A 58,436-nucleotide genomic window follows, 5' to 3' on the forward strand; every position below is an offset into this window, starting at 1 on the left:
GTTTAAATTGCTTATAAATAGTATAAAATAATTAAGCTGGAAATGTAATTGTGTATAGAAAAGGATAATACAACTATACAAGTATAATATTGGAATATTTGGAATGTTTCAAGTTTCTAAGGAGTAAGGATAATATTTTTTTATGAATATTAAAATAACTAAAACCGTTATTTATTTTACAGTTATGTGTGTGTTTTTATTGTGTCTGGGACTTGGGAGACAGCTCTTCTAGTAGAAAAAATGCTCTGATCATCAACTTCGTTGGAGGTTTGTTATCGGAAATTGGATCTAGTTGGTATTTAGAATTGACGTAAATGCGTAATTCCATTAGATTTCAGCAGGTGCAAAACTTTCATAAGTTCAATAATGTTTTATACAAATTAAGTCGTATTTGAAGCCAATCGCTTTGCTCAGGTACTTTGATTATACCTATGAATGTCAAAATCTGTATATTTAAACACTATATTATGTCTGTATGACTGTATAGTGTATATTATACATATAAAAATAAGGTGTGTCTAGAGACACGGACATTATTTTATTATCTATACAGTTGTGTCATATTTTATTATAAAATTCAGTGTTCGGAACGTTCACTAAAAAAATGAATTTGTTCACGTTCACGTTCAGTGCTTAAAAAAGGAACTCGTTCACGTTCAAATTCATATTTTCTTCATAATATTATGAACACGTTCACGTTCTTTGAAAATATAAATGCGTTAATTTCGTTGTTCATTTAATTTATTTTATTTTTCTGTATCGTTTAAATACGAATACAAAATCGTGGAAATCATAATATTATTAATGTTGTTTTATGTCCAGGTGTGCCCACGGGAATTTCATGTATTTTATTTTTATGCCTAATTCATAATATATTATATATTATAATAGTATTATTAATCAATATTAATAAATTATAAATAATAAATACATTTGAACGTCTTAAAAATCGTCCAAATTCATTATATATATAAACGTCGTTCACGTTCACGTTCTATTTGAAAAAATTGAGTAACGGTCACTCATCGTTGACTAAATATTATGAACGTGAACGCGTGAACGAGCGTTCATGAACGACGTTCTTTCCAAATCACTGAAAAAATTCAACAAGTTAATTAAATAGTAATATAGTACTGTATGTATTTTAATAGCATTACATTTTAATTTCAGTAGGTGCAAACGCATATTTTTGCACATACAACATAATACTAGAGGGTGCAACTGTACTTAATACTTTTGAGGGGTCAAAATTGAAATTTTCAGAACACTTTAAAATATTTGAGAAAAACTGAAAAAAAAAATACGAATATTCGTTAAAATGTATTAAATAATTGTATGGTAGGTATTACCTATATTTTTATAATATTTGATTTAATAATTTTTAGTTATTTTTATCAGTATTAAATGTCAATCGTTATAATTATATTATATGAAAGCTATAACATCTTTTCTACATTCAATGATTAACGTATGTGATTGTCACACCTTACTTTACAGAAATTTAAAAATAAAGCAACTAATGGGGTTGCATACATCGTATTTATTTGCTGACTTCCAGTATAGGTACTTTTTATTTATTGTGAGTGCCTAAATTGAGTATTTTTTTTTTGTATCATTGTTAGTTTAGAAATGGTTATATTAAAAATGCCGAAAGTTAAAAGAACCGGTTAAAAGGGAAACGTTCTAACGGTTGTGTAATTGCGTGCCTATAAAAAAACTGTTTGTGTCAGTTTTTGATCGTCTTTAGGCAGTAGTGGCTCTCGTGAGATTCACATATATGGTGGTGTACAATATTGTACACATAGTTAAATACGATTCCCATGTAGACTGGAAAAAAAAGACACGTGTGTGTCGTCGTGTGTGCACGCATGACAGAAACTTCAAAACACCATATTTTACCAACCGAAATGTAGATAGTCGACGCACTTAGCTTATATTATTTGTACATCCGCCCTGCAGAGCACAACGAATATGTGGTTCGTGAATAACACGCTTGTTAATACGAAAATCTGTAAAAACCTTTTTTAATAAACAATTTTTATGTTACAAACTAAGCGCTAATTAATAACTAACTATAGTTGACTATAGATATATAATAATTTTTTTATCCAATTTTATTTTGGGTAGTTTACGTGCTCTGTGCAACCACTGTTTTTAGGGAATTTAAATTCGAGATCAATATTAGTGGATGTCAGATTGTCAGCGCACTGTTAAGTTTTCTGTGTCTTGCCCACGGGTAACATGGACAAAACGAATAAAAAAAGTAATTGTTTTTGTTTTTGATTACTCTTAAAGTAAAATTATCCATTACAACAATTATAGTTAATAATATTTTTGCGGGTATGAAGCCTACAGTAATTTTATAGTTTATACTGTAAGGCCCAAATAGGTCATAGTCCATAGATAAAAATGATATAAAAATAAGTATCTAATCGAAGTCGTTTCGCTGCCACTGCATCAACTACTGTGGTCGACAGTTTTATATTATAAAAAAATAATGTTCTCATTATTGTTACTAATAAATAACGCAGTGTTTTACTAAATTTATAGTGTTGTCATTTTACTCAAAAATTATTGGGGTTCTCCTATAAGAATTTACAGATGTCCCGTTTTGAGTAAAAAAAAATATGGTCACGTTAGGTGTGACTGTCTAAATATTGTCTAAAAACATTTTAAAAATCATTTATGTTGGCAAACATTTTTATATTTTCAAAGTCGATTACAAAGTCAAATTATTATGAAATGTAAAAACGATACGCGAAACCCTCAAAACATAATAATTTTACTATACTCTATAATTTTTGTAATCGGTGACTTTACCCTGGGATTACCCAAAAATCATACAAAAAACGATTTTACGCGAAGGAGTTTTAGTCGTGTTGCGCGCGAGATGGAATAAACATAAACATAATATTATTATTAGCTGCGTTCGTCGTCGTCGTCGCCTCCGTCGACTACGTGTCCGCTGCGCGCGCCGAGCGCCGCGTTCGCTCATCGAACCCTCCCGTCTCCGCGACCCATAGTTGACCAACAGACCACTCCACCCTGCACCGTCATAATATTATTATCCTCACGGTGTATCTGGTTCTGGCTCTGCGTCGCGCCGCCGCACTCGTCAGTCGTTTTTGTGTCGCACTTCCCGACACTCCACGTCCGTGTTCGTTCCAGCTCCTGACCCGTCTCCACCGGCCAAGGTACGTTTGTTGGTTTTATATTTTCTTTGTCTTAACGACGATTGCTGCGGAAAACGAAACGTGGTTTGGCATTTCTCTACTTTCGTGTCGGCGGCGACGCTTTTTCTTCTTTTGCTTTTCCCTCTACTGCGTGTCGCAAGGATAATATTGCCAGGGGGTCCGTAAAATAATTCCGAATTATTATATTAATTGTTTCATTCTAATAATACTTTCCTAGTCGACGAAAATATCAATGGCTATTCCCGCCGTTTTTTTCGAATTTTTTTTTTTTAATTACGACTAAATTTATGAGTTATTACGGGACATCAGTTGAGACTATTATAGTAGATAATATAATTTTTTTTTTTAGTTTATCGAAGTAAATTATTCAGTTATTTGTTTTTTAATAATGAGTTCTGTTGAGACTTACTATTTTTTTTTAAGTGTCAACTGTATAATTTTTTAAATTATAAGAAAATGGCTTTACCAGTAATTAATTTAAATTATATTCAACTAGTTACATGTTCTCGTGTACTCGTGGGCATGGACAGTATTTGTTATTTTAATTTTACACTTGGAGTTTTTAAATTTCCCAGCGCCGCATGGCTGTTCGAAATTAATTTAATTTTTTTTTACACTACGTTTTAAATTCACATCGTTCTTTATGCCGAAAATATCTTCAAAACTAAATGGATATCTGTATTTTTACACTTAAATTAATGGTTATTTGTAATCTTAATTGTTACTTTTTGAATGGATATATTATCAAGCGTTAAGCCAGAGCCCGCCAAAAATTAATTTAATTGAATAATAAAATATTTTTTGTTTTCATCCGACCCACGTGCATCATTTAATTCAACATTGGTTTTTTTAAACGAACGTTGCATTAATTACCATATGTTGCGCGTGGGTCGGAAATCCTGGTCAATAATAAGCGCATTTTATATAATCATCTCATATTTTTAAGCCAAACTTAAAAATAAATTGCCCCATAGATGCAGAACTTATTTATTTATTTCACTAGGTAGGGAACATTATATTATTTCAAAACCATCGTTGAATATACTCTTCACCAATGAGCGGCTTTTTCCATTTTTTTTCATATTTACTTATTGCTGAAGAATAAACTTATTGTAAATATTGAACATTATAATATATAAAAAAGGTGGATAAGTGGATGTTGCTCTGTTGTACAGTAGGCTACAAGTGGGTCACTGTAATGGATGGTGTTAAATTTGAATTCAATGATATAATATCATTGTATAAGAAAAAAACGATTCTGAGCGAAAACGGTCAGTCAGCCTATGATATTACCAAGTATATTATTGTGAATAAAGTAATTTATATATAACCTATTTACGTGGAACCTTGTTTTAAATTTTCAATCCTTAGCCATAAAAGTTAAAAATTTATAAATTTTTAAATTTTTAACCACAAAATAATTAATAAATTATAATTAATATATAATTGATAAATGTTGTCAAAATTTGAACTTTAAATGCTTATAAAAAAAAATTGTGCAAATGTATTTTTAATATTTTTCAACTGCTATTAAAACGATATATCGGGAGTCTAATATTAAATTTTCACGCTTTTTTACCCAACAAATAAAAATTTATTGATATTTATAGAAAAAAAAACTAAAAAAATTGAAAACTGACAATGTCCGTAAACAGCTCAAATAGAGTCAAAATATTTTCAAAATTGTATGGTGTATAGAAAATGCTAATATAAACATTCAGTGAAATTTTCAAGTATCTACAGTCATTCGTTTTTTAATTACAATAAAATAAAAAAATCGTTACATGAGAAATCGAGTAAATATCAAATGTTGTAAAAATATAAATTTCAGACGCTCATAAAAATTTAATTTAAGTTTCTTCTAGACATTTTTTTTTTGATAAAGGTAGACAAACTTATGAGTAATCTTATATTACATTTTCAAATCTTAGATTTAAAAAGAAAAATTTTTATGAATTCTCAACTCAAAATAATTTGCTATTTTTCGTGATTTTTCCGTATTTTGTCAAAATTTGAACTTTAAATGTTTATTAATAAAAACTGTGACTAAGGATTTTTAATTTTTGCATCTGCCTTTGAAACAATAACCTAGGAGCCTTCTATTAAATTTTCAAGCTTTTTTACTCAACAGATAAAATTTTATTGATATTTATAGAAAAAAAAACTAAAAAAATTGAAAATTGACAATGGCCGTAAACAGCTCAAAAAGAGTCAAAATATTTTGTAAATTTTATGGTGTATAGAAAATGCTAATATAAACATTCAGTCAAAATTTCATGTCCCTACGGTAATTTGTTTTAGAGTTACACCAAAAACCAAAATCGATTTTGCGTAAAAATTCCCGTTTTTCCTTAATTTTTCTTTTGTTTTTCACGTCTTTTGTGAAAACAACTGGGAAATTTTTACTTTTGACCCCCCAAAGTACTAACTAGATTCACTTTCCTATCAGAAAAGTTACTATTGAAGAAAATCCAAGCACTTTTACTGTCCTAAAAGATGATGACAGACACAAAAATAAAAAAAAAACACACATCTTTGTAAAATCAATACATTCATCGCTTCGCTCAGAATCTAAAAAATAATCTGAGTAGTCTTATTAATCTGAAATAATTGTTTGAACCACCATTTGTTAACAAAAATATAAACATTTTAATTAAATATATTGGCTTAGGTGTATAGACGGTTTCCCATTATTATAAATTAAAGAGCGGATATACCGGATATATACTCTGTTCAGATTAAGATTGAACCGCTCGCTCCACCAACACACGTTTTTTTCGCGCATTCCGGACACCGGTTGGAGCGTATGCATGGCGGCCAGAACCGGCAAAGACGATCGACGACGGCCAGCACCGACGAAGATGATCGAAGACGGCCAGTGATGACTGTCGGTCAATCACAGAACGCATAGCCATCGCATGGGGGATTTAGGCACTGTTCGGCGGCCCAGTCTGTATGCGCGAAGCCGGTTCAATCTTAACCTGAACTGAGTATAGATCTTCATATACTTGGTAGTTACATTTTTTTCACTAGTCATTCCATTTTAAATCATTATGAGTACGGTATTCACTCATCATTTGGCTTATAATTATTTTTATTGTGCTTATAATTGTTTTTATTGGGCTTTTGGGAATTAAAACAACTATTATAGTGGAATAATTTTAAATGGATCCCTTAGACCTTCAAGGGAAAAAGCTTGTGGACGTCCTGGCTTATCAAGAAACCAACCCAGTTTATCAGGTCCATCTCAGTTGTCACAAATACCATCAGGTCTATCTGGACTTTCCCAAGGAAGAGGACCGAGATCAATACATTCTACCCAACCACAGCAAACGCCAGTTACCATGCAACGTCCACCTCGTCAGATATCACCACGAGCCTCTGGTGTCCCACAGCAAAGTGCCCCTAGGCCACATGGGCCAAGACCGGTGGTTTCTATTGAAAAACCTATAGTTACCAAACAAGACCCGAAGGCAGGAGTAAGATTACTTTTGAAATTTCATACATGTATTAATTATTAATATACTGTTTTTTTCAAGGTGAAACAAGTTGAAGAAGGAATGAGACATTTGACTACAGGTAATATAATACATATAATTTATCACAATTCTATATTAGGCATATTAATATATTCTAAATGATAATATCAACTTATCTCGTCTTAATAATTTCAAATAAATTCAAGTTCATGTTAAATTTGATAGAACTACTTAACACTATCTAAGTTGCTCTTATTATATTATTTTTTTAAATATTTATTTTATTTTATATTTATTAAAACTTCACACTAGGAGGAGATGTACCACAAGTACCGATTGGCAGAGGAGCTGTAAGAGGTCGAAGGCAAATCGATGTTGAACATTATAGGACACCAAGACCACAATCTTCTTTGGGAACAATTGGAAAACAGGGTAAGGTATAATTTAAATGCTAAACATTTTTTTTAACTATTCAGATTATCTGTGATCAGATGTACTAAAAACATTAATGATATTTAATGAGATTTAATGTGATAAATTGATAAATTGACTATCATTATTATATAAATATTATAATATTGGAAAAATTGATTAAGGTGTCTACATTTAATTTAACACTTTAGTAAAATGTTAAACTATATTATGTAAGTATTATATTAGTACCATTTGTTGTTATTATGTGTTACTGTATGTTAAAATTGTCCTTAGGAAATTCTGGACAGCCAGTAAAATTGTTGGCAAATTATTTTCCAATAACCTCATATACAAATTGGTGTTTGTACCAATATAGAGTTGACTTCAATCCTGAAGAGGATAGAATTAGTACTAAAAGAGGGTTATTAGGTCAGCACCGAGAACGTTTAGGAGGATATTTATTTGATGGAACAATGTTGTTTTCTGGAAGCCGATTTGATCCACCTGTTAGTATTGTTGAAATTATTGATATTTTATATATATATTTTTATATTTTTGATATTATATATAATTTATTATAATGCTATTTCATTATAAAAAAGAATTATTTTGGTGGAGTTGTTAGGTTACTATTTGTAAGCTAAATGTTTAGAGTGATTGTCTATGCAACTATGTATTGAAATATTATAAATTAATTTTAATATTTTGGTTTAGGTTTTTGAACTTACATCAACACGTCGATCTGATGATCAAATTGTAGTAATTACTGTAAAATTCACAAATGTAATAGAGACCGGTGATTATGCTAACATTCAAGTTTTTAACTTACTCTTGCGTAATTGTCTTCGTCATCTCAACCTAACAATGATTGGAAGGAACTTTTATGATCCAGTAGCCAAAGTAAATTTGTAATTCCATAAGTATTATATTTGTTATTTTTCTGACCACTTTTAATTGATTTTAGATTGATATGGCTCAATATAAGCTTCAACTTTGGCCAGGTTATGAAACCACAATTGGCAGGTATGAAGATAACATTTTGTTATGCGCTGAAATTTCAACAAAAGTCATGCGTCAAGAGACAGTATTGGACTTTTTAAATCAATGTGCTGCTGATAGAAATAGAAATAATGATTGGATGGTGAGTTTATTACTTAATTATGATTTTATAGGATTTCGGTAAAATTAACCTTAAATAAATAATTAAAGAACTAATGTATTCTATTTTTTAGATAAACTTTAAAAGTGGTGTTGTTGGTACAACGGTGATGACAAAATACAACAACGAAACATACAGAATTGATGACATAGATGAAAATTCTGACCCTACATCTGAATTCAATAAAAAAGATGGATCTAAAATGACATACATTCAATATTACAAAGAAGTATATATATCTTATAATGAATTTAATCATTTTAGACCTAAATTAACATAATTATTACTGTTTTAGAAATGGAATTTGACCATTCGTACTGCCAGGCAACCAATGTTGATTTCAAAAAAAAAGAGATCCATACGACAATTTGGGGAAGAAGATACATTGGTATATCTTGTTCCAGAATTATGTGTTATGACTGGTATAACTGATGCCATGAGGTAATCGAACTAAAATTTACTTTATTTGCATTAGTTAATATACAAACTATCTTGTTTTAAATTATAGAAATAATTTCACACTTATGAAAGATATGGCCGTACATACCCGTGTAAATCCTAAAGAACGCATGGAACGACTAACAAATTTTGCAAATCGCCTTCTTAAAACACCAGACGTAATTTATTTTCATTACTAAATTAAATTACGTAGTTTATAACGATTCTTTGAATTTAATACTATTGTACTATTATTTAGTCTGTAACTGAATTGAAAAGATGGAATCTGACTTTAAGTAATAAGCTTGTTGAACTAACTGGTCGTACATTACAACCGGAACCAATTCAAAGTCGCTCTAAAGGGTATAATGGTGGTGAAGAAGCAGATTGGACAAAACATTTACGCTCTTTACCAATGTTCACTTCCGCGATTGTGAAGCATTGGGTCATTTTAGCTCCTAAAGACTGTTGTCGAGAAGTTGATTTATTTGCTCAGACTCTAGCAAAGGCTGCTCAAGGGATGACTTTTACACTACCTAAGCCTACTATGTAAGTTTCCTATGTAAGTTTTCTACTGTATATTCATAACATAAGTATAATTTTAGAGTCCCAATGAATGATGGAAGATCAAATACATTTTTAATCCATTTGGAACAAGTGATAAATGAATCTAATCCGGCATTGATATTATGTGTTATTCCATCGGCACGTGGTGATATTTATAGTTTGATCAAGCGGAAGTTATGTATTGATAGAGCAGGTAATTTCTGAATTTTTTATTTCATTTTTTATTTATTTAATCATTTATTTAACATTGATTTTTAGTACCATCTCAAGTAGTACTGTTGAAAAATGTGCAAAAAAACAATTTGTCTGTATGTACAAAAATTGCTATTCAAATAAACTGTAAACTTGGTGGTGCTCCTTGGCTAGTTACCATTCCTAAAAAGGTAATTATATCATGTATTCAATTCAACTTTATTTGCTTACCTAAATCATTTTTCAGGGGATGATGATAGTTGGTTTTGATGTTTGTCATGATAGCCAACGGAAAAATATATCATTCGGAGCTTTAGTATCAACCATGAATGACTCTCATACAAGTTACTTCAGTTGTGTTGAACCTCATGAAAGTGGAGAAGAACTTTCAGTTCATTTTGCTACTGGCATAACTAGTAAGTACTTACAAATAAGATAATATCAACAACCTAATTTTTTGTAAACTTTTCCAACTTCTGTTACAATTAACCAATTACTGACTAATAATTGAAGTTCTTAGAAAATTTGCCTTTGAAAGTTATAAGTTAATTAATGATACAATACAAATGATATACATATATGATTAAAATATGAGTATATAGATAAACTACAACTTGAAATCCTAATGTAATAAATGTCAATTAATCTCTTTCAAACACCCTAAAATGTTATTTAATAGTGTTAGCCAACCTTTTTACTAGAGATGTTCTGGGTAGTAAATCTGGCATTAAACCGGGTATCGAGTATAGGCCAAGTAGAAATGTAAATACAAAATGGGTATTATACTACTATCAAAATATCAACTATCAACTAATATGTTTATATAGTTAATATATTTGTAATTCGTAGAAGAAAAACATGATTTGTTTATAATCAATGGCTATTGTAAATCGATTCTGTTATTCCCATGTATATTCCTAGTTATGTACCACAATAAATTATAGTTTATTACCCTAGAATTTTAGATTTTTCCCATTATATTAATTATAGGTATGCAAATATTTATAAATTTATTATCAGCGTTTGCTATTGGATATAAGTCAAATAAAAATGTAGGTGTTACGCCAGGTAATGAGTAAGACCCGAGTCTTTAATATGATATCGAGTACCCGGAACATCTCTACTTTTTACCTCTAGAGTATTTAGAAACCTTTAATAGATGGTTTTCAACTACTGTAATCTTAGAAAAAAGTACATTTTTCCCAAAACAAGGATAACAACTACATTCAGCCCTTTTATTTGAAACAATTAGGGATACATGTTGAATAATCACATAATTATGTTTATTTAACCACAATTTACTATGTAATGAATGTTGAATTGTGAAAATAATATTATAAACTGTGTAGATATAAAAACTAAATACTTATAAAAATTGATTTTTCAGAGGCTTTAGCCAAGTATAGAGCTAAAAATGGATCATTACCTACTTCCATTATTGTATACAGGGATGGTGTTGGGGAAGGCCAAATATCGCATGTGCATAAGACTGAAGTTAAACTCTTACAGGTATATTATATAAGTAAGGCATAAATATTTTAGATTTCATATTGTAATACATTTTTTTTTTTTAGACTGCTTGTGAACAAGCTTATGGACCCAAATCTGTTCCATTTGCATTTGTTATAGTTACCAAACGTATTAGTGCAAGATTTTTTTCTCCTACCAATAGAGGCCCTGAAAATCCTCGACCCGGTACAATTATTGATACTGTGGTTACAGACCCAACCAAGTAAGCTAGCTCATCGATTATTTTACTTGAACGTACATTTTACAATAGAATAAAAACAACTTATTAATGTTGTATTAGTATTTCATATAATATTACTTGTATTTAATGCGTCATTATGAATTTCAGGTACGATTTCTTTTTAGTTTCACAACATGTAAGGCAGGGTACTGTCACTCCTACACATTATCAAGTGATAGAAGATACCCTTAGACTTCCTCCAGATATAATGCAAAGACTTACATTCAAGTTGACTCACATGTACTATAATTGGTCGGTTAGTATCCTTTGCAAACTTATTTATTTTACCCATCTAATGATTTTAACCTCACTTGTAGGGTACTGTGCGGGTTCCTGCTCCATGTCAGTTGGCACATAAATTGGCTTTCCTTACCGGACAGACCCTCAGACGTTCTCCTCACACTGGATTGGACGAGCTGTTATACTTTTTATAATCATGTATTCATTTGATCATAGTTCTTAGTTACAACTCTTATTACCTACTTCTTAATGAAATAATATTTAAATATTATTATTCTATTGATCTTTTAATAATGTTTACGATAGAATACAGTTTTGATTTAAGTTTTAATAACTTATGTAACTCCAACAATTAACAATTACATTTTAATTTCTTGAAAAAAATTCAAATGTTCACTATTGTTATTTTTTTACATTATTGAATAAAGTTATCTTTATTTAAAATTTCATTAATTAAGTATTAATAACTTACCCTCAATTTATGTAGTGAAAACGTTTGATTTCTGTTTCACACTTTGTGTCTAGTTTCAAATAGAGTAGATGCTTAGTAAAATACAGAGAACCATTTATTACAGGACATCTGTATAAAGCATAGATATGCTTGGCAATACTGAACATTTAAAACGCTGCATAAGTATTAAGACAGTTGAACAACAATGTAGTTCTGGCGTTTGCGCCTCCTTGAACAGTATATGTTTTTAATTCTGGTAAACAAGTGTATAACCGCTGGTTGGTTCTATGTTTCTTGGGCTTAATTAAGACTTTTGAGCATGTGTGAATATTATATAGATAAGCCGAGTGTCATTCCTATGTTGTTTTATGACACCTATACTCTGGTATACTCAGGTTCTGTAAATCCTTTATTTGGGACTGAACAAATCGTGTGAGACGGTTCTCTTGATAAATAATAGTGGGTGTAATATTATTTTATGTGTGCATTTATAGCGTCAATTGTTACATGATATGTGAAAATATATTAAATTATTATTAAAATGTAGAGAATGCTGATTTTTGTTTTGTCCGTCCTACAAGTGCGTAACATACTAAATTTACACTGCAGATCATGATTAGCACCATTGTCTTAAAAATTACCGTACCTATTATGGAACTTGATGGTAGGAACAATGTGTGTATGAGGTCTTTTTTTAAGATATTTCAGTTATAAGTGAATTTAGATGTTTTATTAATTTAGTCTATATTGTACACGCAAAACTTGGTAAAAAATAGAAGTATCTTAATTAAAAACCCACATCCATACACAGATAATGTTACCATCAAGTTTCATAATAATTGGTTCCATTCAATTTTTAAACTAACGGAGCTAAATGTGGTCCGCTGAGCTTAATTTTGCTATGCTACACACTTGTAAGACAGAGACAACAAATAGCCGTGTAGCGTCCTCCTGAATGAAAATAAGATTGAAATAGTTAAGACAGCATGATGTTTTATAAAAAAATTATGAAATCAAATTTTCATAGTAATTATAGGTGGTCAATATTTCTTAACATATTGAATTGTATGCATATTAGAAAATTCATTGGAAATTGTCCCATCGATTTTTTAATAAATTTAAAAAAAGATTTGGATATCTTTGTTGATTAAACTTAACTCAATAGAGGGGATTATTAACAACTGACTGTTCCTGAACCTAAAGTAAGGTTACTACCACAAATTAAGATACGGAACGAAACCTTATCAGTTTATGAAAAAAGTTTCTCTTTCAAATTTGACACAGCTATTTTAATTGACGGTGGATGGATTTTGTACTATCAATGGTACTTATTTTAGGATTTTATTAAGGAATATATTATCATTATTATTTCGTATAGGAATTACGAGTTACACCACAGCATAAATGAAATCATTAACTATTACTTATTTGTTAATTAGTGTTTTATATTTTTTAAAACTCTTGTTTTCAAACTGTCAGAACATCTTAATTCCTGGAAATAAACTTATTAAGTTATCATTATGAGCAATAATTACGTGGAAAAATGTTGTGTGCCATATTGTTAATCAACTTCTCGAACTCTATTTGGTGTTCCACCTCTTTTCAAAGTTTTTTAGGAAAGAGCTATAGGTGTCTAATTAAAAAATAGTTAAAAAGTTTGTCCTATTCATTTTCATAACGAATATATGGTGGATATCTGACACTGGTGAAAATAAATATTCGGTAAGAATTTGTATTCGTAGTATTTTATGCTATTATAAACGTTAATTTTTTAAAAAAGTATTTTAATTGTTTTGATTATTGCATGGTTGAATTAGATATGTTTAAAAAAACCAAGGTTGGTACCTGGGAGCAATACCAAAATTAAATACTTCAAAATCTTTTGAAAATGTTGGCATATTGGATTCAAAAGAATCTGAGATCTTGACCAATGCATTGTCAGTTATTGAAGACATATTTAGAGTTGAAGCATATTTTATTGTTAATAATGTGCATTGTGTATACGGGTACACCTATCTATTTATTTAGTAACATAATTGTCAACCTTATTATACATGTATTAATGTATAATGTATATTATATTATTTAGGTAAATTCTGTGCAAAATATAAACCAAGAGTTACTTATGCGTGATATTCTATCAAAAATAACTTTACCTACTAATTGGTTATCTGATATTACCTAAAATAATTTAATGAATCAATATACTCTAACATTTTATAAAATGGGCCGTCATGATGAATGTTATTCTCGTATGGTTGAAAAACAATTGGTTATTACTGCTGATTTTTGTCATATATTAATTATTATTTATTATTAGGGTTAGAACTTATTATGCATGTGCTACATAAAAAACTGAGTGCTGACGAACAAGACAAATTTTATCAATTAATATCACTCCCTAAAATTAATATTGAAATCGTTACAAAAATACTTGAAAAATTTGATTCTATAAATGTATGTTATGGTGCTGCCCCTGTTACAAAGTATCCAGACATAAAAACATCATTTGGAAGCCAGTATGAAACTCATCATGGCTACTGGAAACATGCAAATTGTCTTAAAATAATCAGTTCTCAAAGGTATTATAAAGAATGTGTATTTGTATAAAAATATTAGTTCTTCAGGATTAATAATAATTATAATCATAATTTTTTTTTCAGCACTACATCTTGTTTATTATGCCAAAGACTCTTATATTCTATCAAGAAAAAAAACTGAGATTATCTGTTGGAAAACCTGTAGGATTGTTCTTTTCGTCAGCCAAAAGAGTTTGTTTAAGAAATTTAAAACAACAGAAACAGAAATGTTTGCAACAAGCTAGGGCAAGAGTGAAAATTCAAAAGTTACAATCTCATTTGTTTGAAATTAAACAAAAAATGAATATAATTTCAAATACTTCACATACAACTTTAATGGAAAATTCAGTAATGTCCCAAATACAATCTGAATTAATAGAACAAATATTTGAAGCAGCTAAAGTAAGAAATCTAAAAAATCGTCGGTATACAGAAAATTGGATGTTATTATGCCTTTTGTTTCAAATTCGGTAATGTACTTAAATACTTTTCAAATACGTTTTCTTAATTAATATTTGAAACTAATATTTGTTTTCGGTTCACCTGCTGGTTATAATCAATTGAATATTAAAATATCATAAAAACCAAAATTCAAAATCCAAAATTAAATTTATTTTAAACCTGTGGCTTAGGAAAAAAATTTACTGAACGTGGCAATAAAATTAATTAACTCGTAAGTTACTGAATTGGTAACATAAGAAAAAAAGTAACTCGTTAATTAAGTTAGTTAAAAGTAACTTAACTTCAACTTATTAACTTGTTAAAAGCCTTGCTTTTAAGATTACAAATACAATTTTATAGAAAAAAAATTTAAAAATTAAAAATTTGAAATTGTCCGTAAACAGCTCAAAACAAGTCAAAATATTTTGAAAATTTTATCAAATATAGCCATATGCCCAAATAGGAATTGATAAAATAAACATGATAAATATTGTGCCTATGGATTTTTAATATTTTTCAAATGTCATTGTAACAATATATTAAGAGCCTTGAATTAAATTTTCAAGCTTTTTTACAGAATAAATAAAATTTTATTGACATTCATATAGACAAAAAAAAAACAAAATTGGAAACCGAAAATGTCCGTAAATAGTTCAAAATAAATCCAAATAACATTATAAATACATTTTATCGTGTATACAAAATGCTAATATAAACATTCAGTGAAATTTTCAATTATTTATAGTCATTTGTTTTTTAATTACAACAAAATAAGAAAATAGTTACATATGAGAAATCGAGTGAATATAAAATGTTGTAAAAATATGAATTTCAAACGCTCATAAAAATTTAATTTGACTTTTTTGTATACATTTTTTTTTTTTGATAAAGGTAGATAAACTTATGAGGAATCTTGTATTACATTTTTAAATCTTAGATTTAAAAAGAAAATTTTTTTTGAATTTTTAACTCAAAATAATTTGCAAATTTTCGTCATTTTTTTGTATTTTGTCAATAATTGAACTTTAAATGCTTATAAATAAAAACTGTGACTAGGGATTTTTAATATTTTTCAAATGTCATTGTAACAATATAGTAGGAGCCTTGTATTAAATTTTCAAGCTTTTTTACCCAACAAATAAAATTTTATTGATATTTGTAGAAAAAAGAACTAACAAAAATGGAAACTAAAAATGTCCGTAAACAGCTCAAAATAAGTCAAAATATTTGGAAAATGTTATGGTGTATAGAAAATGCTAATATATTCAGTCAACATTCCATGTATCAATGGTCATTTTTTTTTTAGAGTTGCACCATAATCGATTTCCTCGAAAACAGTATTTGCGTAAAAATTCCCGTTTTTCCTTCATTTTTTTTTTTGTTTTTTTTTTTTGTCACGGCGCTTTTGAAAACTTCTAGAACATTTTTAAAAGATACTGTTGAAGAAAATCTAAGCATTTTTACTGTCCTAAAAGGTGAATGCAGACACAAAAAAAATTTTAAAAGATACTGGTGTATAGAAAATGCTAATATAAACATTCAGTCAAAATTTCATGTACCTACGGTCATTTGTTTTAGAGTTGCACCTAATACATAATCGATTTTCTCGAAAACAGATTTTGCGTAAAAATTCCCGTTTTTCCTTAATTTATCTTTTGTTTTTCATGTCGCTTTTGAAAATTACTGGGTAATTTTTACTTTTGACGCCCCAAAGTACCAACTAGATCCACTTTCCTATCAGAAAAGTTGCTGTTGTTTTTTATGAATTTCTAACTGAAAATAATATGCAAATGTTCGTCATTTTTACGAATTTTGACAATATTTGAACTTTCAATGGTTATAAAAAAAATTGTGACTATACATTTTTAATTTTTTTCATCTGCCTTCGAAAAAATATACCAGGAGTCTTCTATTAAATTTTCAAGATTTTGTAACCAACAAATACAATATTGTATTGATATTTATAGAAAAAAAAACTAAAAAAAATGGAAACTTTAATAAATGTCCGTAAACAGCTCAAAATAAGTCAAAATGTTATTGTGTATAGAAAATGCTAATATATTCAGTCAACATTTCATGTATCTACGGTCATTTTTTTTAGAGTTGCACCAAAAACCAAAATTGATTTCCTCAAAAACAGTATTTGCGTAAAAATTCCCGTTTTTCCTTCATTTTTTTTTTTTTGTTGTTAAAAAACTATTTTTTTGAAAACTACTGGAAATTTTTTCTTTTGACCCCCCAAAGTACCAACTAGATTCACTTTCCTATCAGAAAAGTGACTGTTGAAGAAAATCCAAGCACTTTTACTGCCCTAAAAGGTGATGACAGACACAGAAAAAAAAAAAACACACGTCATTGTAAAATCAATACATTCATCGCTTTGCTAGAATTTAAAATAATACAATTTCGATGGTTAGATGGTAAAAGGGCGCCACTTTTTTCAAAATCGTTGTTTATGCATATTGTTGTAAACGGCATGGCATTATTATACATCGATTAATCCAACCTATAAACATCGATATCATTTGTATATATCCAAGAATCGATGTTTTAATATGTGGTCGTAAACGGCATAGAATTGGAGGGAATGAAAAAACTGGGTGTAAACGTCAATATTAAAAGATGTAAACGGCATTCAAGGAAACTTGATAATACCTAAGCGTCATTGTTGTTGGTTTATCATTTTTGTTACGTGTGTGAAGTTGACCCCCCACCATGACCAATTTATTTGAAAGTTATGCTATTATTTTGCAAATGATTTGAAAACATTTGCAAATCAGTTTTCACAATTTGCAAATAAAATTCCTTTTATTTACTTTATATTTGTAGGAGCATAATAATATGAGTTATGGAACTATAAGCTCATGAATGTTTAGTGTAAATATTTTTTTATTACTAATAGATTTTTTATACAATACGAATTTTCAATAAAAATAGGTAAGATGAATTAAAAAATCTTGATTGAATAAAAAAGTCTGTATGTATAAAAAATGTACCTATATTTGAATTGAAATTACGAATTTCAAAATTTTACCAATTATATACGTCTATAACGTGTGGTTGGATTTTTCAGACTTCATATCATTATTTTCTTATTTACTCTAATACCTACATAATTTTGAATAATATAATATTTATGAATAAATCAATAAATTTAGGAATAGGTAATACACATAAAAAGTATTTTATTTATTATTTGGTATAGTTTGTTTCATTAGGTAAGAATAATAACACAATTCAATGCAAATTTAGGTACTTTGATAAGTTTTTATTTATGTACTTATTCGCGTTGTTAACTAATGAACAAATACAATTTAACTATTCATTATTAGTTATTATGTTTGTAAAGATCCCCGCCCGGTTACTTCAGTATATTATGTAGTTTATGAAAAATAATATGAGTTGTACATATAACATATTTCTATTCATTAGGTTACGGCATCTTCGTCGGTATTATAATTTATATAACGACCATATGGATTAAATAATATAATAATAATTTTTTATTTACGAACCAACTTATGTTAAATACAAAATTAAATTAGCATATTTATTTGCAGAAACAAATTTTGTTTGTAAATATGCAATGAATATTGAACATACTTTCCGGTTACAGCCGCAGCGGTAATTAACCGTCAGGTTCGACCGAAAGTCACAAGACGCTGTTGTTTATGACCGGCGCAGCGGATTTATTAGCATACCCAGACAGCATTTTGAAATGATAATATTATAATAACATTATAATAATATTATAATCACGAATAATATTATTATAATGTTAAAATGATATTTTTACTCAAACATTTGCTGTCTGGGTAGTGTCAGTGTAATATTTAAAACGATGTATTTTGATCGAACTGGACAACCGGATGATTTCTACCACTGCGGTTATAATTCTGTAAGAAACCGGACAGCAGTCGGACAGTGTGTTCCCAGCCTATTCACCATTTAATAATATTGTACCTATTTATTAGATTATAGTCCAACCAGTATGCCCTGACACGGATTTACACAATTTCCTATAGGCAAGACCTTGATGGTTATAACAGGAATTAATATTGTACCAAATAATATAATAATAATTTATATATAACACAATAAACATAATATTACATTATACTTAAATAGAACATTAATCAAAACTAAAAACCATATTATTGTATTTCTGTGGGTTTTCCCAATTTGTACGTCGCGGCATCGTCTATATTATAATAATATGATAACATCGATTGCTGTTGACAACAATAATATTGTTGGCTGCACTCTTAAAATGCTATGCTTAAAAATAATTTATTTACCATTATTAAATTAAAATCAAAGTTATTCTGTGTCTGTCCTCATTTGAAATCCAGTGCAGTCACATGCTCTTGTAGTCCTGTGTTTAATTGAATTGTATTTTTGAGAGTTTGTGTGTAGTTCTTATTTTTTTTTATTTAATTACATCGTGCCATCGACGCCTATCGTAGTTAAAATGGTAAGTTCAGAATTTTTTAAGCTATAATACTTATGTTATTAAAATTAATTAATTTTAAGATTCAAGTGATTTCTTTAATTCAATTTTACATTATTGTGTTTTCATTTTGTATAACCTAAACAAATTATAATACTTTATTTTTACTAATACATTGATCCGTACTAAAAACTACAGACTGTAATTTAAATTAAACTAATATATTAGATAAAAAATGTAACTAAAGAAATTTTAAATGTCTTGGTTAAAATATCTATACTAAAAATGGAGCTAAAAGGATCTCTCTTTCTAACGAATATGTAGGGTTTAAACTTATAAATATTACTAATATCTCACACTGCTATAAATTCATGTATCTTTGTACTAATCACATTTTGTTACATTGGCCAAAGTAAATGACATAATATGGTAATAATTAAAAGTTGAAAATATTGATGTGTTTGCGCATTACCTTTACCTTCGTTATTTTAAATAATAGATTCAGTATAGATTATAATATTGAATTTTGGTGGTTACTGTGGCTAGAGTAAAAAGGTTCAATATCAAAATATCTAATTTTTCAGGAGAGCATATTTTTGAGGGTAATTTTAAAAGTATTTTAATTTAGCTGTACAATTGTAAATGGTGTTTCTACGTAAACTCTTAATAGTACTCTGAATTCTGATGAACCCAAGTGGAGACCAAATTTCTAAATTTTAGATTCTGAGCGAAGCGATGAATGTATTGATTTTACAATGATATGTGTTTTTTTTTTATTTTTTTTTAGATTCTGAGCGAAGCGATGAATGTATTGATTTTACAATGATGTGTTTTTTTTTTATTTTTTTTATTTTTTTTTATTTTTGTGTCTGTCATCACCTTTTAGGACAGTAAAAGTGCTGGGATTTTCTTCAATAGTAACTTTTCTGATAGGAAAGTGAATCTAGTTGGTACTTTAGGGGGTCAAAAGTAAAAATTTCCCAGTAGTTTTCCCAGTAGTTTTCACTGAATGTTTATATTAGCATTTTCTATACACCATAAAATGTTGAAAATATTTTGACTCTTTTTGAGCTGTTTACGGACATTGTCAGTTTTCAATTTTTTTAGTTTTTTTTTCTATAAATATCAATAAATTTTTATTTGTTGGGTAAAAAAGCGTGAAAATTTAATATAAGGCTCCTGATATATCGTTCTAATAGCAGTTGAAAAATATTAAAAATACATAGGCACAATTTTTTTTTATAAGCATTTAAAGTTCAAATTTTGACAACATTTATCAAATTTATAATTTATTAATTATTTTGTGATTAAAAATTTAAAAAATGTTTAACTTTTATGGCTAAGGATTGAAAATTCAAAACAAGGCTCCACGTAAATAGGTTATATATAAATTACTTCATTCACAATAATATCATCAAACATACTTGGTAATATCATAGGCTGACTGACCGTTTTCGCTCAGAATCGTTTTTCTTATACAATGATATTATATCATTGAATTAAAATTTAACACCATCCATTACAGTGACCCACTTGTAACCTACTGTACAGCAGAGCGACATCCACTTATCCACCTTTTTTATATTATTTTTAATCTGTGAGTGCATTATATATACTTCTTGTATAGAAGAAATATATAAAATATAGTATTATCAAAACTTAAAATGTTGGTAAGATGAAAAAACTTTTATGCAAGTATGAATTAATATTGAAATTCAAAAAATAGGTGTCTTATGTAAAATATTTTTTTTGAAAGATTGTTAACATCAAAATCATTTATTTTTTATTTTTTCATACTTTTTTAACAATAAATAATATTAACTGACGCAAAACGTGCTATCACCAGCAATATAACGTTTTGAATAATATAAGTGCTTGTCGTAGGTCGTATGGTGGCGATCGGCAAGAGTTTGCACCATGATAAATTATATATATAATTATATAATAATAAGAAAAATATATAATATATACAATTTATCATAGTTTGCACAGTGTCGTTGTTATGATCGGTCGAGGAACAGTACTAGAGACGAGGTAGCGAGAACGGTGGTCAAAGCGTTGGCGTGTAGCGTCGCCAGAAGTATGCTCCGGCCTGGCATGGCAAGACGTTGCATGGCCAGCTTGGACGCCGCGGCGTGCCCGGCCCTAATGCCAACTGATGACTGGTGGAGGGGGGGGGGGACGACGACGAGAGCACAGAACAATGAGAGGGCATATGAACTTTTTTTTTTTTTTTTTTATTTAATCAGAAAACATATTAAATAAAACATTAAATTGATTTATCTTTCTCCTGTAAGCTTACGCTTGTGTTGGAGAAAGAGAGTTATAAAGTGGTAGACTTAATTACATAATATCATATAAAAATCATCTTTATCACTTAGAAACGATAAATTAATTTTTCTTGTTAATCTACAACCGTGGTCTCAATTGATATCAAAATATAAACATCTGTAATATACTAGGTAACCAATGAGTTTAAAATAATAAAGTAGCATGATGGTCCTGTAAAAATTATAAAATGGCATTACGGGAATAGCACGTTTTGCATAAAATTAATATTTTTGTAACATGGACATAATAGAACGTTTTTAAGTAGGTACATTATGTCAATAGCAAACTTCGGATTGTGAGAATAAGAGGCAATAGTACATTATGACTTGAGTTCAATTTTAGCCATACAATTTTGAATTAGAGTTACAATATGTAAGACATTAAAATCTTCCAGGATATTCCAAAATATCTACATGTATAACTCGATTTCTAAGAAAATGGGCAAGAGCACTTTTGGAATGTCCCCCTTCAGTTATTGTTTTTGTTTTTTGATTATTTATTAAAAAATCTATCCTCTCGGCTTGCAGTAAATATAATTTAATTTCAATTTTGTGGTATTCAACTGTCAGACCAGGTTATGCCTTGTTCTACACTATAATATACTTTAAGATAAAAATGACAGCCCTGGTCATGTGGGACAGTGATATCATCAATCTCGTTATTCAGGTATTTGAAGATAGGTGTTGTGAGATATATTTCTACGTAATTCTAAAGTTTTTAAGTTTAATAACTTGAAAACGTTTTTGTCACCAGAGTGAAGAGCTCTTAGAATATTACATTTAACATAAATATTTAATAACTAACAATAAACAAAAAATCTAATGTAAATTAAAAATAAAATATTGTATAAAAATCTAAAATGAATAAAAAAAAAATCCAAATAGAAATAAAAAAGCTAGTTAAATATGTAATAAATATAGATTTTTTTGAATCACAAGATTTTTATTCTAATTTTATTTTGTTTATTGAATATAGATGTACATTTTTATTTTTTTGTCTAAGAATTTTTTTTATTCAAATAAGATTTTTGAATGAAATTTTGATTTTAGGTTTTTTTTATATATTTTATATTCAGATGGCTTATCCAAATTAGATTTTGTACAAAAAAAAGATTTTAGTTTATTTTAATTGTATTTAGATTTTTTAAACAAGTTACATTTTTTATTTTTTTATTTATGGAGTTATCAATTAGATTTTTTCTTCAAATTATATTGTTTATTTTAGTCTATAAGAATTATTTAAAAATATTTTACTAAAAAAACTATATTTGATAAAAATTCTATATTAAATAAAAAAATTATATTTAATTGTAATCTGTATTCAATAAAAAAATCTTGATTGAATAAAACAAAACTCTATAAAAATAAAAACATCTACATAGAAATAAAAATTTATTTGATAAATAATCTGTATTCGATAAAAAAATATTAATTGAATGAAACAAAACCAGATAATTGTTTTTTTATTTAATTTTTTTTTAAATATAAAATAAAAATTTCTTCTTAAAAAATAAATAACAAAAAATATATACTTGATAAAACAGTTTATATACAAAAAAAATCTGTATTTAATAAAAATCTATTTATTGTATAATACAATTATATTTGTTAAAAAATAGACATTTAATAAAAAATCTATATTAAATCAATTTTTGATAAAAAATCAATATAAAATCTACGTTTGTTAAAAAATCTGTATTTAATAAAAAATCTATCTCTATTATATATATATATATAGACAAAATAGAATAATTTATATTTAAAAAAAAAATCTGGATTTAATAAAATATCTGTTTAATAAAAAAATCTATACATATTTGATATAAAAATATTTATTTAATAAAGTCTATATTTGATAAAAAATCAATTTAAAATCTTTATTTAATCTTAAATTGTTTTATCATATATAGATTTGTTCATTTAATACCGCTCTTGTAACAAATATAGATTTAATATATATATAGATTTTTCATTAAATACAGTTTTTTTTACCAAATATAGATTTTTAAAGCTAAACAGGAGTACAGAGATCGATCCCCGGGTATTATTACAAAAGATCCCGTTAATTCTCTTATTGAATTCAAACACAATTCATCTTTTTCTGGTTCTATTCATAGTATTGGAATTGATCAATTCATAGTTCATTATTGGAGTAGACACCAAATAATTATTTATAAAGATGCTAAGAAAGAATAATGCCAATTATCGATTGATGTCACAGGCGGACTTGTAAAAAGATAAACCGAACATCATTAAATATAACTTTGGCATACATTTTTTATATGAAGCGGTGATTTCTACAAGTTTCGGACATTTACCTGTGGCTCAAATGTTATCAGAAAAACAAGATACTTTAACCATATGGAATTGGTTTGCTAATTGGAAGAAGAATGCGATTCAAGAGCCAAATGAAACGGTTTGTGACTATTCAAATGCACTTCTTGGGGCTTTAACAAGATGTTTCTGTGAAGGAATGAGTCTTAAAATATATACCGAAACTTGTTTTTTAATATTGATTGGGATTTAAGACACGCAGTTACCTAAATGCTATATTCGTTTAGATGTAGCACATGTTATAAAAATATTTTGTAGATTCAATAAAGGAGACAAGTTACCAAAATTCTAAAATTAAAGGTACGTTTATATTATAATATCTATTTTTTTTTTAAATGAAAAACTATTTTTAAATATTAATATTTGTAATTACCTCATAGACCAAACCATAAATAAATACACATTTTTATAAATGAAATATTTAAACAAAATAATAACAATTTTAAAAAAGTATTCTCAATCCAAAAATGGTGGGATTTTTTTTTTTAAATATATTACTTTGTGGGTACATGCTTAAGCTCCAGTTAATTACACTTATTAATAATTTATGTTCAACAAAAATAAGACCACATATACTTTTATATGTGAAAGAGTGAAAATGTATGTATATAGATAACAACAGTAACAAAAGGTGCTTATTTTTTTTTAATGATAGAAACAAAAAATTTAAATGGTAATTTTCACTAACTTTAAATTTATATTATGCGTTTATGTTACAAGATATAAATAAAAGTAATTACAATCAATAATTATTTAAAACAATTTTTTTTTTAATTTTCCTTTAACCAACTCTATTGGCATGACTCCAGGCTTCAGCACCTTACTGCAGCAACAAAATGAAATAAGTCCGCTAAGGATTGAAACACTGCACTTGCGAAATTTTTTTTTGTGACGAGAATGACGAGAATCATGAACTTAGTTAATTAAATATTAAAGTAGATTTAAAATGAATAAAATTCGGAGATCTGAAAAGCATAATTTAATAAGGTACGTTTTCCCTGCAGCGTCCAGACGCAGAAAAACGAGACTCCTAGACGCAGCGTTTAGAGTCTAAACTTTAGACGCAACGCGCGCCCGTTTTCTCTGCATGCGTCTCGACGCAATAATATCAAATTTTTTGATTAAATCTAAATGCTTTTCAATTTTAGGATATTTATTTTGTTTTTGATTTAGTACCTTTCATAATATTGTTTATACCATTTAAATCTATAAATGTACTTTTAATTAAATTTAATATTTATGATCTATACGTAACATAATATATTATTTGTATATTATTTAACTGCTTCCTTGGGAAATACTAAATAATAAAAATAGAAGTATAGAAATTATATTTTAGTACCTCGTGAATAATATTATTATTAAAACAAAAAATTATTCACAGAGGACGTAGGAAGTCAACAAAGTCTTTACTATTTATAAATATTTAGGTTTTTGATTTTTCTGTGTTAAATATAATAATTTTAAAATATCTTAAAATTATATTTGCTAAAATGTATATTTTAATGAAATCGGTTTAAATAATTTTTAATATAGCATTGGAACAAATACTCTATAATAATATTTTGGTTTATTAAAAAAAAAATATGATCATCTTTCAAAACATACCTGAAAACGAATTTTTATAGTTTAAAAATTATTAATCATTAAAATTCATAGCAAAATATTAACAAAATAGCATACTTTTTTAATACACTGTATAGTGTATATCTAATAATAAAAATAAAAAAGTTAACTTTAAAATGATGAAAAAATATTATAAAAAATGAAAGTAACTTTTAATTAATATAAGTATTAATTTGTATTATCTTCTTCGTAATTATATTGCATAAATCCGTGTGATGATGTTGAAGTAGTTGGGGAAGAACTTGGCGCCATGAACGTCTGTTGTAGTGGAAAATTATAATCGTATTGAGATTGATGTACTTGAGGTAGTTCTTGAATTTTGCAATATTTGTTCTTTAATTGGTTAACCAAACTTAAAATTTGCATTTTTGCTTCATTTATTGCACGTCGTGGTAGCTTTTTTACAGTCGTGAAAATACTTTTAAAAAACTGATCCACACTATCCTCTTGCTGATTGCTGATACCGGAGACTAATATTTCATTTTGAGCTTGGATCTTAGACAATATAATATCCCTCTCTTTCGATCTTTTTGCTAAGATTTGGCTAATTTTATCCTCTTTGGACCTTATCCGTTTTTTTCCGTATGATGATGGTAAATCTGTAGATATTTTTGGGGATTCTAATGACGTGTCTTCATCATTTTCTATGTCAAATAGTGTTTCACCATCACCTCCGCCTTCAGTGGCGGAAAAAGAATTATCAGCAAGTTGCTTTTCCACGTTTGATGTAGTCCTACAATTTTTAAATTTTAATTTCAGTATGTTAAACTTTATTTATTAATTACAATTTACAGATTGTCATTACTTTCTTTCGTATTCCACAGAATCCATGAATGATAAATATGACAGTGTTCTATTGACTTTTTCAGATGTAGCTGACCCAGTTGACAATTTTTTTTCTGTTTCATATACGTATCCCTAATATTCCTCCACCTTTTTTTACAGTCTTCCTCTATAAAAAAAACCTCAACTTTTTGAACTTTTATAATTTAAAAGCATACAAATATTGTTATAATTATATAATATTATTATATATATTATTATAATTATATTGTTAAAATCATCATCGTACGGATTTATGCAATATAATTACAAAGAAAATAATACAAATTAATTGTTACTTCCATTTTTTATAATATTTTTTCATCATTTTAAAGTTAACTTTTTTATTTTTATTATTAGAAGATATACAGTGTATTAAAAAAGTATGCTAAAATATAATTTCTATACTCATTACTCATTACAACTCATTATAACTTATAATAAGTTATAATAAGTAATTACAATAAATAATATCCATTTAGTGATCTAGTTAATACTTATAAAATTAATAAAATTAGTTATTAGTTCTATTTTATTTTTGTACATACCTGTTCTACCGACTTTTTCTGAAATAGTTTTCCAGATAGTTTCTTTGTGATGTAAATCTTTGTGCTTAGGGTGAGCACTATCAAAAATTTCCCGGTTTTGTTGCACAAATTCAATTAAAATTTCATCCTCAGTTGAGGAAAATACAAATTTTTTGGACATTTTGTGTGTTGACGCAAGACGTTTCAACGAAGTACTAGTCCAGACTAGTAGTGCGTCCGGACGCACTACGACATTTACCGACGCGCTGCGTTGAACGCAAGTAGGAAAACAGTCACATATAAAATGCATGTATCTAGTAACAATGCGTCTGACGCTGCGTTTGGACGCTGCAGGGAAAACGTACCTTTATGCTTTCGTAGAATAAAATATACTATAATATTATATAAATTATAATATACGTCTATGAATTTGACCCGCGCACTTAATGTGATACGATCCAAACCAATACCAAAAGTTAGTAATTAGTTAGCAAATATTAGGAAAAATTGTTGCAGAAGTTACAGCAAATCATTATTGGGGAAGTTATATATACATTTTTTTAGGTGTTCCAAGTTCAGGTAACCAACCAGCTTTATCCGATCATTCCAGAACAAACACCGGTAGTTAGAAAATAGTTAATAAATAATAACAAATCTATTTTTGAAGTAAGTAAATCAAAAAGTTTATTTTTGGTGAACTTTTTTATTCAAAAATGTCTCATGTAACATATTAAATGTATAAAAATAACAATTATCACAACTTTTTATAATATACTAGGTAACTGTAACTGAAAATACCATAACACGCAGGCTGTCTATGCAGCCTACATAGTCCCCTTAGTATCAAATGTTAGCAATTTTTAATCTACTAATTGCGTCTCTCAAAACAAAATTGTAATTCGTGTAGAGAACAGTAAACCAAAAATATTTTAACCTTATGCTAGAATTACGATTTTAGATTTTCTTTTATAATTTAAAAATATGGGTAGGAACTTACTTGAAAGTATATTATTATACTTTTTACACACATTTAAATTTTCAAAAATGCATGTGTATTTATAAATGTTAAGTAAAATTTTTTTTTATTAAATATAGATTTTTTATAAAACAAACTTTTTTATTTCTACTTGGTTTCGTTTTATTATATTTAATTTAGAATTTTCTTATTCAATCAAGATTTTGTTTTATTGAATAAAGAATTCTTATCAAATATAGCATTCATGAGCTTATAATTCCATAACCCATATTTTGCTCCTACTAATATAAAGTAAATAAAAAAGAATTAAAAAATAAACATAAAAATGAAATTATGCTAATACAATTAAAATTATTTGCAAAATGTCGGTATAATATGTGTTGGTATCATTTTGAAATTCGTAGCTTAAAAGGAGGGGCTACGTGAAGTTGGCTCCCCTTGTCTTATTTTTCTTATACCGGTTAGGGAATTTATTTGCAAATTCTAAAAACCAATTTGCAAATGTTTGTAAATTATTTGCAAAATAATGGTATTTACTTGAAACCGCTAGCTTCATATAGGGGAGGCTGCGTGAAGTTGGAAATTTAAATAACTTTTTGCCTAAAAAATTTTTTTGATAATTTTTGGCATTTAAAAAAAAAAATTGAATATTATACTATCAGAATTTCCATACTTATAACTGTAAAAAAAAACTGCATTTAAATATATTGATTTTCCACGGAGATACTGATGATCATCCTTCTGGGAAACACTGTACATGGAAAAAACCTAACAGTTTTTTGTACTACAAAAATAGTAAGATTGACTGTACATTATAATTGCTATAGCAGGGATAGCTATAAGATTAACCTGATTTACTAAAATATTATAGTCATGTTATTATTATAGTTATTCGAACTGAAATATCGTCGTTGACACGAACAAATCTCCCATGTGCTTAAACCTAATTTTTCAGGAGAGACGAAAAACGTTTTAAAAAATCACAAATCATCAATGATTAATGAAAATACATTTAAAAAACGTATTAAAATATACATTTTTATTCTGAAAAAAATTGAAGTAAAAAACTTAATAATATGTATTTATTGTACCTACAAATTGTCAATATTTCATCACATAGTAGGTTATATTAATTAATATTTTTTGCCAAACAGTACATAGGAGGTTATGTTAATCAATCTTTTTTGCGAAACAGTACATAGGAGGTTATTTGAATAATAGTTGGTGCCAGAGAAATAATAATAAGACTTATTTTGAACGATTTTATAAAAAAAAAAACTAAGTTGTGTTATCTAAGAAATAAATATTTATTAATAAATTATAATTGTATAAAATACTTAACATAATAAAACAAAATAACTTTAAAATTTATATTTATAATATTATTAATATTAATATTAATATATTAAATTGTTATTATCATTTATGAACATGGAAAAATCTCCCATGTGCATATTTCATACACGACACTACATCTACTCTGCATGCCAATATCTCCAATGTAATTTTGACCAAATTTTTAATCACATAGGAGGTATTTCATAAACGATTTATGGTTGGTAACACATAGGAGGAATTGTATATTATTTTTCATTAATTCTACGATGGAGATAGCACATAGGAGTTTTTATCAAAATGACCGCCTATTTTTTCTGAATCCAGGGATACCTATATCTCAAAATCGAAAATTTGGCACATAGGAGGTTTTTTCGTGTCAACGACGATATGCTATTTTAACTATATTTTTTAGTTAATTCAAACATTAAAAACTCCATTAACTATAAGATATAGTAAACCTTACCATAACTAATAACTATATTTATATAATAATAATAAGTAAATCATTTTAGTTATTTTACCTATTAAATAGTTATATTTACTATAATTTGTTTAACTATAGTATTATAGTAATTTTTTTCCGTGTATATTATCGTATAATATATTATTTTTATTGCTATTAATTATTGTTATAGTTATTAATTTTACTATAGTTAAATATTAATACACTATAAATTATAATAAGGTATATAATTGTATAAATGGGTTGTACCAGTGGCGTATGACAGGATTTCTAAATAAAATTTCGGCAAAAAATCTTCTGCAAATTAAATTTGTATTGGTTTCATTATAAAAAAATAAAAATAGAGATAATTCGTTCACCTACTTGTTATAATATGACCACATATAATACTAAATAAATTCTTCTGAAATGAATAAAATATTTAACAACTTTTTATTTATAATAATTTATTGACGACAACTTAATAAATATAAGGTAAATATTTTTTATATTATGTATTATTATGTCCCAGATATGTACAATAATATTATACATTTATTTATTTATTTCAGCATAATTCAATTATAATACATTAATAACAATAATAATATTACGAGTTTATACGTATACCAACTGAGCTAAGCTCGTATCTGGCATACCGAGTTCCTATAGATATAAATACAATATTAATATATTATAGTAATAATATATAATATTCTTAAGGTGGGTTTACACGTTCAGTTGAACTGCAGTTGCGCAAACTAATTTGAGGTATTTTTGAGCAGTCAGTTTGTGCAAATGAACTGAGTAAATTATTTAGGTTTAGACGTTCAGTTATTGATACACATTTTTGTTCAATTCTAATTTGACACTGTAGCAAAAATGTCGTCAATTACCGAACAGGAGCTCTCTATTCTCGCAGTGTGTGTGATTAAAAAAAAACAATTAATACTTCAAAAAATAAATGAAAAGAAGTGGTCGAAGAATTGGTTTTTGAAAAGACAACAATTTTCGCACGTAAATTTAATTGGTGAATTATCTGGAGAACCAGATGACTTCAGGAACTATCTTCGTATGGACGAAGAGACATACAGTTCACTACTGTCATTGGTTTCCAATACCATTCAAAAACAAAATACAGTTATGAGAAAATGCATAAGCCCTCGTGAAAGACTTACAGCAACTTTAAGGTTTTTAGCAACTAGCCGAAGCTATACCGATTTACAGTATTCAACTATAATATCAAAACCAGCATTCAGTAAAATTATTCCTAGAACATGTGACGCACTTTATTCTGCAGCCCTTAAAGACACTTACTTAAATGTTAAGATACATAATTAAAAGTTAATACCTATGTAGCTATTTAGTTATATCACTATAAATAATAATAAAAGATTAGGTATAATATTAAAAAATATTTAAATACTTGATATAGAGCCAGCAGGTACTACAAATACAAATACTATTTCATATACAATTTTAAATATAAACTTTTTTTATAGTAATAAAAAATTAAACTATGTTTTTCTTGGTGACGAGGCATTTTCTTTAAGACCAGATTTTTTAAAGCCATACAATCAGCGAGAACTTACACTAGAACGTCCAATTATCAATTATCGTCTGTCGAGGGCTCGCCGAACAGTTAAAAACGTATTTGGCATTTAAGCGAATCGATTTAGAATATTCCATACCTCGATTAATTTAAAAATTGAAAACATAGACAAGGTGGCAGTAATGGCGTGTTGCGTACTTCACAACTATCTGAGGAAACGTAATACCATGACATATATATTAAATTCGGACATAGATGTCGAAGATAATGAACTTGGGACACTTACAGTAGGATTGAGATCAGATCAAAACAATTTTTTAGATCTTCAAAGAGGGTAAAATAGACAAAGTTCAACTGAAGCAAAAAATGTGCGGCAAGATTTTGAAGAATATTTTAATAATGACAAAATAGAATGGTGTAAATTGTGATGATTATTGATTGTACAAGTATATACAAATTTGGATGGAGTATAATAGTACTATATACTTTTTATTGTGTGTAGTATTAAATAAAAAAAAATTATTATTTTATTATTTTAGGTTATTATTTTATTTATTTTCACGACTTAATGATATTTCAAAGGTAAAATTATGTACAATGTTTTTGTAAATTCAACAGTTTTTTTTAATTTTAATTTTTCGTTAGGTACCTATTATTATTTTGAAACAGTTTATTTTCATGTACTTAATTAAATTAAATTATTTGTTGTGTAAAATATTTCAGATATGAAAACTGAAAGAAAAAGTATAAATTAAATAACTAAATATGTAATATTACATTTTATCCAAGTCCGTACATTTTAAGTGTATTAAATTAAAATATTTTATTTTAAATAAAGTCATTAGTTTGTAATAAATATTAATTACAAATGAGGAGTTAACCTATCTTTTGTATTAAATAAAAATATATTTGATAGTATTATTATTATGAATATATTACCTACCTATAAATCATCCATATTGCTTATTGTATCTCTCGGCATTTCCTGGTCTCTGAGAAAATCAATTTCATTAGAATAAAATAAATATGGAGCGTATATCCTCTTCGCCAGCTCCTGACTTTACAGAATCTTTAATTTAATTAAAATTATTCGTATTTAGTATTGTACTATATTATAACTATATAATAAATATATATATAATAATAACTATCAATTTACTAAATAAATATTACGAAATATAGCTATTAATTTTTATTATTAGTAATAATATATTATAATTAATCACTAAGAAAATTAATAAAAAATTTCTTGGAGATGCCGGGGATCGAACCCGGGGCCTTTCACATGCAAAGCGAACGCTCTACCACTGAGCTACATCCCCATGTGAAAGTAACCTGTTGAATCGAAGTCATTTAACAAATGTATATTAATTTTTATCGATATATTTGAAAGTACACGGAAAAAAAATTACTATAATATTATAGTTAAACAAATTATTGTAAATATATCTATTTAATAGGTAAAATAACTAATATGATATATAATATAATAAATGTATAATATTATTGTACATATCTGTGACAATCGTCAGCTATAGGTACTATAGGTAGGTACTCGGTATTCCCATGTAGAAAAGTTGTAGATTGGACATAATAATACATAATATAAAAAATATTTACCTTATATTTATTAAGTTGTTGTCAATAAATTATTATAAATAAAAAGTTGTTAAATATTTTATTCATTTCAGAAGAAGTTATTTAGTATTATAATATGTGGTCATATTATAACAAGTAGGTGAACGAATTATCTCTATTTTTTTTTTTTTTATAATGAAACCAATACAAATTTAATTTGCAGAAGATTTTTATTACCGAAATTTTATTTAGAAATCCTGTCATACGCAACTGGTACAACCCATTTATACAATTATACCTTATTATAATTTATAGTGTATTAATATTTAACTATAGTAAAATTAATAACTATAACAATAATTAATAGCAATAAAAATAATATATTATACGATAATATTCACGGAAAAAAAATTATATAATACTATAGTTAAACAAATTATAGTAAATATAAGTATATAACTATTTAATAGGTAAAATAACTAAAATGATTTACTTATTATTACTATATAAATATAGTTATTAGCAGGGCTCGTAACTTCATGCACTAAAAAATGCCTAAATAAGCATGTATTTATGCACAAAAAATTATCAAAATATGCATTAAAACATGCACTTAAAAGTTCAAAAATATGCATTTATATGCCCTAACATTTTTAAATTACGCACTCAAAATATGCATAGTGTAAAAAAATCATGAGCAAAATTTAAAATAATAAGAATAAATCCATGAATTTATAAAATTACTAATTTCGCCACAAAATTTTGCAAACGGCCCGCAACTGTTTGTTTTTCTTTCGGCATTGTTTAAATTAATAAAATATCAATAATACTGTCTACGGTACATATGCCTCACACGAAAACACTAAAACAAGAAATTGATCGGACGAACTCATACGAGTATACGACTGATATGAGTAAACTCATCGGCGAGTGCAAGAAAACTATACTGTTATTACTGTACCAATGGGCAAAATTATAAATGCTGGTTGGTGAAAAGCTGCACGCGTGTACAGGTTCGTTTTGACGACGAACTTTGTTCGGTGGAGGATGATAGTGGTAGCGATTACATTGTTTCCGTGGTACTACGTAAAACACATAAAATCTAAATAGGTATGTACTAGGACACTAGGTAGTCACACACACACTGAAAAAAAATAAATCAAAACACTATAATTTTGTTAACGGGAAAGTAAATAAAAACAAGAAACTTTTCAACTATTTGTCTAAAAAATATTTATATAAAATAATATGCACTAACGACTGTAAAAAATCAAATATATGCCAAATATGCCTTAACACCCAAAACATGCAAAAACATGCACTATCAAACTTCATATTATTATTACTATTGTTATGAAACGGATTTGTATCTCAGTTAGCATGTTTTCCTGTGTAGCAAAAAAAACATGCAGATGCATGAACTTACGAGCCCTGGTTATTAGTTATGGTAAGGTTTATTATATTTTATAGTTAATGGAGTTTTTAATGTTTGAATTAACTAAAAAATATAGTTAAAATAGCATATTTCAGTTCGAATAAGTAATAACTATAATAACATGACTATAATATTTTAGTAGATTTGATTAATCTTATAGCTATCCCTATAGCAATTATAATGTACAGTCAATCCTTCTATTTTTATAGCACAAACAACTGTTTTGTTTTTTCCGTGTATAGTATTGAATGGGGGCCGGGGGGCCGCATAAATCGGGAAAGTAAAAGCCTGGAATATATTTAACAGGAACAACAGGGCCGTAGCTAAGAATTTTCTATGGGGAGGGTTCAGTTCCATAGATAGAAATGTTATAGAGGATGTTACTATAGGAAATTACATTGAGTAAAACATCAAAATAGTGAGAATAAAACATTATATTTTCATTATAACACTAAGTCAATTTTTCTCGGCTTCTTTGCCATTTCATTTAATACTTCATCTGGCGTGATAACAACATTCCTATAATAACTCAGTAACACTAAACCATTGAGACGATCCTGTTTGACAAACAATTCAATAAAATGAAATCAAAATAATCAGGTTAATTAGAATTTATTGTTTATACATAATACATACCTCTTTCATACTGTTTCTGAGGTAGGTTTTTATTCTTTTTAAGCCAGAAAAAGACCTTTCTGGTGTTGAAGTAGAAACAGGTAGACAGAACAAAATTTTTAATAACATAAATATATTAGGGAATATGATTGGGTCACAACACCTGATGGCATCCAATGCATTAGAAGGTAGCATTTCATTTCTATTTGTCACTAGCCCTTTAAGTTTTTGTCTCCAAATTTGAAGCTCACAGTTAGCTGTGACAGTATCGACTTCAGGAATATAGAAAGAAACTAGAGATTCAGTCTTTTATATCTGTTGAATTAGTGTCATCAAACAAACATTGAAACCCTGAAATGTAATTTTAGTTGTTAAGAATTAAAATCCATAGGTAAGTATTTAATATTTGAAATAGTTTATAAATTGTTAAATAATAGTTATGGGTCGAACTGTTCAGTTCCACCTATCGGTTATCACTATTAAAATTTACCTTTAAAAATATTTTGGTGGGCCAAGAATCTTTCATTAATTTGTGATATGAATGATTCAATGAAGGGAATACAAATTGATACGTGGTAATAGTCTTTAGGACTAAGGCTGTTATTTGATGACAAATAGTTTGACCTGTTTTTTTGACGGTTTATAATGCGTTTAGTAGATATTTCTATTCCCATTATTTCAGCCATTCTCCAATAACACGTATAATAACAAAAATAATAATATTCAAGGGAAAGTAAAGAATTAAAATTTAAAATAAATATCTAGCATTTACTTGAGCTTCTTTGAACATTTTTTTGAATTCATTTTCAACATTTTTTCTTAGATTTTCAAGAACAGTCATACTAGTACTTGGCAAATTGACCATTTCTTTTAAGTCAATGTTTTTTCTCTGAAGCTGCTTACACAATGGTAGCGCAAATGAAAATAATACCTATCCAACAAAAGTAAAAACAAAAATCAAAGTGCAATAATTATGATTTATGTTACTAAAACTTTATAAATAAAGGTAGACATTCATACTTTAATAACTTGAAGAGACACAAGAAATTGTAAATCTATTGCTTTTAACATCATATTTGTATCAGTACTTGAACTGTCATTCCATTCTGATATGTTACTATGTGCAGTTGTTACACATGGAAATAGCTCAATGAAATCATTGATAGCGTCATAACGTTGTACCCATCTTGTCATACACAGACGTTTTAAAGTTTTCACTTTTGGTTCCCAATCATCATTATTAATAACTTCTAAAAGTTCATTGTTTCGTTTAGGAAAATTAAAAAAACAATAATATTTTTCAATTATTCCAAGGCAGTTCCTCATAGACTGCATATTGCATGCAGACGAAACGGCTAAATTTAAAGAATGCGCAGCACAATGGACATACAAGGCTTTTGGATGTTTAGATCGTATAATTGTTTGAGCGCCTTTAAATTGACCAGCCATATTTGCTGCACCGTCATATCCTTGGCCGTACAAAAAGTCACAATCAAGGCAATCAAGCCCACATGAATTTAGTCCTAAAAAATTAATTATTTGTACAATATTATGATAAATGAAATTAATATTATACATATTATATACATATACATATTTGAGTAATAATCATTATAATGTTTACCATTGAGGATTGATGACGCCAAATCTTTTCCAGTCAAACTGCTGATTTCATAAAACTTTAAGAAATCTTCATTGATTTCAATGTTTGAACCAGTACCACTTAAATAGCGCACACATATTGTCAGCTGTTCTGACACCAACACATCTGTGGTTTCATCAGCCATGGCCAAAAAACATTTAGATTCATTAACTTTGTCAACTAATTTTTTAATTAAAATATCTCCACAAATAGTGATAATCTCATTTTGAATTTGAGGGCTCAAATATTTGCTTTTTGTATCCGATTCAAGATGGGACTTTAAAAACTCACAGTCTTTTGCTTTATATTTTAAAATGGCCCGAAAATTACCTTCATTGTGAGTTGAATCTAAATCAAAACAGAAAATTTTAATTATTGTTTTATTTTATTTTGATAAAATCATAAACTTACTTTTAAAATTTATTGGACCAAAATCAAAACTGCCTCTTAAAGGAATTTCTTGATAACCACATAGTAAAATGCATTCAATGATTGGTATCAATTTGTCTCTATTTTGTTTTATTAATTTTACTCTAAACAATTATGTTAAGATACAATTATAAAAACATATTATTTAAAAGTAAATAATATATGATGTACAAATAATACTTTTAAGCAAAATTATAGTTACACTAAAATTATTCCAACTATCTAACCTGTCATTATCTAAAGCAGTTATAATTGATGGTGTTTTGTTTGAATAAATACTCAAAAAACCTTCTGCTTTTGTAACTGACAGATTATGGTAATCGAAGCTTGCATGTTCATTAAATTTCTGTAATATTTCCAAATGACATGTTTTGAAAATAAAACAGGTAACTTAAAGTATTATTGTAAACTAACTTCTTTTGCATTTTTCCAATTTGTAAAAGCTTTATTTGTTAAAGCCCCTAATTGTTGTTGGCCAACACCACCAGTCGTTGCAAATACCAAGCAAAACTTGCAAAATGCCCCATTTTTCAGCTCAGAATAAACCAACCAGTTATAACTATTAAACCATTGATGTTGAAACTTAAGTTTCCTTTTTTTATTTTGGTCTAATATTGGAAATGCATATGTAGAAGGAGGAATCCATGGTTTTACAATAATCTATTAAAGATTATTACAAGATACTAATTTATTAAATTGAGAAAATAGTTAATACTTAATAATGCATTATGTAATATACTAATATAATAATAAATAACAAAATATTACTATCATTAATAACTTTTATAACTTACTAGGTGCTTTTGCTCATCAGTCAAACTACCATTAGCATTTACAAACAACCCAATATCATTATTCCGAGGATCAATAACCTTTAAAAAAGCTTAAATATTAGGCAACATGCATTGGCAAGCTAAGAAAGTAAACTAATAAGCTAGTAGGCTTATTAAAATAATAGTAATATAATTACTAAAATAGTTATAATAATAGTTTTAATTATTATAAAATGAAGTAAAATAAAATAGAAATCTTACATTTTGTTCGGATATAGCAGTATTCTTCGAACTAGTACTACTAGTACTAGTTTGACTTATGTCTGTATTTACTGGTTCAGGACTCTAGAATATTATAAACTATATGAATATTTTGAGTATTGTTTATACTTTATAAACATTAAATACAAGGTTTAATTAATATTTCCATGCATTTACATGAATTAAGTACCCTAATATAAAAAAAAAATACTCACCATCTCGTTGGTCTTTTTTTTATTTAAGTAGCGATCCATATTTTAAAACAAAATAAATTACAAATAATAAATGAAGGTATTAAAATTGAAAATTCAGTTACACATCAAAATTCACAGTAAAAGTAAAAACGTCTCACAAGTGGCAACACAATATTAAATATTACACTGTATAGACGTATAGTGTGTAAGTGTGTAACACATAATACAAAATTGTGACTGTTATATCAGTGATATCAGTTTAACCGGGAAAATCATAGATCGTTTTATTAATGGACTGGCCTTGCCTATAGAGTAGCTGTTGTAGTAACCGGTCAAACATACTGCAGTAATTTACAATATGTCAGTATAATATGTATTATAATTATATTATAAGGCTCCGTAATTCGACGAGAAGATACGTTTACGCTATCATACACCTTGCCACCTTGAGCTCTATACTATAAATATATACATACATAAATCGATCATTATATAGATATATAAAGTATTTATTATTTATTCAGTTAAAAAAAAAATGGTTTAAAAATTTTTTTTTAAATTTTGGAATAAACTAGAAATTTTTAAATTTTCTATTTTTCTAAAGGGGGGGTTTGAACCCCTTACCCCCCCCCCCCCCCCCCCCCCGTAGTTGCGGCCCTGAGGAACAATAATATACAGTAAAGTATCAGCAGGAAAATTATTACACAGGAAACTGATATTCCGGGAATATATTTTGGGGAAAATATTATTCAGGAAAATAAATTTCAAGAAATCATTCGCTGGAAGGATCTCTTAGGTACGTGGGGAAATTAAGTTCAGGAAACATTTTTTTGGTAAAATATTTCTTAAGAAAGTATTGAACTGGAACGATATTACATAGGAAAATATAATTCTGGAAAGTATTTACTGGAAAGATATTAATAGGAAACTGAAATTCAGGAAATATGTTTTTTTTCGGGATTGTTTAAACATAAGGAGTAACATATAGGCAACTCTTGAGTCATGATATAATCTTCCTTGCCCGTCACTTGTCCTACCTACTTGTATATTATATGTAAAAAAATAATTGGGTCAGTACTGACTACTGGTGTGGTCTTTACTCTATACTCATCTATACTGTACGTTTCTAAAATAGTATGCGATCTACCCGGTTCAATTTTTATATTTAATATGTTATAATTATAATTATAATTACAATAATATTGAATTAATATTTTACTTTCGTATACCTAACTATTTAATACTACTATAGGTGTATCGATATAATATTACAATATAACTTACTATACTACTTACTAACAATCTTAATGATATTTAACAGCTTTATTAGCTTTAAACATTATAAAATTCTTGTGTACATGATAACAATATATTAATATGTAACCTGAAGAATCTGAAAATTATTTATAAGTTATTATTAATGAACGGGATTTAATAGATATTTCAACTTTTTATTGATATAACTGACATAAGGTAAACCAAATCTGATTAAATATGTATACACGAATCGGACTAATATTACAATCATTCTATTTCATTTTTATATTAAAACTTGTTGCCATTTTCAACGATTTTGCTATTTTTGTAGATTTGTTGAGTGATTTTCACGTGTTTAAATTACTAATTATTAATAAGTTTAGCATTTTTAAATTGTATTTATCAAGTTATCCTACAACTCACAAGTTTTGAAAAATCAAATAGCCTGCAATTATACATATAATGGTTTAAAGATATTTTGTGAAATTGAAAATATTTTGAAAATATTTTTCAAGTAAAAGATTAAAATTTAAATATGCCTTATAGAAAAAAAATGAAAGATATATAACTATGAAAACTAACTCTCAAGTTAGGTATAGCAGGAAATCAAGGTGTCCCGTCAAATTATCGCGGCAATATGGTAATAATACCGCGGAAATAAAGTCGCGGTTCATTTCATAGCACATCAATAATCTCGCGCGTCATTATTATCGCAAGATAACAAAATTAATTGTTTGTTTCGTGTACGAACGCTCGTACACGTCAGTATCCGTTTGGTAATAGAACCATGGAGTATATTATTACCAACCAAAAAGGTGGAATAATACTAAAATATAAATATTTCTTATACCAAAAAGAACGTGAAACAACAGATACAATCATTTGGAGGTGTTTGGAATATACCACAAAAAAATGCCGTGGGTGACCATTCATTTGGTGAAGTTGTTCTTTGTACAGCCGATCATAATAATCACGTTCCCGACATAGGCAAAATTGAAGCAAAAACTAAAAGAAACTGCAAAAAATACGCAACTAACAATACTCACTGTGTTGTGGGGACTATAACATCTGAAGTAAATTTCATTACACATTTTTATAACCATGATTTTATATTTTTATTTTACTAGACAATAATTTACATAATATTATAGATTACACAAAACTACCGAGTTTAAATCAATTAAAGCGTACTGTTCAACGAATTCGAAAAATCGAATAATGTGCTCCACCTAGGTTCCAAAATCGCGATATTTTTACCGCGACAATATTGCCGCGATATTTTGACGTGTATCCGGAAATCAAAATGTTAATTTAGATATAATGCCAACATTTTAAAATTATTTTAAATATGCACCGACATCAAGTATAGACGTTGAACGTACTTTTTAATTGCATACACATATTTTAAGTGACTGCAGGCGAAACATTTTACAGCTACACAATCTATAAAAAATGTAAATACCTTGTTGTCGTCGAATAGGCAATGATGATATGGCACGGCCGACCGACCGGCTGGCCGACACACACACACAACACATCTTTATGTTTATATTTGTATTATTTTATTTCTGTTTAATTGTGTCAGCTGTGTATTGTGACTGTGAGTTACAAATTTATAATATTAGGCGCTACTCGATACCAGCCGCCGCCGTCTAGCGGGAACAAGGGTAATTATCACGGCCACCGATACAACTAGTTCGTTGCACACAGTCAACGCGATATATACGTCTTATTAATTGTACGCGGGCGCAGTGGCGGCTCGAAGGAGGTATATTTACGTACATTTCACCAGCCCCCCCAAATATAATTTTTGACATTTTTTTTTTGCTAAACATTAGTGTGCCATTAGTGTGAATTTGTGTGACTATTTTCAAAATTTGTGCGATACTGGTTTAACCGTAAATTCAAAAATATATATGGGGGGCTGGGGAACATTTCTACTATTATATTATGCTAAAATTTTAGTTGTATCATTACCTTAGTTAGATTATATTCTAGGTATTTGTTATGGTAATAAAATAATTATCGATTTTAATTATATTTTATAAAAATATATAAAAAAAAATTATTATCAGTTGTATTGTCCTTTAAACAATCTTAAAATATGTAATACTTACTGTTTTTGTCCTGTAATATTTCATTTTTAAATTTGATTATTTAATAATTAAAAATATTAATATTATAAACATACTTTTATTCTTACCAAAATATTTGATATAGATTTATAAAGAAAATGATAAATTTACATTTCGGACTTTTGGTATTAAAAATATAATCACATCATTCACGTCAATAAATTAAATGGTTTAATATCAAATATCAATGACATAATTTCAAACACGGAAGAGAGACTGTAAGCAAGTATATTAAGTATTTATCATTATCTATTGGATAAAAAAAGGTATGATAAAATGTGTATAAATAATAAATTAGAATGGAAGGTATATTAAGTATTACGTAAAAGAGGAATAAAATAGTATACTACCTACGTTTTATGTATTTTATATTTGTATCATCATTCAATTAAAATATACACAAGTATAGTACATAATAGTATGGGCATAGGGAATAAAGGAAAATACAGGTAATTGATTTGAAAAATGGAAAAACTGTTTTGTCATTCAATTAAAATGTACACAAGTATAGTACATAATAGTATGCGCATATAAAAAACGGTTTTGGTCGTGTTTGGGGGGATGTACAAAATTTAATTTTGGTTGTACAAAATTGTACAAAAAAAAGTACATAATACTATTAAGGTTTGGTATTATGATTCGAAAGTGGCAGTGCTGGCGAAACGGACCTCGTTGACACGCTACATATTATACGCGTCCCAAAGCAGTATTGTTTCATCGCTGGCTTAGTGGCTATCTGGTAATCGGTGAAGTAAAATATATTATAACATTACATTCAATTTCAATTTACCTACATTAAATAAAATTGTATTCGGTTCAACTCAGTGTCTTGTCAAATACTCAAATGTTTTAACCTTAAACTATAACATCAACATTATAATTGATTGTACTTATCTATATAAGTATCTTCATGATACACAAATCTCAAAAAATCGTATTTAAAATTATACTGAAAGTACAATAATGTGATATTATTTTCTAAACAAGCATGCAATATATAAAAGGTCTTATTTTATATCTGAATACATTAAGTAATATTGGTGATGACTGAATATGAAAATTTTTGATTTAGATCCAATGTTAAAATTTAATATTTCGACTTACCTGGAAGACAGCGCAAAAATTTATGGTGGCAAAAGAAAAATTTGCAAATTGTAATTTTTTCCATAATGGTGGGGGGGGGGGGGGGTCTGGGGAAATGCTCAAAATTTTCCGAGTATAACGGGTGTCGCACGAATTCTGGTTGTTGTCGCACAAATTCACACTAATGACGCACTAATGTTTGGCAAAAGAAAATTTTGAAAATTGTAATTTTTTCCATGAGGGGGGGCTGGGCAAATGCTCAAAATGGAAAAACGATTTTTCCGAGTATAACGGGTGTCGCACGAATTCTGGTTGTTGTCGCACAAATTCACACTAATGACGCACTAATGTTTGGCAAAAGAAAATTTTGAAAATTGTAATTTTTTCTATGAGGGGGGGCTGGGGAACATTTCTACAGCCCCCCATATATATTTTTGAATTTACGGTAAAACCAGTATCGCACAAATTTTGAAAATAGTCACACAAATTCACACTAATGGCACACTAATGTTTAGCAAAAAAAAAAATGTCAACAATTATATTTGGGGGGGCTGGTGAAATGTACGTGGTATATTTGAATCATGTGATTCATAGAAATATTAATGGGTGGGTGGGTGGGTGTTCTGTGGTTGGGAAAGTTAGTTTGAAGAAGTTTTAAAAGTTGGTAATTTAATTAGAAATATAATGTTCAGCTCTATATGGACTACATGTGTATCAGCGTAAGTCGTACAGTAACACCCAACACTAGGTTAAGCGGTTAATCCCGATACCCGCATGTGTAAAGAATGGAATATAATTAATATATTGATATGTAATATAAGTACAATTATTATATGGTTCAGGGGTGATACAGGGTTATATAATATTTACTGTGTATACCAATTTTAAATACCTATAACTGGCATAACTTATCCGCTAAAAAACTATGAATTCACTTTTTGGAGAGCAGTGAAAAATTTTTTAGGGTGGTTGGTGTAAAAATATTAAATGTGAGTCAAGAAAAAAAAAGTTTAAGCCGCCACTGCGCGGGCGCATATCGCCAGTATTTTATTATTATATATCTTTTTGGCTCGAATAGCCTACAATATTGTTATACCCCTTTTTAGGCGCAAATCGCCGTTATTGTTTTTTATTATTCTTGTAATAATTGATTGTTGTTAATAGGCGCGAATCGCCACAAATATTATACCTATTGTTTGCGGATCCGTGTGTGCTGATCTCCGCGGACGTATTATTATTATATTCTTTTACGGCGCGAATCGCCACTATTATTTTATTGTAACCCTAATTATTGATTACTCTTGTTTTTGTGTGCGTCAACCTTATTATTTAGGCAAGGGTAGCAGCTGGGCCAGCCGTGCACCGACAAATTGTAAGTTTTTTACAAAATGTATTTATTATATTATATTGCATTGTCGAGCCAGTAGGCCAAATTTATACTTTTACGAGTAACAGCTCAAATAGTGGCTTATATTATTTTATCTGTTAGGCCAAAAGGGCCTTATATTTACACTGTGTATTATTTAAACAATATTATTATATTATCGCAATTTACTACCGTCATAATTTTAGTTTTCATTTATTTGAGTTAGGTACCTAATATTATTCTTATTATTAATTTAACCATACACATATTATATTTATACATATTATACACACACACACCCGCACACCCTAGCACTCTCTGGTCTTGCTCGGCGATCCCGTCCACTTCCTTTGAGTCGCTATACATGCATCACACACACAAACACAGGTCGGTTGGTGATAGTAGCCGTGTATCGTGCATAAGCCATAACGCGGGAAGTATTTTGGTGACCGGGCGTCGCGGACTATTATTGTTCGTTCCCGGCCCATACATACCTAATATAATACATTTTAATTCTGAAAAATAATATATTTTAATTTTTTAATTTTTTTTATTTAAGAATTATGTAATTTGTTTACGTGCGTGCGTCATCTTATCTAAGTAAGTAATTAACAGTCATATATTTTATATGATTTAATTATGTAACTTTAATATTTTTTTCATTGCGGTTTTAACATAATATTATTAATACTGCAATTTTGATATTTTTTCTTTGCAATTTTTACATATTTTTAATGAAATTTTAATATTTTATCATATTTTTAACGCAATTAAATCCGGTCTTTTGTTATAATAATGTACAGTTGGATATTAAGGATTGTAATGATTGTATAAATGATTATTCATCAAAAATTCCAAAACTACAATCTAAGATAAAAGTGTGCCAGGCCCCCCTTCAATTTACTCTGGCCCAGGGCCGGTCAACCCAGTATCATGTAAATAAACGATTGCTTTACTTCTTAAATGGATCATCAGATATAGTCATCTGACTGGAAAGGTTATGGAAAAGTGGTACACAAACTGGAGATTTAAAATTAATCATTCAAAATCAATTCATACAACGTTCACCTTTAGACTAGCTCCCTGCAGTAACGTCCCTATTTATGGCACTCAAATTCCAAATTCTCTATATTATTCTAAATACCTTGGTTTAATCCTAGATAAAAGGTTGACCTGGGGCCCGCATATTAAATCTAAAAGAGTAAATTTAAATCTACGGTTACGCCTACCTAAAAGTCACATTAATTATAATAAACATTCCCAAGTCAATACTAAACTTATTATTTATAAATCTTTACTTAAACCTATGTGGACATATACGACATGCAACTTTGGGGAAATGCAAAGAAGCCTAATATAAACAAAATACAAGCTTTACAAAATATAGTTTTACGTAAATTACTAAACACCTATATAATTATGGCTGTACAATTATATACCTCATAATATGTTTGTTATATAATTGAATGTGAATTTTATATTATTCGTACCCAATTCTATTGTATCTGTGTCACTACAAAATTATATATATTGTTTTGTAACTGGAGTTTTTTCCAGGTACATTACTCTAGCACCACAACCTAAACTATTTTCTTCGAATTTGGTTCCATACTTTAGTAACCGATTAGTAACCATTCGTAACCGAAAATTTGGAATTCGTAACCTAAACCAAGTACCAGGAAAAATGGTTTTCCTGGTACTTTACAGTTTACACCAGCACCCGGTTGGGAAAAACGGTTTTCCTGGTACTTTACAGTTTACACCAGCACCCGGTTGGGAAAAAACGGTTTTCCTGGTACTTGGTTTAGGTTACGAATTCCAAATTTTCGGTTACTAATCGGTTACTAAAGTATGGAACCAAATTCGAAAAAAATAGTTTAGGTTGTGGTGCTAGTGTAACGAACCTGTTTTTTCCGTCAATAAAGATAATTAATAAAGATAAAATAAATTTATGAAAGGTGGGTAAGTGGATGTCGCTCTGCTGTACAGTAGGTTACAAGTGGGTCACTGTAATGGATGGTGTGAAATTTGAATTCAATGATATAATAATATATATGATATATAATATCATTGTTTAAGAAAAACGATTCTGAGCGAAAACAGTCAGTCAGCCTATGATATTACCAAGTATATTTGATGATATTATTGTGAATAAAGTAATTTATTTATAACCTATTTACGTGGAGCCTTTTTTTAAATTTTCAATCCTTACCTATAAAAGTTGAACATTTTATAAATTTTTAACTACAAAATAATTATTAAATTTTAAATTTGATAAATTTTGTCACAATTTGAACAATAAATTCTTATAAAAAAAATTGTGCCTATGTATTTTAATATTTTTCAACTGCAATTGTAACAATATATCAGGAGCCGTGCATTAAATGGTCACACTTTTTTACCCGACAAATAAAATTTTATTGATATTTATAGAAAAAAATTGAAAACTGACAATGTTCGTAAACACCTCAAAAAGAGGCAAAATATTTTCAAAATTGTATGGTGTATTTAAAATGAAAATATAAATATTCAGTACAATTTTCATGTATCTTCAAATCTTAGATTTAAAAAGAAAAATTTTTTATGAATTTCTAACTCAAAATAATATGCAAATGTTCGTCATTTTTGACAATATTTGAACTATCAATGGTTATAAAAAAAATTGTGACTATACATTTTTAATTTTTTTCATCTGCCTTCAAAAAAATATACCAGGCCTTCTATTAAATTTTCAAGATTTTGTAACCAACAAATACAATATTGTATTGATATTTATAGAAAAAAAAACTAAAAAAAATGGAAACTTTAATAAATGTCCGTAAACAGCTCAAAATAAGTCAAAATGTTATTGTGTATAGAAAATGCTAATATATTCAGTCAACATTTCATGTATCTACGGTCATTTTTTTTTAGAGTTGCACCAAAAACCAAAATTGATTTCCTCAAAAACAGTATTTGCGTAAAAATTCCCGTTTTTCCTTCATTTTTTTTTTTGTTAAAAAACTATTTTTTTGAAAACTACTGGGAAATTAACTTTTGACCCCCCAAAGTACCAACTAGATTCACTTTCCTATCAGAAAAGTGACTGTTGAAGAAAAATTGAATTTGGTGTCGTAGAAAAAGTGCCATCAGCAAACCAGTGTTCACATTTTTGTAGAAGTTGTAGGTTTTTTTGGGTGGAGAAAATTAAAATTCTATTTTCTACAGGACCACTGTCGAACAATAAAAAAGGTTTTCCGTCAAATGTTATTCTATAATCGTCTGGTATGATCAATTCTAATAAACTTTTTGGGTTTGGTGGAGTAGCTTGTTCTTTTTGTCGAATACGCCGTACTGTTCTCTTTAAGACAGACAATGATGACTTTTTTAGTTAATTTTCCGGTATTTTTAATAAATTAAGTTCCGATAATTCACATATTTTAATTTTGTTTCAATCAACATTTAATTTTTTTTTATTAAATAAACACATTTTTATGCATGTAAAAACTAATGTACTAATGTATAATATCCTATACTATCTGCAATATAAATATAAAAATTAAATTAAAAACCATTTTAAGTGCATTTTATATTGCATTATTTGCGTTTTAAATTTTAACTTTAAATACTTATAAAAAAAAATCTTATGTTAAAATATACTATAGATACTGAGTATAAACATAAAACTTGGATGTGTATATAATATATATTAAATATTAACTATGTAATGAGTATAATTAAATAATTAAAAAACTAAAATTGTTCGAAAATTTGACAATCAATTATCTTAGCGACCAATTATATTCACGATAAATTCACCCGCGATCAATTCACCGACGACCAATTCACCGGCGATCAAATGTTCGCGACCAATTCACCGCGAACCGCGTACGACCTACTGAAGGTTAAATTATATTACATAAGTTATTAAAACCTAAAAAAAAAAACTGTATTCTACCGTGAACATTATTAAAAGATCAATAGAATAAAATTATTTAAATATTATTTCATTAAGTAATTTCATTAACTAGACATATATGAAATTTACGTCTTGCTTACTGTGGTTGACAGTTGAAACTTGATAAATATTTTTTGAAAAAGTAATAATAATACAGACATATAACAATAGGACCTGCAGTAAGTGAAAAATGGAAAAATGTGGTTAACTGGATGTCACTCGGATGTACATTGTACAGTAGGTTACAAGTGGTTCGCTGTAATAATTTGTGATACATTTTAATTCAATGATAAAATACCATTGTACACGAAAAACGATTCTGAGCTAATACTAAGTATATTTGATAATAATATTGTGAATAAAGCAGGGCTTGCATTTGAAAAAAAAAATTCCATTTATGTTATTTATAACTAAAACGTTACACAATTTTCCCGTTTATCGCTGTTATTCAGAATTAAAACATTATCCAAGTTTTGCATTTATCGTTACACAGAATTAAAAAGTTATCCAAGTTGTGAGTTTGTCGTTATTTAAAATAGTGTTATTGTGTTAATAGTTTAATACCTATTAAATTTAATAAATGATAACTGATTCGGGTAGGTAGGTAATGGCCCGGATAGTGGATACGGAATATATTATAATGAATTCTTAAGTTGTTTGCATGAAATAAATGTTTCTACGAAACCAATAGAGCTTTTAAATAAATAGATTTTAAAATATGTCATTTTGCGTTATTTTTCGTTTAAATGCGGTATTTAATTATTTTTGATTATCGCTTTCGTTATAATAACGTTTACAAATTTCTATCATTTTTGTCAAATATAACGTTATTATATAACGTTTGCAAGCCCTGGAATTTATTTACCTACTTACGTGGCAACCTTGTTTCTCAATCCTTAGCTATATAATTTGAACATTTTATTAATTTTTAAATTTTAAATTTGATACATTGTCAAAATATAAAAATTTAAATCCTCAAAAAAAAAATTGTATGTAATATGTATTTTTAATATTTTTCGACTGTCATTGTAACAATATATTAGGAACTTTGTAATCAATATCCAAGCTTTTTGACCCAACGAATAAAAATAGACATTTATAGAAAAAAACCGTAAAAATTGGAAACTGTAAATGTCCTTAAACAAGTCAAAATATATAACTAACTTTTATGGTGTGTAGAAAATGCTAGTTTAAACATTTAGTGAGAATTTATGTACCTACAGTCATTTGTCTTAGAGTTACACAAAAATTCAAAATCGATTTTGTCAAAAACCATTTTTGCGAAAAAATTTCCGTTTTTCCTTAATTTTAATTTTTTTTTTCCCTACGCTTTTGAAAATTATTGGGAATAATAATGTTGACCTCCCGAACGCACCAACTAGATTCACTTTCCCATCGAAGAAGATAGTGAAGTTGAAAATTGACGCATTATTTTGATTACTTAGGTATCGTATTATCGTGTAAAAAGACAAAAAAAATAAAAATAAAACACACACCGTTGTTAAATCAATACATTCATCGATCCGCTCAGAATCTAATATGTTTATTTATCAATAACAATATATAACATTTAAATTTTACAAAAGGTGAATATGCAAAGCTTGTGATACTATGATTTGGGATGATGAGTTAAAATCCAGATTAAATAAATAATTAAAATCAATAGTAAGATACTACAGAATCCAAGTTGTACAATAAAATTAAAATATAAGTGTACAATTTAGAAGGTAATATTGTTTTAATCAAGAGTAAATAACAATCATAGTTTAACAACTTGAGTTTCATTATTACCTAATACCTAATACAGGTAGGTTATTGGTAGGTAATTATTTTTAGTTAGGTATATTTAGATGAGTTAAATTAATTTTCTATATAATTTCAGTTCTAAAATAAATTGTACATTTTTCACCAAAAAGTTTTAAATTTTATAATTTTTAAGAACCATCTACTATGTTAATTTTGAATGTTTTAATTTATTGCTATAATCAATAAATATCTTTTAAATAAAAGTCATTAAAATTAATTTTATTCTAAAATTACAAACTATTCATATAGTTGGACAGTGCAATAACATTTATCCTTATTAAGTACTGTATAATCTTTATGAAATATTCTCCAAGACTTCTAATTTAAGCGAGCAAAACTTTCTTGTTCCACACCCCATATTACAATACTGCTGACAATAAAATTAATTGGCTACTACAAAAAAATAATTCTTTTCAGAGTTTATATTTAAAGTATATTTTAATGATTTAAATGTAAAAAACAAAGTCTAATAAGTGAAAAAATGTTATTAATATGTTTATACAATTTAAGACTATCAATCATCAAAAATATTACCTTAATAATTTAATCTTGATGTTTTATATATAAGCACACAATTGTCATAGTTTTGGGGTTAACACAACAGAATGCAATAGTATCATAGATTATGCGTATTTCTTCATTCCATGCATTTTTAGTCTTCGCCGCTGGCAATACCGACTAGTTAACCCAACCTGCAAGTGCTTCTAAATTTATAGTATGTAAATGAAAAAATGTATGTCCCCCAACCATCAAAAAAATCACAGGATTACTTGCTAACTTACACTGTGAAAATTCTTTCTGAAATTCCAGTTTTTAATTAAGGTATTTAATAACCATTTAATTTTAATATAATATTATATACCATAATAATTATTTGCTAGAACTTTTAGTAGTAACTTTACTTTAGGTTCAGGAACTTTTGGTTGTTAATCATCCTCTCTATTGAGTTAAAGTTGTAGTTTAACTAACAAAGATATCCATATCATATTTTAAATTTATTAAAAAATAATTGAAACAATTTCCAATGAATTTTCTTACATGCATACAATTTAATATGTAAAGAAATACTGACCACCAATAATTACTTTTAAAATTTGATTTCATAATTTTTTTATAAAACATCATGCTGTCTTTACTATTTCAATCTTATTTTCATTCAAGAGGTTGCTACAAGGCTATTTGTTGTCTCGGTCTTACAAGTGTGTAGCATAGCAAAGTTAAGATCAGCGGATTACATTAAGCTCCGTTAGTTTAAAAATTGAGTAGATCCAACTATTATGAAACTTGATACTAACATTATCTGTGTATGAATGTACAATATAGACAAAATTAGTAAAAACCCATAATTCACTAAAAAACTGAACTATCCTAAAAAAAGACCTCATACACACATTGTTCCTACCATCAAGGTCCATAATAGGTACGGTACTCTAATCATGATCTGCGTAAATTTAGTACGTTACGCACTTGTAAAACGAACCAAACAAAAATCAGAATTCTCTAAATTAACTTTTAATAATAATTTAATATAGTTTCAAATAGCTCGTAACAATTGATGCTATAAATGCACACATAATATAATATTACACCAATTATTATTCATCAAGAGAACCGTCGCAACACAATTTGTTCAATACCACTTGACCCCCTGCCTTAATGAAACCAGTCCCAATTAAAGGATTTACGGAACCTGAGTATACCAGAGTATAGGTGTCATAAAACAACATAGGAATGACACTCGACTTATCTATATAATATTCACACATATTCAGAAGTCTAAACCAAGCCCAAGAAACATAGAAACCAACCAGCGGTTATACTCTTGTTTACCAGAATTAAAAACATATACTGTTCAAGGAGGCGCAAATGCCAGAACTACATTGTTGTTCAACTGTCTTAATACTTAGGCAGCGTTTTAAATGTTCAATATTGCCAAGCATATCTATGCTTTATACAGATGTCTTGTAATAAATGGTTCTCTGTATTTTACTAAGCATCTATTCTAATTGAAACTAGAAACAAAGTGTGAAACAGAAATCAAAAGTTTTCACTACAGAAATTGAAGGTTAAATCATTAATATTTAAAATAAAAGTAAACTTAAGATAACTTTATTCATTCAATAATGTAAAAAAATAACAATAGTGAACATTTGAATTTTTTTCGAGAAATTAAAATGTAATTGTTATATGTTAGAGTTACATAAGTTATTAAAACCTTAAAAAAAAAAAGAAAACCGTATTCTATGGTAAACATTATTAAAAGATCAATAGAATAAAAATATTTAATTATTATTTCATTAAGAAGTAGGTAATAAGAGTTGTAACTAAGAACTATGATCAAATGAATACATGATTATAAAAAGTATAACAGCTCGTCCAATGCAGTGTGAGGAGAACGTCTGAGGGTCTGTCCGGTAAGGAAAGCCAATTTATGTGCTAATTGACATGGAGCAGGAACCCGCACAGTACCCTACAAGTGAGGTTAAAATCATTAGATGGGTAAAATAAATAAGTTTGCAAAGGATACTAACCGACCAATTATAATACATGTGAGTCAACTTGAATGTAAGTCTTTGCATTATATCTGGAGGAAGTCTAAGGGTATCTTCTATCACTTCGTAATGTGTAGGAGTGACAGTACCCTGCCTTACATGTTGTGAAACTAAAAAGAAATCGTACCTGAAATTAATAATGACGCATTAAATACAAGTAATATTATATGAAATACTAATACAACATTATTAAGTTGTTTTTATTCTATTGTAAAATGTTCGTTCAAGTAAAATAATCGATGAGCTAGCTCACTTGGTTGGGTCTGTAACCACAGTATCAACAATTGTACCGGGTCGAGGATTTTCAGGGCCTATATTGGTAGGAGCAAAAAATCTTGCACTAATACGTTTGGTAACTATAACAAATGCAAATGGAACAGATATGGGTCCATAAGCTTGTACACAAGCAGTCTAAAAAAAAATGTATTACAATATGAAATCTAAAATATTTATGCCTTACTAATATAATATACCTGTAAGAGTTTAACTTCAGTCTTATGCACATGCGATATTTGGCCTTCCCCAACACCATCTCTGTATACAATAATAGAAGTAGGTAAGGATCCATTTTTAGCTCTATACTTGGCCAAGGCCTCTGAAAAATCAATTTTTATAAGTATTTTGTTTTTATATCTACACAGATTATAATATTATTTTCACAATTCAACATTAATTACATAGTAAATTGTGGTTTAATAAACAAAATTATGTGATTATTCAACTTCTAATTGTTTCAAATAGAAGGGCTAAATTTAGTTATGTTATCCTTGTTTTAAGGAAAAAATTTACTTTTTACTAAGATTACAGTGGTTGAAAACCATTTATTAAAAGTTTCCAAATACTCTAGTGGTGAAAAGTTGAGATGTACCAGGTACCAGGCAATTACTTGATGGCCGGGTACTCGCTATCATATTAAAGACTCGGCTCTTACTCGGTACCCGGCGTAATACCTACATTTTTACCTGGCCCTTACTCGGTACCTAGCGAAATAATACATTTTTACTCGACTTATATCCAATGGCAAACGCTGATAGTATATTTATAAATATATACATACCTATAATTAATATAACGGGAAAAATCTAAAATTCTAGGGTAATAAACTATAATTTATCGTGGTACATAACTAGGAATATACATGGGAATAACAGATAGCCAATTGATTATAAACAAATCATGTTTTTCTTCTACGAATTACAAAAATATAAACTATATAAACATATAGTTGATAGTTGATATTTTGATAGTAGTATTATACCCATTTTGTATTCACATTTCTACTTGGCCTATACTTGATACCCGGTAAGTACTATAAATTTTACTCGGCCAATACTCGACACCCGGTTTAATGCCAGATTTACTACCCAGAACATCTCTAGTAAAAAGGTTGGGTAACACTATTGTTTAACATTTTAGGGCGTTTGAAAGAGATTAATTGACATTTATTGCATTAGGATTTCAAATTGTAGTTTATCTATATTTCTCATATTTTAATCGTATGTGTATATCATTTATATTGTATTATTTCTTAACTTATAACTATCAAAGGCAAATTTTCTAAGAACTTCAATGATTAGTCAGTAATTGGTTAATTGTAAAGAAGTTGGAAAAGTTTACAAAAATTTAGGTTATTGATATTATCTTATTTGTAAGTACTTACTAGTTATGCCAGTAGCAAAATGAACTGAAAGTTCTTCTCCACTTTCATGAGGTTCAACACAACTGAAGTAACTTGTATGAGAGTCATTCATGGTTGATACTAAAGCTCCGAATGATATATTTTTCCGTTGGCTATCATGACATACATCAAAACCAACTATCATCATCCCCTGAAAAATGATTTAGGTAAGCAAATAAAGTTGAATTGAATACATGATATAATTACCTTTTTAGGAATGGTAACTAGCCAAGGAGCACCACCAAGTTTACAGTTTATTTGAATAGCAATTTTTGTACATACTGACATATTGTTTTTTTGCACATTTTTAAACAGTACTACTTGGGATGGTACTAAAAATCAATGTTAAATAAATGATTAAATAAATAAAAAATGAAATAAAAAATTCAGAAATTACCTGCTCTATCAATACATAACTTCCGCTTGATCAAACTATAAATATCACCACGTGCCGATGGAATAACACATAATATAAATGCCGGATTAGATTCATTTATCACTTGTTCCAAATGGATTAAAAATGTATTTGATCTTCCATCATTCATTGGGACTCTAAAATTATACTTGTGTTTATGAATATACAGTAGAAAACTTACATAGGAAACTTACATAGTAGGCTTAGGTAGTGTAAAACGCATCCCTTGTGCAGCCTTTGCTAGAGTCTGAGCAAATAAATCAACTTCTCGACAACAGTCCTGTGGAGCTAAAATGACCCAATGCTTCAAAATCGCGGAAGTGAACATTGGTAAAGAGCGTAAATGTTTTGTCCAATCTGCTTCTTCACCACCATTATACCCTCTAGAACGACTTTGAATTGGTTCCGGTTGTAAAGTACGACCAGTTAGTTCAACAAGATTATTACTTAAAGTCAAATTCCATCTTTTCAATTCATCTACAGACTAAATAATAATGCAATAGTGTTAAATTCAAAAAATTTACAAAAAGATTGATAGTTAAAAATCTCAAAGAATCGATATAAACTACGGCATAAAGTAATGAAAATAAATTACGTCTGGTGTTTTAAGAAGGCGATTTGCAAAATTTGTTAGTCGTTCCATGCGTTCTTTAGGATTTACTTGGGTATGTATGGACATATCTTTCATAAGTGTGAAATTTTTTCTATAATTTAAAACAGGATAGTTTGTATATTAATTAATACAAATTAAGTAAATTTTAGTTCGATTACCTCATGGTATCAGTTATACCAGTCATAAGACATAATTCTGGAACAAGATATACCAATGTATCTTCTTCCCCAAATCGTCGTATGGATCTCTTTTTTTTTGAAATCAACATTGGTTGCCTGGCAGTACGAATGGTCAAATTCCATTTCTAAAACAGTAATAATTATGTTAATTTAGGTCTAAAATAATTAAATTCATCAGAAGATATGTACTTCTTTGTAATATTGAATGTATGTCATTTTAGATCCATCTTTTTTTTTGAATTCAGATGTAGGGTCAGAATTTTCATCTATGTCATCAATTCTGTATGTTTCGTTGTTGTATTTTGTCATCACCGTGGTACCAACAACCCCACTTATAAAGTTTATCTAAATAATAGAATATATTAGTCATTTAATTATTTATTTAAGGTTAATTTCACCGAAATCCTACAAAATCATAATTAAGTAATAAACTCACCATCCAATTTTTATTTCTATTTCTATCAGCAGCACACTCATTTAAAAAGTCCAATACTGTCTCTTGACGCATGACTTTTGTTGAAATTTCAGCGCATAACATAATGTTATCTTCATACCTGCCAATTGTGGTTTCATAACCTGGCCAAAGTTGAAGCTTATATTGAGCCATATCAATCTAAAATCAATTAAAAGTGGTCAGAAAAATAACAAATATAATACTTATGGAATTACAAATTTACTTTGGCTACTGGATCATAAAAGTTCCTTCCAACCATTGTTAGGTTGAGATGACGAAGACAACTACGCAAGAGTAAGTTAAAAACTTGAATGTTAGCATAATCACCGGTCTCTATTACATTTGTGAATTTTACTTTAATTACTACAATTTGATCATCAGATCGGCGTGTTGATGTAAGTTCAAAAACCTAAACCAAAATTAATTTATAATATTTTAATACCTAGTTGCATAGACAATCACTAAACATTTAGCAAACAAATAGTGACCTAACAAATTCCACCAAAACAATTATTTTTCATAATCAAATACCATTGCAATAATCAATAATTTCAACAATACTTACAGGTGGATCAAATCGGCTTCCAGAAAACAACATTGTTCCATCAAATAAATATCCTCCTAAACGTTCTCGGTGCTGACTTAATAACCCTCTTTTAGTACTAATTCTATCCTCGTCAGGATTGAAGTCAACTCTATATTGGTACAAACACCAATTTGTATATGAGGTTATTGGAAAATAATTTGCCAACAATTTTACTGTCTGTCCAGAATTTCCTAAGGAAAATTTTAACATACAGTAACACATAATAACAACAAATGGTACTAATATATTACATACATAATATGGTTTAACATTTTACTAATATGGTAAATTAAATGTAAACACCACAATCAATTTTTCCAATATTATAATATTTATATAACAATGCTAGTAAATATATCAAGTTATCACATTAAATCGCATTTCCCAAATAGATGTCATTAATGTTTTTAGTGAATAATCTGATCACAGATAATCTGAATAGTTAAAAAAAATGTTTAGTATTTAAACTATGCCTTACCCTGTTTTCCAATTGTTCCCAAAGAAGATTGTGGTCTTGGTGTCCTGTAATGTTCAACATCGATTTGCCTTCGACCTCTTACGGCTCCTCTGCCAATCCGTACTTGTGGTACATCTCCTCCTAGTGAGAAGTTTTAATAAAAATAAAATAAAATAAAAATAATATAATAAGAGCAACTTAGATAGTGTTAAGTATTTCCATCAAATTTAACATGAACTTGAATTTATTTGAAATTATTAAGACAAGATAAGTTGATATTATCATTTAGAATATATTAATATGCCTTATATAGATTTGTGATAAATTATATGTATATTACCTGTAGTCAAATGTCTAAGTCCTTCTTCAACTTGTTGCACCTTAATAAAACAGCATATTAATACTTAATACATGTATACAATTTCAATAGTAATCTTACTCCTGCTTTTGGATCTTGTTTAGGAACTATAGGGTTTTCACTAGAAACCACCGGTCTTGGCCCATGTGGCCTAGGGGCCATTACCTGTGGGGCGCCACGAGCTCGTGGTAGTACCCGACGAGGTGGACGTTGCATGGTAACTGGCGTTTGCTGTGGTCGTGTAGAATGTATTGCTCTCGGTCCTCTTCCTTGGGAAAGTCCAGGTGGACCTGATAGACGTGGTTGGTTTGTTGGTAGTTGAGAAAATTCAGATGGACCTGATAAACCGGGTTGATTTGAAACAAAAATAACTTTTTTCATATAAACGATATCAGGGACTGCACACACAGACACAGGATTCAAATAACACATAAATACAGTCCATGCCCATAAGTAAACGAGAATTTAATTTAAATTAATTACCGGTAGTCAAAGCCTAATATTTTCTACAGTTTAAAAAATAACAAATAGTTAATGTTTTGACATTTAAAAATGAAAATAGTACTTAAGTCTCAACAGAACTAATTATTAAGTAATAAATAACTACCTAAATCATTTACTTCGATAGACTATACAAAAAAATGTCTCCTCAACTCATAATTAATAAATGAATTGGAAAAAAAACGGCGCGAGTAGCCATTTTTATTTTCTTTGACAAAGTATTATTAGAATGAAATAATTAATTTATTAATTTAAGAATTCGGAATTACTTTACGGACCCCCTAGCAATATTATCCTCGCGACACGTAGAAGAGAGAAAGCAAAAAGAAGAACAGCGCCGCCGCCGTCATGAAAGAAAATAAATGCAAACCATGTTTTGTATGCCAGTAATAGACGTTAAGACAAAAAAATACAACTAACAAACGTACCTTGGCTGGTCAGGAGCTGGAACGAGCGCCTTCGATGAGTGTCGGGAGTTGCGACACAAAAACGACTGACGACCGACGAGTGTTGCGGCGTGATGCAGAGCCAGAACTATGGAGTATGAATAAAAGAATACATAGATAAGCAACTACTACGATAAACCAGGCATGTAGAATGCGCTCCCGATGGCATTCTTCAGAACTATTACATTCCTCGCTCGTCGCTCCGCTCAGAATCTAAAATGTGATATTATTCGCATATTATCATATTTCAAATGTGTATAATATAACAATATACTTGAGAAATATCAAGTAGGAACCCACGAATAATATTTTTAAATTTCAACAAAATAACTAAAATCGTTATTCTTGATTAATTAATAATATGTAATATCGTCCAAATTCGAAC

The 58,436-nt window shown here is 28.2% G+C and overlaps 4 protein-coding genes, 1 non-coding gene and 1 pseudogene across 6 annotated transcripts; 1 reads left to right on the plus strand and 5 right to left on the minus strand.

Moving 5' to 3' along the window:
* Window positions 1-3,090: 3,090 nt before the first annotated feature.
* LOC132935933 (piwi-like protein Siwi) lies at window positions 3,091-11,886 on the plus strand. Of its 2 annotated transcripts, XM_061002583.1 has the most exons (19): window positions 3,111-3,194; window positions 6,373-6,434; window positions 6,492-6,673; window positions 6,734-6,773; window positions 6,986-7,105; window positions 7,382-7,593; window positions 7,802-7,987; window positions 8,052-8,228; window positions 8,320-8,475; window positions 8,542-8,687; window positions 8,755-8,863; window positions 8,944-9,233; window positions 9,290-9,444; window positions 9,510-9,634; window positions 9,691-9,859; window positions 10,831-10,952; window positions 11,018-11,175; window positions 11,302-11,449; window positions 11,511-11,886. In XM_061002583.1, the coding sequence occupies exons 3-19, from the start codon at window positions 6,539-6,541 to the stop codon at window positions 11,625-11,627; spliced, it is 2,565 nt and encodes an 854-aa protein (XP_060858566.1). In that variant the 5' UTR covers window positions 3,111-3,194; window positions 6,373-6,434; window positions 6,492-6,538; the 3' UTR covers window positions 11,628-11,886. The 2 variants fall into 2 exon arrangements, with proteins under 2 accessions (XP_060858565.1, XP_060858566.1); XM_061002582.1 differs by having other exon boundaries at window positions 3,091-3,194; window positions 6,373-6,673.
* Window positions 11,887-25,812: 13,926 nt separating this feature from the next.
* On the minus strand, window positions 25,813-27,174 carry LOC132939418 (uncharacterized; annotated as a pseudogene).
* A 5,377-nt stretch (window positions 27,175-32,551) lies between these two features.
* Trnaa-ugc (transfer RNA alanine (anticodon UGC)) lies at window positions 32,552-32,623 on the minus strand. The gene has a single exon. It is a non-coding gene; the product is annotated as a tRNA-Ala (tRNA).
* Window positions 32,624-34,757: 2,134 nt separating this feature from the next.
* LOC132933818 (52 kDa repressor of the inhibitor of the protein kinase-like) lies at window positions 34,758-35,148 on the minus strand. Its single transcript, XM_061000094.1, has 2 exons — window positions 34,951-35,148; window positions 34,758-34,871 (listed from the first exon to the last, which is right to left on the minus strand). The coding sequence occupies exons 1-2, from the start codon at window positions 35,122-35,124 to the stop codon at window positions 34,758-34,760; spliced, it is 288 nt and encodes a 95-aa protein (XP_060856077.1). The 5' UTR covers window positions 35,125-35,148.
* A 529-nt stretch (window positions 35,149-35,677) lies between these two features.
* Window positions 35,678-40,588, minus strand: LOC132939426 (zinc finger MYM-type protein 1-like). The gene is made up of 9 exons (XM_061006587.1): window positions 40,532-40,588; window positions 38,035-38,118; window positions 37,795-37,872; window positions 37,415-37,534; window positions 37,228-37,346; window positions 36,983-37,104; window positions 36,554-36,919; window positions 35,950-36,452; window positions 35,678-35,860 (listed from the first exon to the last, which is right to left on the minus strand). The coding sequence occupies exons 1-9, from the start codon at window positions 40,586-40,588 to the stop codon at window positions 35,678-35,680; spliced, it is 1,632 nt and encodes a 543-aa protein (XP_060862570.1).
* An 11,440-nt stretch (window positions 40,589-52,028) lies between these two features.
* On the minus strand, window positions 52,029-57,436 carry LOC132934877 (piwi-like protein Siwi). The gene is made up of 17 exons (XM_061001268.1): window positions 57,186-57,436; window positions 57,087-57,126; window positions 56,768-56,887; window positions 56,269-56,480; window positions 55,927-56,112; window positions 55,686-55,862; window positions 55,439-55,594; window positions 55,229-55,374; window positions 55,053-55,161; window positions 54,652-54,941; window positions 54,440-54,594; window positions 54,250-54,374; window positions 54,025-54,193; window positions 52,838-52,959; window positions 52,618-52,775; window positions 52,344-52,491; window positions 52,029-52,282 (listed from the first exon to the last, which is right to left on the minus strand). The coding sequence occupies exons 1-17, from the start codon at window positions 57,318-57,320 to the stop codon at window positions 52,166-52,168; spliced, it is 2,565 nt and encodes an 854-aa protein (XP_060857251.1). The 5' UTR covers window positions 57,321-57,436; the 3' UTR covers window positions 52,029-52,165.
* Window positions 57,437-58,436: the final 1,000 nt, after the last annotated feature.

Source organism: Metopolophium dirhodum, chromosome 1 (genome assembly GCF_019925205.1).
Source record: "Metopolophium dirhodum isolate CAU chromosome 1, ASM1992520v1, whole genome shotgun sequence".
NCBI classification, from domain to species: Eukaryota; Metazoa; Arthropoda; class Insecta; order Hemiptera; family Aphididae; genus Metopolophium; species Metopolophium dirhodum.

Coding starts and splice junctions, on each gene's coding strand:
- LOC132934877 (XM_061001268.1), bottom strand. CDS start 57,320: ATGCAACGTCCACCTCGTCGGGTACTACCACGAGCTCGTGGCGCCCCA. Junction 52,492..52,617: donor GTGGTTACAGACCCAACCAA/GTGAGCTAGCTC, acceptor TATTAATTTCAG/GTACGATTTCTTTTTAGTTT. Junction 52,283..52,343: donor ACATGTATTATAATTGGTCG/GTTAGTATCCTT, acceptor CCTCACTTGTAG/GGTACTGTGCGGGTTCCTGC.
- LOC132939426 (XM_061006587.1), bottom strand. CDS start 40,588: ATGGTTATAAAAATGTGTAATGAAATTTACTTCAGATGTTATAGTCCC. Junction 37,873..38,034: donor CTGCTATATCCGAACAAAAT/GTAAGATTTCTA, acceptor GCTTTTTTAAAG/GTTATTGATCCTCGGAATAA. Junction 36,453..36,553: donor GGCGTCATCAATCCTCAATG/GTAAACATTATA, acceptor TTAATTTTTTAG/GACTAAATTCATGTGGGCTT.
- LOC132935933 (XM_061002582.1), top strand. CDS start 6,539: ATGCAACGTCCACCTCGTCAGATATCACCACGAGCCTCTGGTGTCCCA. Junction 6,674..6,733: donor AACAAGACCCGAAGGCAGGA/GTAAGATTACTT, acceptor GTTTTTTTCAAG/GTGAAACAAGTTGAAGAAGG. Junction 8,688..8,754: donor GGTATAACTGATGCCATGAG/GTAATCGAACTA, acceptor TTTAAATTATAG/AAATAATTTCACACTTATGA.
- LOC132933818 (XM_061000094.1), bottom strand. CDS start 35,124: ATGCTACCTTCTAATGCATTGGATGCCATCAGGTGTTGTGACCCAATC. Junction 34,872..34,950: donor TCAGAAACAGTATGAAAGAG/GTATGTATTATG, acceptor TTTGTCAAACAG/GATCGTCTCAATGGTTTAGT.